At 42.4% G+C, this 72,089-nt stretch overlaps 1 protein-coding gene across 1 annotated transcript; it reads left to right on the top strand.

Annotated features, from left to right (window-relative positions):
• Positions 1 to 21,734: 21,734 nt before the first annotated feature.
• On the top strand, positions 21,735 to 25,471 carry CXCR4 (C-X-C motif chemokine receptor 4). Its single transcript, XM_072789045.1, has 2 exons — positions 21,735 to 21,911; positions 23,878 to 25,471. Exons 1-2 carry the CDS (start codon positions 21,897 to 21,899, stop codon positions 24,922 to 24,924), a joined length of 1,062 nt encoding a protein of 353 aa, XP_072645146.1. The 5' UTR covers positions 21,735 to 21,896; the 3' UTR covers positions 24,925 to 25,471.
• Positions 25,472 to 72,089: the final 46,618 nt, after the last annotated feature.

Below are 72,089 nucleotides of genomic sequence, written 5' to 3'. Positions count from 1 at the left end.
AGGCTATAATTTATCTAATTATTCTGTTTTAATTATATTATCCTGTTTTATTATTTATTTATTATTATTTTTTTTTAATTTGGGCATAGTTGACAAAAAATGTTACATTAATATCAGGTATACAACGTAGTGATGCAACAATTCTATACATTATGTTATGCTCACCAAAGTATAGGTACCATCTGTCACCATATGATACTATTACAGTATCATTGACTACATTCCCAATGCTGTACCTTTTATTTCTGTGCTTTATTCATTCCCTAACTGGAAGCCTGTAATCTCCCACTCTCGTTCAACTATTTTACCCAAACCCCCCCCTTTCCCTTCCCTCTGATAACCATCAGTTTGTTTCTTTATGGGCCTGATTATGCTTTTTGTTTGTTTGCTTATTAATTTGTTTTGTTTTTTAGATTGCACATACAAGAGAAATTGTAGAGTATTCATCTTTCTCTGTCTTATTTCACTTAGCATAATTCCCCCTAGGTCCATCCATACTGTCGCAAATTTTAGCCTGTTTTATTATCTTCATTGTCTTTATCATGTACATTTGTCTACTTGTTTGTTGCATGTCCTCCTAATTAAAACATAAGCTCGCTGAGTACAGTCTTTTCACCCCTGTATCCCCACCACCTAGGACAATGCCAGGCACAAAGCACACACTTACTAAATATTTACTGAATAACTAAATGAATGATGCTTTGACTTATCTATCCATCCATCCACCTACTTATCCATCATATACCTATGCTTCCATCATACAATAAAGCCATGCATACTAGTGAGTAAGTTTGGTTATCTACTTCAAGGACTGAATAAGTTTTATATTTATATTATGTAAAATAATATCTGGAGAAGGAGTCCTAAAATGGAAGTCCACAGACCCAACAAAGTGGTGACTGGAGGAGTCATTTTCCACCTTCATTTCCCCAGTGCTTCCAGGGGTAATGACAGGAGGGCAGCCAGCAAAAGAGAAAAAGGACCTGGAGCAGGCACAGCTGGGAACTTGTTTCATCAATTTTATTATGCTTTGTGCTGACTTCTTATTTTAATAACCTCCTCCCCAATACCTTGCTAACCCAGCCTAAATCACCCCTTTGTACAATACAGTACATATATGATGTCCAATAATATGTTCTTTGTTCTGTCTTCCCCCTACCCATATAATTCCATTTATTATCTAACCTTACTGAGGCATTTTCAGCAATCTTTTCATGTTACTCCACACACATTTTCTAAAAAACCAGCTGTGCAATTTAGACCATCCCTGGAGATTATTGACCAGGTTGGATTTGCATTTATGAGCACATAACTGAAGCTGACATGGCCTTTACCAGAATTGATAGCTCTTGGAGCAATTTGCCTTCACAGCATTTTACAAACAGCTTCATAATACGTCTAAGGGTAAGGCAGGTTTTTAATTAGTGTCACTAATAGCTAAGTATTCCGAGGTGAAATAATTAAGTGGCTGGACCAATAGGAGCAAGGATGGAAGGTGAACTTGAAGTCTGTGCAAGTTTGAAAAGGTAGAAGTTTCCACCTGTCTTTGGGGTAGTGTCGGGAAGCTGTTCTCTTTGCTGAGATGACTATTCTGTTAGCACTGATCAGGAATCACTGCTGGCAAACTTGACTTCTATATGTGCCATATTTTGAAACACCCTTCTCCCTTTAGCTTCTCCTCTTGTTTAATTGTGCTTGCGCTACTTTACAAGCAAAGCAGCTGCCTGTGTGAAGAGGTGCACCATTCAGATTCATGGTTTACAGTTTGCTAAATGTAAGCCTGCCTAATCCTTTCATATCATTGGATTACTCTCCCCAAGCAAGTTTTCCCAGCTTTCATCATGAGAATGGGCTCCCTGCCAAGAAACCACTCATCCCAGCTCAGGTCCACCTGGTCTTTCCCGGATTGTCAACTCCTCCATCTTCGGCCATTAAAAGGGCTTTCAGACCAAATATTTGCACAGCCATTTCTGAAAGCCAAACACGAAATCTTTGTTCCAAAAGAGTCACTAGTCTCTATCCAGGATTCTGATCTGAATTATTATCAGGAAAAGAGAAAGAGAGCTTTTGATCATTGGGTCAGTTTTCTTTTAATATCCTTTAATTAGATCAAAATCAATTTATTTAAAGTTTAAATAATGACCAAGTCAGATCAGACAATTTAGAGAAGACGATATACCTATTAGTACTAATGCTCTCCAGAGGTGGCTGCGTTCGGAAGGTAGGTTGAGAAAGCCATCCTAAAATTCCTAATGCCCCATAAATGCTACATCAATTAAAGTTTTAATGGGTCTTTTTTTTTTTTGAAAATTCATGGTTATTTGCTGTCTAATTTCCTCCACAGGTCCAGAGAAGGGGACCTTCTTGAATTTCAAAGGGAAAGGGTTCTTTGTGACTCTGAAACCGAACAAGGAGTTTGATTCACACACTCCTCTGTCAATCACTTCTGAAATTCTGAGCATGTGTAAACTCTCTCACAGAGCCATACCATAGCACCTTGCTATTCCGTCACTGATTTTGATACATCCTCAGCTAAACTTGAATAACTGTAAGCAAGCAATTGGCAGGGGGAGGTGTGAGGAAAGAGTCCCTTTCCAATCCAGGTACCCTGACTCAGGATTTTAGGACCTAAGGGCTGCAAACACCCAGAGATACACTTTGAACACTAAATCCATTAAACTGTTATGAAGGGACACCTGGGTGGCTCAGTGGTTGAGTGTCTGTCTTTGGCTCAGGGCGTGATCCCGGATTCCCGGGATTGAGTCACATAGGGCTCCTTACATAGAGCCTGCTTCTCCTCCCTCTGCCTGTGTCTCTCATGAATAAATAAATAAAATCTTTAAAAATAAACAAATAAACTGTCATGAAAACAAAAGGTTCTTCTGTACATTTCCCACTTTTTTTACTTCCAGGAGTCCGAATGAATTCAACATTCAAAACAGTGAATGTATACTCAATGGCAATATGCTGGGTAGGCTTCCATTATGCTGTTTTATTGATTTAGTTGAGCCCAACCAGTCAAAAGTGGCAAGACAGAAAAATGTATTTTCTGTGGCCCAAGGCCTCCCTTCCACATTCTCTGCCCCTTCTATTATTTTCCAGAGCTGCCATAGCCAAAGGAGATGGAGGGCGAGTCTGGAAGACACCACTTTCACTACTCCCTTTCCTCTAGTCTTCTAGAGGACACAGGCATCAAGGCCTTGCAAGCCCTCCCCAAGGATGGCACCTCTGGTTTAAATAAAGTGATCCATATGAGTGTGAACTTTGAGAAGACCAAGAAAATGCCTTGCTACACAGCTGATTGAAATATATCTTATTTTAAAACATAAATTCCTTGAAGACAAGAGATTATATTTTTGGCGAAGAGTAGATGGTGACATCTAACAAATGGTGATAAGAAACTAACTGGAACTCAGCTTCCATTCATAGAAGTCTGTTCGGCTTGGTATGCACTCACACTCCCAAGTTTCACTTTGCATTTCTGGGTTCATCAAACCCTCAGATTTCAATATTGAAAGTCAAAGCGAAACCCCCCGTGAAGAAAACCACACTGATTTTTACCTGCTTTAATGTCAATGTTTTGAGAAACTAGTATTAAATCAGTCCACTTCACTCCATGCACACCTTTTGGTCTATATAAAAACCTGCAGTGAATTGTCAGCAAATTTGACTTGACTCAGATGCTCACCAACGGGAGGGTTTTTAATTAAATCCAAAGCCTTCACATTGATTTTAAAATGTTTTTAAGGATTCCTGCAAGAATGTCTTGTTTCAGTCAAGTATTTAAGGGTTGAGACAGGAAAAACAAGGCACTTGTAAATTTCAACCTATTGTAGGTGCTTTGCGGAAAGCCTAAATCCCTCAGAACAAATGCCAAAAGTAACTATGCAAATTTTCCATTAATATGCATACAATACCACTGTCAAACAAAGGAAAGAAAAAGAGAAACAGCACAACCAGTGTGGGTGGAGGAGGAGGAAAGAGGAAGGATGTTGGAGGGAAAAAAGGACCAAAGATGGATTTTTTTTTCACCCATATCTGGAACAGGTAGCACTGCACCAATTGCTATAATTGGTCTGATCAGTAATGCTCATGTGATTTGAAATGCTCAAATCAGGCCTAGGATCATATTGGTCTGGGGCCATCTTCATCATACTGGACAGCATTTCTGGATACTTTTCTGTACATCCCTCTGAAAGGATACGTCAGGGGCCAGTGTGGTTCCTGTGAGGCCTCAGGGTTGCTGAGAGCCGAATTGAAGAACTAGGAAGGAAGCCAAGACCCTACTGCCGGGAATGTACAAACAGCAGAGCAGGAGTGGCCAAGTCAAGGACCTGTCACGGTCACAGAGCCAGAGCTGATCAGGTGAGAACAGGTTGGCTGGGATAAGGAAGGGAGAAGTCAGGGGCGATTCTACAAGACTATCCAATGGGAACATTTGGAGGCTTCACATGCTCTCTTTCAAAAAAGAAATGATAACCTTGGGCTTTAGTTTGTTGTCTTCACTGATAAAGTTTAAAGGTCCCATGTGGGAATTCCACGGAGGTGAAGATGAGGAGAATCAGGGCCCACTTACCCCATACTGAGTCACCCACTCAACTCTTAAGCCACCCAAACTGGGGGCGATTTCCTTACGGGCACTGGCTCCTATCTCTCTGTCCTTAGGACTTAGACCAGTGCCTGGCATTTGGTAGAAGTTCAATAAAAGTGCGCAACTGAATGACTAAGTGGACAAATGGCCAAGGATGGACACGGTTGATACTTTCAATCTGGACAATCTTGGGATGTTTTGGAGGCATTTGTTCCCAGGGTCAATTAAATATCATCAATCTCTAGGAAGCCCCATGGGGGCTACCCTCCACTCAGTTTGCCTTTTTTAGAATGAAAACAGCTGTTTGTTTTCTGGAAACACACAAGATATGGGCAGCCTGTCTTCCCGCCTTTTTGCCTGTGTAACAGTCTCTCTCTGCCTCAAAAATATAGTATGTGTATTTCCAAGCTGCAAAGAAACCGTTGAAAATTAAACCACAGAACAGCATTTTAATGAGAACATGATTACCTAACACCCCACTGTGGTTTCAGATGGCTTTGTGCCAACCTTCCAAAATGCTACCAGAAGCTCAGAGCAAAGAAAAAAAGAAGAAGAAGAAGAAGAAAGAAAGAAAGGGGGGGGGGGGGGTTAGCGATTAGCATCCCTTAGTGAAGGTAGCTTTCTTGGATGGCTTCCAGATAGATGTCTCTAGAAGGATGCAGGTTATTGGTGTCTGCAGTTCAATAAAACTTTCTTCCTGTTTTGAAAAATTTAAGAGAAAAAAGGGGGCCACCCTTGAATTGGTACACGATGTCCTCAACTAGGTGTTTTTAGCAGTGAGCTCTGCTGTGAGCGTCTGTACCCAAGCACTGTCTATCTCATCAACTTGACTTCTGCGCACCCACTTGCTATTTCTGTAGCCTAGGTTACAAGACCGCAGGTGTTGATGCTGTGGAGTGAAAGCTCCACTGGCCCCTCAGAACAAAGCCCCAGCAAGCACCATTCCTCCCTAGCTGGCAGCTTATGCTGTGCATGCCTGGCACTGGGCACAGAGAACAGGATAGAGGCGCTGGGGCTCGTGCTGGGGTCATTTCTTAGGGACATCCTTTCCTTGATCTCCAACTAGCTTAGCATGTCAGCATCTGGGGCTGCTGTTTCATTTCCACGTTGGGTTTCCTGAACCGCCTTTTGCAGTTATCTTCCTACCAGTTCAACGATAACCAGATGGCCCTGGAGGCCACAGGAGAAAGCGAATTACAGAGCTGGGAGACACTGTAGTGGAATCCCTTCATTCCACAGATGAAGAAATCAAGGACTGGAAGCAGTTTAGAGATTCACCCCAAGTCAGTGTCCTGATTTCCAGGCTGGAGGGTATTACTGCCCAGTCATACTAGTTTCTTACAGTAATATGGTAATTTATTTATTTTTTAAAGATTTTATTTATTTGAGAGAGAGAGTGGGAAGGTGGGGGGAGGAGCAGAGAGAGAGGGAGAAGCCGACTCCCCACTAAGCAGAGAGCCTAAAGCAGGGCTCAACCCCAGCACCCCAAGGTCATGACCTGAGCCATAGGCAGATGCTTAACCTACTGAGCCACCCAGGTGCCCCATAACATGGTGAGTTAAAGATTAGCTTGTACACAACCTGGTGGGCACAGAGTAGGCATAATATATGCTACTGTCCTTCTTTGCAGGGTATTTAGCACTGAGCTAAACTCTGAGAAAGATGAGTAGGACACTCTGTCCTCAAGAAGTTACTATATCTCGGGACACTTGGGTGACTCAGGTTGTGATCTCAGGGTCCTGGGATCGAGTCCTGCATCAGGCTCACCACAGGGAGTCTGCTTCTTCCTCTGCCTCTGTCTCTGTCTCCCTGTGTGTCTCTCATGAATAAATACTTTTTTAAAAAATTTACTAGGGGATCCCTGGGTGGCTCAGTGGCTTAGCACCTGCCTTCAGCCCAGGGCATGATCCTGGAGTCCTGGGATCAAATCCCTCATCAGGCTCCCAGCATGGAGCCTGCTTCTCTCTCTCCCTCTCTCTCTCTCTCTCCCCCTCTGTGTGTCTCATGAATAAATAAATAAAATCTTTTTAAAAAAGTAACTATATCTTGAAAGTAACAACACGTGCATATTCAGCATCCAAACAAGACAAACTAATGCAAATCAGGTATAAGAAGATGCTTAATAGTATGAGTACAATGAAAAATGAAATTCTCTTCCCTCTTTACTCCCTTCACCTGGTTAAGTAACTTGGTTTATCCTAGTTGTTTTTTGTTTTTTGTTTTTTTTTTTTTTTTGGTTTATCCTAGTTTTGAGCTAATCTCTTCTGGGAAGCTTCTTGGATTTAGTTCAGGCTGGACTGTAAGTGCCCGTGCACTTGTCTAGGTCCCTGTGAGCTATATAAGGACAGGTTCCTGGTCGGCCTTGTGCACTACTGTATTCCCATGTCTAATACATGGAACATAGTGGGTACAGAGTAAATGTCTGGAGAAGGAAGAAGCTGAATGTCTTTTGGGAACCCTTTAGTCAGCAAGTGGGACTAAAGATGAGCTCTAAGATCGAAAGGATTTGTATCAATGCAGAAGGTGGTCCAGAAATAGGTGGATAATACCCCATGTCCATGGAAAAATCATCACAGTCTCGGCCGGTGAAAGGTCAGTTCCTATGAATGGAACAGTCAGTCACCTTTGATGAAGAGGATCCAGAAGGTGCTATTGGGTAGACTAACAAGCCCAGACCCTGGCAGGTCACCCTTTAAAAAGATGTGTCACCCTTTAAAAAGAAGAGAATTAAAAAATCCAAGCCACCAGAAAGCTGCACACAGCAAACCACTCACTCAGTTTTAGAATCTGAGTTTTAGAAGCATTTTCCTACACTTGCAATGAAATCTTTTGGGCTTCCCTTTGGTAGCTGGGCTTTTTTCACTCCTTCTCAACTTTGAAGTTTCGACTCATCTCAATACCGGAAAAGAGGCTGAGTTTGGGAAAATGCAAAATAGTCAGCTGTGGTGAAGAAAAAAAAATGAATAGCAATCTCAATCACAGATTTCTTTGAAACACTGTGCTAAAGGGAATTCTAAAAGGACCACATACTCATTTCAGCCAGTGAGCCAGGGTGAACATTTAATGTGGTGACTCAGTGGCCAAGGAAACCACTTCTCTTTGGAGAGCTGTTGGTTCTGACTCTTCTTATCTGGATGCCTTTACCAAACAAACAAGTATCATCTTTCACTTGGGGGCACCTGGTAGGCATTTACAAAAAAGAAAGGAGTTCTGAGAAAAAGAACTATAATTATCAACAGCAGCAAGGGCTCAGTTTCTGCTATCTTAGACACAGGATTATCAAAATCAAGGAGCAAAATGACTTGTCTGAGAAGAGGTTGTAAAAGGAGGAATGAAGAGCCATAAAGAACAATAGAATTGTGGATATAAAATATGCCCCTACCCTATGTCCAAGGCAGAAGCTGTCACCTTGGGGTAAAACATAGCAAGCCATCTAATGTCAACCCACATCATTCTCACAAGACATTATCTTAGAGGAATAGCCAGGAAAATGAGAGGCTGGAAGAGAAAGGAAGCATACTCTTAGGGATGACTAGCTGCATTCAACTGTACCTAGAGCAGTCTTAGTAGAAAAGTGTGACTTATCTCTTAAGAGTCCTAGACAGGCTTATGATAGTTCTGCTACTCCCCACGGAAGTTCACATGAAGGTTATAAGTTTAGAGATTTCAATAGTCCCATGGGCCAAGATGTCATTGCACACAAGATAGCAAAGCCCCATGTAGATGGGGATATATCACATGATTGTTCTCACCATAGGAGCCATCCCTTTCTCTAGGCCCATCTGGGAGTGGACTTGAACTTCTATGTGGCATCTGAAACAACCCAAGTCCCAGTGATCTTTGGGTCTCTCCTAATGAGAAGTCCACTCCTCAGGGACCAGGAAGGCAACACAGAGGGTGGGCTGCTGCACTGGAAGCAACCCTTTGTCATACACTGTGGTAGCCATGAGAAATGGTGGCTACCATCTTCCTGCTCACCACCAACCTCTGGTGGAGCCCAATGAGGAATCTATCTACTATGCAGCACAGGAGAGAGCATGCAAGCACCTAGCTTCCCTGGTCTTCCACTCCTTCACATAAAGAATGATGTGAGCTTCTGATACCCTTGACCTCCACCTTCCCCTGAATCCTCAACACAAGCTTCTATCAGCTTCTGAAGAGTGGTATTCCCAGCATAGGACTGGCACAGAGCAAGTGTGCCATAAATGTTGATATTGATGGCTAAACTCATGGTGAGAGTAGGTACCACTTTGCATTATGTCCATTTTGATGAGGAAACTGAGACCCTAAAAACATCAAGTAACTTGCCAAAGCTCCTCAGTTAGTGAACCCAGGTTTCTTAACTCCAGAACCCAAGCTTTAAACTGATTCTGCTCCTGTGCCAAAGGTAGACTGGATACACAAAGGAACTGGGTGTGTCAGAAGGTTCTTACAGAGTACTTCTCCTCCCCTGATTTCAGAGCATCAGTCTCCTACTAATGGGCTCATACCTATTTATGTTCATCAATCTCAGTTGTGGGTTGGAGGTCACAACAGTTTGTCTCTCCTCAAGAGCTCGTCACACCCAGTGTTCCCTGGTTTCATTTGTACATTGGGGTTCCAACTGTCACCCCCCAGGCAGCACATTGGTTTCACTTCCCTGGGCCCTAATTCATTCTTCTTTCCTTTTTTTTCTTTCTTTCTTTCTTTCTTTCTTTCTTTCTTTCTTTCTTTCTTTCTTTTCTTTCTTTTCTTTTCTTTCTTTCTTTTTTTTTTTTGAAATAGGGATCTATCTACCAGGGTGGGTATGAGAAGTAAGAAAAGGGGTGTAAACATAAAGCCCACAGGGGCCTCACCATGACGCTGTTCATGCATTAGTGAGCACTTAACAAACAAAAAGCATTGTAATGTAGTATTTTTGTCCTTTCATGGTAATCCTGTGTCTCAACACTGGCCAACATCAGAATCACCTGGAGCATAAGGTCAAAGGCCCCACTTCAACCCTCCCCAATCAGAAACGCCAAGGTTGAGGTCCAGGGATCTGAATTTTGCCTTATAGTAATCTCCCTGTTGTATGGGAGCCTGGGCTGAGCTAGATGTTCACTTTTCCAGAAGGTTCCATAAGGGATTCTTGCCCTGGGTAGGAGGTAGGTTCAGAGGACCTAGAAGTGTCTTCCAAATAATAACCCTCTTACTTGGTTGGTTCTTGATTGGTAGCTTCTCCTGCAAGCTGAGTAGTAATCAGTATACAGAGAAATATTCCTTCTGTCCCATTCCATATTGGTTATCTCCCCAGCTCTTTCTCTGGTAGCCCCAATAGGGGTAGGCTCTAGTACCAGACAAAAAATAAGCTTCCTCCAGGGCTCCCTTTCTTCTGACAAACAAGAAGATCACTTTTAACAACCACAAAGTTTCATGAATCACCAGATGAAAGCTGGTTATGCTGTCAGTGTCTGTTAACAAAGAACATTATTAAACATACACACGCACACACACAGACTCAAAAATGAGCAAAACTATACATTTAAGACACTTTCAAATAAATGTGGTATTTTATTAATCACAAAGCATACACATGCATCTGAAAAGTAGTAGTGCATTATTTATTTAGTCTGAAGTAAGATTTTGGACTTGAGACTATGTGTACCCTTTAAAAAAATTTCCCTGGGGGGGGGTTCATTGCCCAAAGATTCAGAAACAGCATGTGCCACCCTGTCAGGGTCAAAGCCCAGTGGCTCATCCACCTGTACTCACTTGCTCCTGAATAGTAAGTATCACTAGAAGAATTCGATTCTGGAATAGCAATGTTTGAAATGAGCCACCAGTGAGTAGCCAAAGGGCCAGAAAGGACTCCCTGTAAGGTTCTATCTGCAAAGCCTTCCCCAGGCACCCTGGTTTGAAATGGCTCCTTCCTCTGAACTACTGCACCCAACCCTGCTGAATCTGATTCTGCCGGTCTGAGGAGGGCAGGTGCCATCAGCTTCTTGTTTTCTGTAGAATTCATTTGTGACCATAAAAGTGACGAACATCTGTATGTGAACTGTTACTACAGAGCAGATGTTGATTTGAACCTTAAGTCTCTTCAGACAGCTGCATTCTTTCCTTCTGCCTCTTCTATAGTTCTTAGCACAGTACCCACCTCAAACTGGTGTTCAATAAACCACATATCAATTTGCTTTGATGTTACATAGTGTCTTACCCCAGAAAATCAACTCCAAACCATACCTAGGCAGAAAACTCTGAAGTATAATGGAAGGATCTGGATCTTGAAATCTACCGCCCCCCCCTTTTTTTTGTGGTCTGTCAAGTTTTGCCACCTCTGATGGTTATCTTTTGAAGAGGTGCAAGTAGATGAAGTCACCCCAATGACATCAGTAACAGGATATCATTTGCCCACAGGCCAGACACAGGTATTGGTGAGAAGTCAACACCCAGAGTTTGAAAAATAAAAGTATAGCTTCAAACTTTTTCTAAACAGCAACACCTCCCCTTCCAAGTAACCTCTGTCCCTGACCTCTCTTCATCATATCCTAGCTGAAATTCCAGTCACCCTGGCCTCCTCCTTCTTCCTCAGCCCACATCAGTGAGTACCAGATGCTAGTTCCTCAAGATCTCCTCTATTTATCAGCCTCCTACCACTTTACAAGTAGCCCAGACCTTTCCAGCTCCCTACCCAAGCTATCCAAATAGGTTTGTCCACTCCCTCCATCTCTGCTTCCTTCTTCCAACCCATTCTACACTCAATTTAAGACTAGATATTCTAAAGCATAGCTCTGCTCATATTACATTCCAACTCAAAATTTTCAGGGCTTTCCTGTTACTTTACAGAATACAGTCCCGACCTATTGGCCTTGCCTATAAAACTTCTCTGCTCTAGTTTCAATGTACCTCCCTAGACAGAACTCCAACTATATTCCAATCAAACCAGCTGACCTCTGTTGCTTTTTTATTCATGCTTTCCTATTTCACTCAGAATGTCCTCCTTCTTGTCCAGTTCTCCCCATCAAAATCCTACTTAGTTCATATATATATGAACTAAGTAGGATTTATTATATATGAAATAAGTAGAAGATATATATATATATATATATATATATATATATATATATATATCTTCCTATGTGAAAGATCTCCTCCTTCCCTGCTGCACCTTGTTTCTACTCCACTTATACTGTCCACCCTGCTCTAGCTAGTATTACAGCTATCTACGTTCCTATATCATCTCCCCTGCTGTGTTTATGTGAGACTAAGGACTGTATCCCAGTGCCTGGTAGAGCTCTACACATTGCAGGCATTCAAAATAGTTAACAGAAAGAAGGAAGGGGAGGAATGGTGGGCAGGGAGAGAGGAAGGGAATGAAATGTTCTCAGAAGTAAAAGAGAAGGAGCTCAGAAGGGGCCAGGAAGAGCAGATGAGAATCCACTAAGGAAGGAAAAGGCAGGTCCAAAAAAGAAATGGAAAAAAATTAAATAAAATGTCGTGGGACAGATCCTGTAGTGGAAGAGTGTGTGTTCCAGATTTGCAGGGGAGAAGAACCAAGAACACTTGCTTGTACCCTGAGAGACTTAATACTGGCCTTGATTTGATCCCAGTGACCGATTCCATTATTTCCTTATCTCCTCACCTCTCATAGTAGGGCTAGGGTCTTCAGGTCAAAACCTGGCCCCTGTGATTTATGAATAGAAATTCGCCTTCATCTTACACTTCATCTAGGTTTATTTAAAACATCTTCTGTCTATAATAGTTAACTTTTATTTAATGTTGTTTCAGTTTACAAAGTTGGCTTATAGATTAGTTTGTATGATAGTCATATTAGAATTCCCTGAAAGGTGTCTGGCACTTTATTTTTTTTTTTTAGATTTTATTTATTTATTCATGATAGACATATATATATATATATATATATATATATATAGAGAGAGAGAGAGAGAGAGAGAGAGAGAGGCAGAGACGCAGAAAGAGGGAGAAGCAGGCTCCACGCAGGGAGCCTGACGTGGGACTCGATCCTGGGACTCCAGGATCACGCCCTGGGCCAAAGGCAGGCACTAAACTGCTGGGCCACCCAGGGATCCCCTGTCTGGCACTTTAGAGTCTACAAAGCACCTCATCTTATAGTCATCTTGTTTAGTATTCACTCATCTTTCTAGTACTCCCTTAGTGCTGAGTCACACTTAGGGAAATCCTTCTGCTATAGTTTCCAGGACCCAACAGGCTGCTTGACACTTCCACGTCTTTGCACACAGGTTCTCTGGGTAGAATTCTTTTAGCTCTTCACAATCTTCACCTCTAGCAGCCAGATCTCTGGGGGTAGAACCAGAATAGCAACGCCCAAAGGACTCTCCAGATTCCTCTGGGGGGGGGGGGGGGCGGGGAGGGGCTGTCCATCACCAAAGAGGCACACCTGGTATTCCGTGGCTGCCTCAGCTTCTATGGAAGTTCTGGAAGAGGACTCAGGACCAGGGAGATTATGGGACCCACAACACTGGCAGTGACGAATCAGACATTCATCTATACACAGCTGCTCCAAGCAACACAGGGACGGGAGAGCTGCATAGTAAAACCCACATCCCTTGCTCTCCAGAGAAAAGAGAACTGTTTACACTTAAAGTGGGACAGTGGGTGTGTGGCGGGGGAGAAACTCTGATTTTGTATTGGCTTATTTTTGCCAGGTTTCGATTCTTGTGAAGGCCTCACCGGCCTGCATCTTCAGCTCTTTCTTCTGCAGAATTTATTCAAAACAGCTCATTCTATTCACAGGGGACACAAGGCATGGGGCCAGAGACCGCAGACAACAGGTCAGAAAATCAAAGCAATTTAAGTGGTTCTGTATGCCTCAAGATGAGGGTAAAGCAAAGATTTTCAAGGGAAATAAAAGTTTGTTTTCACAATACAAAATACAGAAAATAAGTAAAGTTCAACAAAACTTTCTTGGCTGGGGAAAAATGCACAGGAGAAATACCTTCTGTATATTCATACTTTCAAGGAAGAGGCTAAAGACTTCTCATGGAACCTATATGAAATGAGGGCCAATTAAATGTTTATGTTTAGCATAAAAGGGCAGAGGAGGTCTTTGCCTATCAGGAACCAGGGAACTCTTCTCAGTTTCTAGGCCAGTCCGGTGACCTTGCACACCCAAACTTTTAAACCAAAGCCTAGATAGAAATTCATGACGATGCCAGAGTGGCCCTTCCCCTTACTAGAATCGAGGCTGGGGCACAGGGCAGACAGAGGACAGAGAAGAGGGAAAGCAGGAGCTGCTGGGACATCAAAAAATCCAGAAACACTAGAGGACTTTGGGTCTGTGAGATGGTTGATTATGAAGGTGTGTGTGCATGCATGTGTTTGTTTGTGTGTGTGTGTGTATAAAAGAGAAAGAAGTTGGGGGCGGGGTTCTGGTTGAAAGGCAGAGGGTGGTTCTTTTTTTAAGAGTGGCAAATGGCCAATTTATGACAAAAACCTAAGCACACCCCATATGGGGTGGCATGAAAGAGAGGAAAAATCCCTCTCAGAAAAATAACTGGCCGCCAGGACCCTAACCCTGAAGTGAAAATTTACTTGGCAGAGAACAAATCCTCTTCAGTCTTGAGGAGCTTAATTTGAATCAGTTTGGGGAAAAGCTTGAAGACGGAGCTGGATGTCCTCCCACTTTCATCAAAGATAAAGCTTTTAGCAATCTGGACTTGCAAATGGGGACCTGTTTGTGGAAAGGATTCATCCAAATTGCTCCAAGTTGTTCAAAGTGTTGCTGTGGAGGTCATTGTTTTCTGTCCCCAAACAAGCAATAAACTATCAGCACATGAGCCGATTTCCAAACCATAAAGGGACAACGGGGGCAGATGTGGGCTATTAGATACCTACTCCCTCTGAGGGACTGGCCCATCCAGCTCTCAAAGGCAAGCAGGGCCATGGAGGGCAGCACTCTGTGAACTGGACCTGAGTAAACAGACCCCAGAGGATGATCCCACAACTTGTTAATCACAGGAATGAAGGAATAGAAAAACAAGGAAGAAAACCTGAAACAGGCCACCTTGGTATATTTAAATGACTCTGAAAATGGTTTCATTTCCTCTGTTTGAAAAGAAACTGCTCCAACACAAAGCCATCCCCAATTTACAGACATTTCAGGAAACGTCCTATGTTTTTGGTTTGGAAACAGTTGGAGGGGCAACAAAGCAGCATCTTCTTCAGGTACGCTTCAGCACCTGATGAAAAGAATTCCATTTAGGAGTGAATCTTCAGACAATATTTTTAAGCTTTCATTTTAACCTGGTTTCCCCTAATGTAACACCAAGTAAAGATGGGGTTAATCTCTCTCTTTATTAGCCTGCTTCCGAAGCTGCGGCCTCTGCACGTTTTCTCTCCAGGCAAGTACATCTGAAAGTCTCCAGAGGCCTTAAAAAGTCTAGCACTAAATCTTTTGAGTCACTTAATCCCCCAAATCTTCCATGTTTGGGGATAATTTCCTTTATGAAAAGAAACCCTAACCTGGTCCAATTCCGCTCTCAAATTTGCTAATGGAACAAAGAGGGCTCTCATTAGACTCATCCTTGTGGCTGCAGAAATAAGTGTCTCTGGAAGGGCAGGTTTTGCTTTAGCCTGGGGATGGTTTTGGCTGCCGCTCTCTTTGGCTTCCTCTCGTGGCATCTCATCCAGCCAAGCTCTAGTCAAATTAGACCCAAAGGAAAGAAAATAGGGGAGGCAGGTGCCTGGAGAAATGAACTGTCTAGTGTTCAGGTTCACCCAAACACAGGTAAGCTCCCTTTCTGAGGAATAGGCTACCCACCCCTGGGAGTCTTTAGAGGTTGGAACATCCCATGTGGTTGCAGAAGGAGCCTCTTGGAATGGAGACCAAATGGGTTCAAAGATCCCTTCCAGCCCTGAAAGGCTTTCAAGGCACATATAAGAAACTTTATTACTTCTCTTTCCTTCCCCCACCACATATGTCTTTCTTCCGCTCCATAATTAGAAATAAGAACATTTCACACTTTATTTAAGGTTCCATTTCCCTTCACCTCACTTCTGTGGGTAATGGGGGAGAAATACATTTGCCCAGTTAATCAGAGCCCTCCACCGACAAGAAGGCATTTCAGCAGCTGAGATATGAGCCTACATTAATAACAAGCAATGCTTATTGAGCACTACAATGGGTTCCATACTGTGTTACAGACTTTACATGCATTACCATATTTAATCCACTCAACAATCCAAAAAGTGAAATGTTATTATTATCTGGCTATTACAGCTAAGGAAATATACTAGAGATGCACTTGCCCAGCTACCTATGTGATGTGTCTGAATGTGGAGCTAGAAGACACTTGTAGAGCCAACACTCAAGTACAGGTATAAGCCAGCCTCAAAGCCCCACTAAATCTACTCTATTCAGCAGGCGATCTTTCTTTCTACTGTCACTCCTCCTATTTAAAAAGAGGGAGGAATGTTCCTTTTCTTGAAAGATGTTGTCCTACAAAACTAAAAGAAATAGCTGCCCAGCGCTCATGCACTGAGGTAAGTGAGAAGGCTGAGAACCTGAGGATGGAGAAAATGTTGAGATAATATAACAGAGCCATAGTGAGGCTGAGTAAGTTGTTTTCAGGGTCCCAGATATTAATCTGAGTGCAGTTGGGAGTCGCAAAGAAGGACCAACTCAGGAAACCCTATGTGATTAATTTTAGTCTCCGAGTAATGGACAAATTATGGCACAGGGCTATCCTAAAAGAATTCTGTGGACAGCTCTGGCTATTTCCATTGCTGCCGTTTATGTGTCAATTCCATCCTTCTGGTCCCCCAAGCCTCCAGTCTTTCTTTTGATTCTTAGTATCATAACATAGGCCAATGTAAACTGGAAGATAATAGAATTTTTATTTGTTTGCTGTTTGTTTTGAATCAACATTTTAAAGTCAAGAGATTTCACACTAAAAAATCAAGACTTTCAACTTCCCTTTAACTAGTGGAAAATGTGGTCCAAATTCTCACATAGGGCAATCAAAGGCAGTGGCTACCCCCTTCAGACCCCAGTTCTCCACCATCCCCACCGCTCCCTATGGCCTCATTTATTTGCAAGATCTGCAGGGTTTCAGGGCTTGTCACTTGTGCCTTATACCTGTAAGTAGCTCCAAAGGTATAATCATGGCTCTGAATTTAGAAAATTGCTCTTGCATGAACATTGCATGGATCCCCCTACACACACACACACACACACACACACACATAACTCCTACCAAGTCATTCTGCTAATATAAAACTCTTGGTAGAATGACCCCACCAAGATCTCAAGGCCCATCTCTATGGGTGATCAGATCACTGCATTTCTGGTTCTGCCATGGGATGCATAGTTCTCTTCAGGGAGCAAACAATCCACAGGACTCTAGGCACTTCCTCTTGTTATATAGCGGCCTGAGGTCACTGCCAATAAATTACTGGTTTAAGGAAAACAATGACAAGCCTTTTCCATGGAGAACAGAGTTTGCTCACTCAATTATTTCCTAAAGTCGTGCCCTCTTTCCAGCTTGACACCATCATTTTTGAGGCAACAGCACTAAGTCTGTTGTTCTTCAGATCCACAAAGCCACACTGAACCTGCCACATGAGCGCAGCAAACTTTGAGAACAATGCCTTATTCCCTGGCAGTGGAATGATCACTGTATTGTTTATTAAGCGGTTGCTTTGTTAAAATGACTTATCAGGGTGAATCTAAGTTGTATTTGTTTACCAGTCCAGCTTTTCTCTTTATTTAGGAAATTTTGTTCACTATTCCTGATTGCTACAAAGCTTCAATGGAAAATACTAATAATCTGATTTTAGTGAAGTCAGACCTTTTAGGAATTCAAGATACAACTTAGATGAAGATAAAAATGATACCCAGAAAACCAGTAATAGTTGTCCTAAGTTTGGTTTATTTCCCAAATTCATTTTTCACTTGTAGGCCATGAGAAAGGGGAATGTGCTGGGTGCAGTGGGTGGGGGTCTGTTTCTTCCACCTAACACCAGCTTGGAAACAGTTGACATTTGATAGCATTGTCTCTGAGATTTGTAACCCTCTAGTAGAATTACATGCCCCTTGAGAAATAGCCTTCCTCTTTTTTTTTTTTTTTTTTTTTTTTATCAGTTGGGAAAACATTAACTTTGTCCCTTGGAGTATCCCCTACTGCCATCAATAAAGTTTGTCCTTTTTTTCTCTTTTAGAAGCAAAAGTGCCAATTTTCCTTTTCCTTTTTTTTCTTTAATTTCTCCCCTTCACTGGAGGAGCCAGTGAGGTGACAAGGGACTTGGTGCATTGAGAAGGCCTTTAATGCTGCTGCCTCCAACCATCCACAATCAGGAGGAGGTCTGTCCCTAAGCTTTCTGCCTGACTGGCTTTAAGCCTATTTGGGGACAGAATACAGCTTTCTGTCATACACACACAGATACACACACACGCAAACACACTCACAGACAAATCAACCAGCTGCAGGCCGAGCAACAGGAGGTGGCAAAATGTTGCCACTGTGTCCCTGGATTTGCAAGCATCCCCTCCAAAGCATGGCCAAGGCTAGTTATTCCCTGGGCTAAAGCCAGCCTGAGAACTTGGGGACCCTGCCAAAGCCTTGACAGTCCCTAAGCCTAGCTCTGTTGCCAGAGCCACACAGGAAAGTCATTAATTCATTAAATAAAGCTTCAGTAAATGACTAGAGAGCCCATTATTTGTTCATCAGTGGGCTACCTGCATAGAAGATATCTGAGCATTGACTTTAAGGAACCCAGAATATTTGAGGAAGCGGAGAAAAGACATACACTCATTTAAAAATTGAATAATGTAAAAAGAAACACCACTCAGAGCAGTGTGTACGTAGAAGCCAAATGACCTTTCAGAGGAGGGAGTTTTCAGAGGGGTGAATAGCAACCATCAGAGAAAGGAGACATTGTGGTATAATGAAGAGGGCCTGGGCTTTGGAGCCAGACAGACTGGGTGCAGATCCTCACTGTGTGATCTCCACCAAGTTCCTTGCCCTCTCTGGACGTCAGATTCCTTACTGGCGGAATAGAGGTAGCATATGCCTTGCAGAGTGATTGAAGGGATCATATGAGGTCAGCCGCACATAACAAGTACTCAACAAATGTTTGAGTTTTTTGGGGTTTTTTTTAAGATTTTATTTATTTATTCATGATAGACATGGGGGCAGCGGGGGAGAGACACAGGCAGAGGGAGAAGCAGGCTCCATGCCGGGAGCCCCACACAGGACTCAATCCCGGGACTCCAGGATCACACCCCGGCCAAGGGCAGGTGCTAAACCACTGAGCCACCCAGGGATCCCCTTGTTTTCTTTTTAAGAACATCACAGAGTAGTTGAAAAAGTAGTTTGTGTAGGTTTGGTCCAGGGGGAAATAAGGAGAGACTATTCCTTAGAGGAAAGAGGACTATAATGGAAAAAGTCATCCTGTCTAGTAAATGCTTTAGGAAGTGGAAAAGTATGAGAAGGGAGGCATTCTGTTTCCCTTTTTAACATTAACTTTTTTCTGAATATGAAAATGTTTCATGCCTATTACAGAAAATTTGGAAAGGAATAAAGTAAAACATCAAATATAATTCTGCACCCAGTGAAAACTCCTATAAACATTTTGGTGTTCCTTCTAATCTTTTTCTAGTACATATTTTCACATAACTGAGATCATACTATATACATAGTTTTGAATCCTACTTTTTTGCACCTAATGTTTCATAAGCATTTTCCCATGTCATTAAAAATTCTTCTCCACAAACATCATCGGCAATGGCCATATGGAATTTCACATATGGATACACCAAAATCTTCTCCACTCTTCCACAAATGGACATTTAGGGCTGTTCAGATAGTTCACTGTTAAAAATAATGCCTCCATGAATACCTTGTGGCAAAATTCTGTTTCCTCAGGATGGTTCTATAAAGTGGAATTACCAGTGTAAAGTTCCTACTGACCACAGACAAAGTGCTTTCCAGAAAGGATGTCCAATCCACATTCCCTGCCAGTCACAAAGGAGAGACACTTGGTCTTATCTTAATATCCAGATATTATCTTTGAAAAGAAATTTTTTTGCCTAATTTGACAGTCACTGAATAGCATTTCATTGTTCTCTTAATTACCTGCTTCGTTTTAGCAGACGTACCTAAAAGGATTTAAAGTAGTCCACAGATAAAGGAAAACCTTTCTTTTGTCTGCAATCAACAAATATTTATTGTGCAAATCATTTGACTCTGGATTTATCCTCGGTCTCCTTTTGGGGCAGGTTTGGAAGATTCACCTCTCAGGTTTCCATGATAATGAAGAGAAGAGCTTTGAGGTTCAGTGCAGAGGACATTCTGGGTGAAAACATAACGATTCTGCCACTATTGAGCTTTGTGGAAGAGCAAGTCATGGAACCTGTCTGAAATTCTGGTCCTTCAATATATTTTTTAAAGGTTTTTATTTATTTATTCATGAGAGACACAGAGAGAGAGGCAGAGACATAGGCAGAGGGAGAAGGAGGCTCCCTGCAGGGAACCTGATGTGGGACTCGATCCCGGGACCCCAGGATCACGCCCCGGGCCGAAGGCGGGCGCTACACCGCTGAGCCACCCAGGGATCCCCTGGTCCTTCGGTATTGTCTCCTATCCCAGGATGTGAAAAATGTGAGGATCCCAAGTTTTACTCAATAACATACTAAAGGTGCTTTTAAAAGTTTTCTTTTAATCCTACAAAAGTGTAATAACACGGTTAGTTTCATCCGGTCATTATTGTGTCCTAAATGAGCAGTTTCTAAGAGTCCCACCTGCTGACCCCAACATCAGCTTTCAGGAGATGAGGTCCGTCACCAACACACATTAGGGGGAGGGGAGGGGTGCCGAGGAAAGAGGAGAGCTAGGCTCAGTGGAGAACAGGTCCTCGGCCCGCAGACATCCCGGGAACTCCTCCCGCCTGAAAGGTTTCATCTTAAGGAAAGGGGGCGGTGTGTTTAGGATGCAGACTGGGCAAGCGCTCTTCCCGGGACCAGCCCGGGGTGCGCGTCGCAGCGCCCTCGCGCCCTCTCTGGCTGGCGCTCGCACCTGGAGGGAGGGAGGGAGGGAGGGAGCGGCCCCTGCAAACCCGGCCTGCCGGGGCCTCTTCAACGTCCAGCCCCACCCCCACCCCCACCCCCACCCCCACCCCACCTCGCCCGAGCCTTCCGCCTAACTTCTCATCCCCGCGGCCGCTCGTGCTCCGCGCCGAGTGCAGGAGGACGCCGGGTACGGGGCCACACGTGCGCTCCAGCCGGCTTGGGATCCCGACCCTCGCGCCTCGTGGCCGCCAGCCGGCTCCGTTTCCTCCGCGTGGGGGCCTTGTCCTCGGGTGCGGGGCTGCGCCCCCAGCGCCGCGAGCAGGGCATCGCACGCCCCGGCCCCCGGTGGGCTAAATGCTTCGCTGTTGTGCGAATGAATGAGTGATTCTGTGCAAGTCTGCCTCGTGATCTGTTACAGAAACTACTGTTCGCTGAGCCACCCTCCTAATCAGGCGCACTTACACGGACGTCTGAGGACGGCTGTCACTACCTGGTTGCCTGCAAACACGCACCTACTTCCCCGGCACGGTCTCCCTCCTTGATTACGCCAAATCATCCTACCCTCTTCTGGAAGTGTTTCCGTATTTTGCACACCTGATGCGGGCACTGTTACTGGGGATGGGCGCGTATGCTTACAGACAGTTGTGCTCCGAGGACAGAACCGTTTTGTTTTCTGAGCGGTCTGCATCCGCTGAGAGCGCGGGGAAGGGAGTCACATGCTGGACCCGCGTGGGCATTGCCGCCTACGGGCTGGGTTATGCTGCTACTTCACTACCCTTCTCCGGGCCTCAGTTTCCCCATCTGTAGCATTCCCGGGGCCGGAGTTCCATCCACGTGAGCAAGGATGGATGCACACTGGGTCGCGTAGGTGGCCCGCGCCTCTCACCTCCCTCCGGGCGCGCTCAGCGTTCCCAAGTTGGGGGACGCCTCCGGGAAGCCCTCCACGCGCAGCCCGAGACTCCCAAGGTGACCTCCAGCTCACAGCGGCGGCTCAGGGGATTCCCAGGTTTGCCCCAATTAACCTCGCCGGGGCTGCAGCCGGGCGGGACCCGCCCCTCCCTCGCGCCCTCCTCCCGCACGCCGGCCCCTCTCCCCCCACCCCGCCTCCCTCCTCCCGGCCCCACCCGCCCGCCCATCCGCGCGGCGCATGCGCCGCCCGCCGAGCGTGTTTTTATAAAAGTCCAGCTTCAGCCAGAAACTTCACAGTCTGTTGTTGGCTGCGGCAGCAGGTAGCAAAGTGACCCCGACGGCTTGGGTGCTCCGGTAGCCACGGCGGCCGGCGGGCGAGCGGTTACCATGGAAGAGCTCCATGTAAGTCCGGTTTCGACCTGATTTCCTTACACGCGCAAACACGAAAACTTAGGGCGCGACCCCCCTCGGAGCGAGCCGAGGCGAGCGGAGCGTGGGAGGGGCCGGTCCCGGGGAAGGAGCGTGGAAGGGAGTTTCCGTGCGCGTGGCGACCCCGGAGGACCCGGCAGGATTGGAATCGTTGGCTCTGTAGGGCGAGGAGGAGAGATGCGTGTGTCTCCCCCTGGAGCCTGCGGCGCGCGCTGGGCCGGCACAGCTTGCAGACCCAAGAACGTCCTGCACAGCAGCGGGCGCGCGCCGTCCCGGGACTCGGCCCGAGGATGGCGGGGGGGGCTTGGGGGGGGGATTACAGGAGCTGGAGCTAGAGGCGGAGGGCGGCGCGCGGGGCTGAGTTCCCAGGGCGAGGACCGCGCCCCTCGTTAATCTCAGGCGCAGGCTGGGGGGGGGGGGGGCGCCCCTGAGGGTGGGCGCGCGGGCCCTAAGCTCTGCACAGCCCGCGGGCTGCGTCAGGACCCCCCGCCGGCGAGCAGAGGGCGGGAGAGGCGGGCATCTGAGCCTCGGCCCCGCGGGGAGCGGCCGTGGGAAGCGCGGCGAGCGGCCCCGGGCCCCGACGGCGGAGCGGAGGTGTGCGCGGCGGGGACCCGCGGGAGGCTGCGAGGGCACCTGGGCTGCGGGTGTGCGCGGCGCACACGGGCAGGTGCAGGCGGGGAGACCGTTTGGCACTCGCCGATCCCAAATGCGCTGTTGAACCGTTGGTGGTTTCCTGGAGACTTTTGAAAACCCCTTACCAGGAAGGCTTTTCGTTTCCCCCGGCGGCGCGCGATTCAAAGGCTGTTAGGGGGAGACGCCCATTCGCTCCCCAACACCCTGTGAGCCTGCCCTTGGCGAGGTGCTGGGCGAGACCCCGGGAGCCGCGGCGCCCGCTGGTGGGCGTGGGCGCGGGGCAGGCGCGGAGGTCGGGGGTTCGCCCGCCCCCCCCCCCCCGGCCTCAGGGCGCCCTCCGCCCCGAGGCTTCCAGCTGCAGACCTCCGACCCCATTTACTGGGTCAGTGGCGGGGTGGGAAGCGGCCCGGGAGGGTGAGGAAATGAAACTCGGGGCGAGGACCATGAGTGCAGACCCCGTGACCTTCCCCTCGCAGTAAATCGCCGCGCTCCCCGACGCCGCAGACGCGCCAAGAGGTAGACGGTCGGGCGGAGAGACCCGCGCCCGGAGGAGCGCAAGCCCCAGGCGCTGTGCGCGTCCGCACCCTCCTGTGACAGCCCTGTTCACCCCACGCGCCACAGATCCTTCCTTTAAGGCTGTAGCCTCCTTCCCCACTACGTGTTGCTTGAAGTACAGATTGGTTTGTGTTTACATGGACGAGGGGAAGGCAATGTTTTGTGCCTTAGGAGAAAGTTTTGAGGACCCCCCCCCCCCATGCTCATTCTTTCCCTTTTCCCTATCCTGGGGAAACCTTCGTATAGAAAATTAATCCCAGCTCCTCGGAACTCAAGCTTCTGTTCCCACTCCTCGCCTGCCCCCCACCCCCACCCCACCTCTCCCACTCCCTAGGGCGCACAGTCTAGGAGTGGCTTCTTTGTGTTTTGTTTTGGTATTTTCCCTCCCAAGGTTTTTTTCTCCCCCCCCCCCCGTGGGTGGGGTAGAAGAGTTAGCAAAGATGTGACTTTCAAACACTCAGAATCTCAGCGCCCTTTTGTTCTAAACAAAGGACTTTGTAATTGGTTCTACTTAAGAAGGCTATAACAAGTGACTCTAGGGAAGATGAGGAGGAGGGTTGCAGGAATCTATAACAATTCTCTTGTGCCCTTCCATTCACTACTTCATCCGAAGCAGAGTGTCCCGAAGAAGCCTGGGCTGACTTGGGTTTTATAAATTACTTTTTAAAAATCGCAGAAACATTTTTTTTTTAAGTTGGAGAATGCCAGCTGAACTAGAAAATTAACATCCCTTCCCTTGCCTCTTTTGCAGATATACCCTTCAGATAACTACACAGAAGAGGACTTGGGCTCAGGCGACTATGACTCCATGAAGGAACCCTGCTTCCGGGAGGAAAATGCTCACTTCAACCGTATCTTTCTGCCCACAGTCTACTCCATCATCTTCTTGACTGGCATAGTGGGCAATGGATTGGTCATCCTGGTCATGGGTTACCAGAAGAAACTGAGAAGCATGACAGACAAGTATAGACTGCACCTGTCTGTGGCAGACCTCCTCTTTGTCCTCACACTTCCCTTCTGGGCAGTTGAGGCTGTGGCAAACTGGTACTTCGGGAATTTCCTGTGCAAGGCGGTCCATGTCATCTATACTGTCAACCTCTATAGCAGTGTCCTCATCCTGGCCTTCATCAGTCTGGACCGGTACTTGGCTATTGTCCATGCCACCAACAGTCAGAGGCCAAGGAAGCTGTTGGCGGAAAAGGTGGTCTACGTTGGCGTCTGGATACCTGCTCTCCTGTTGACTATTCCCGATTTCATCTTTGCCAATGTCAGGGAGGCAGATGACAGGTATATCTGTGACCGCTTCTATCCCAATGACTCATGGTTGGTGGTGTTCCAGTTTCAGCACATAATGGTTGGCCTTATCCTGCCGGGTATCGTCATCCTGTCCTGCTACTGCATTATCATCTCCAAGCTGTCCCACTCGAAGGGCTACCAGAAGCGCAAGGCTCTCAAGACCACAGTCATCCTCATCCTTGCTTTCTTTGCCTGCTGGCTGCCCTACTACATTGGGATCAGCATCGATTCCTTTATCCTTCTGGAAATCATCAAGCAAGGATGTGAGTTTGAGAAAACTGTGCACAAGTGGATTTCCATCACTGAGGCCCTAGCCTTTTTCCACTGTTGCCTGAACCCCATCCTCTACGCCTTCCTTGGAGCCAAATTTAAAACCTCTGCCCAGCATGCACTCACCTCTGTGAGCAGAGGGTCCAGCCTCAAGATCCTTTCCAAAGGGAAGCGGGGAGGACATTCTTCTGTTTCAACTGAGTCGGAGTCTTCAAGTTTTCACTCCAGCTAACAATGATCTCAAAGACTTGTATACATTAAAGAACTCTTTTTTTTTTGTTACACATTTTTTCAGATATAAAAGACTGACCGATACTGTACAGTTTTTATTGACTGTTGGATTTTTTCTTGTGTTACTTTAGTTTTTGTGAGGTTTAATTGACTTATTTATATAAATATTTTTTGTTGTTGTTTTTCATGTGGATGAGTGTCTGTAGGCAGGACCTATTGCCAAGTTCTTAGTTGCTGTATGTCTGGTTGTAGGACTGTAGAAAAGGGAACTGAACATTCCAGAGTGTGTAGTGAATCACTTAAGCTAGAAATGATCCTCAGCTGTTTGTACATAAATAATCTCTCCATTCCGGTGGAACATTTTCTTTTTCCTGTTCTTAAATGGTTTGGTTACACTATGTGATTTCGCTGTAGAAGGTGGCACTTACAACCAAAGCCTGAAGTAGTATAGAAATGATGGTTTTTCAGTTTTCTCAAGTGGACTGATTTCAGCACCTTCAATGTACAGTCTTGTATTAAGTTGTTAATAAAAGTTCGTGATAAACTTACTCAGTGTTATGTTCTGATTTCTGTTGACATTCCTTTGGCTAACAGAAGTCAAAAATAATAACATATTTATGGCATGTCAGGTCCTATCCTAGCTGTTTTAATATTTTACTTAACCCTTATCACAATTCTATGATAGGAACTCTGACTCAATTATTAATAACAGAACTACAGTTTGTAGAGCAGGAAACTGAGGCACAGAAAGCCCAAGTGACCAGGTTAAAGGCATGGTAAGTAGCATAGCCAGTATTCCAAACCAGGGAATCTTGTCTTCAAAATCTGAAGTCTCGGGATCCCTAGGTGGCGCAGCGGTTTGGCGCCTGCCTTTGGCCCAGGGCGTGATCCTGGAGACCCAGGATCGAATCCCACATCAGGCTCCCGGTGCGTGGAGCCTGCTTCTCCCTCTGCCTGTGTCTCTGCCTCTCTCTCTCTCTCTCTCTCTCTCTCTCTCTCTCTCTCTGTGACTATCATAAATAAATAAAAAATTTAAAAAAAAATCTGAAGTCTCAACCACTTTCAACTCCTAGACATTTAGAAACCTCCAGCCAGTTTGTATTCCTATGAAAAATAATCTTTTGAAGGAAAAATGTATGTTAAGGAGAAAAGGGATGCAATACCATGTTTTAGATTTTACTAGGACTGACCCCTTGTATGATCCAGGTCTGTGCTGTGCCAAGCACACTATGCTTTTTCTCATCTGATTCTTTCCATCTAGATTCCATCATTCCCTTTTCACAGACAAAGGAACGGAGATGCATAGACTTTCCATAACTTGCACTTTCAAGGGGACAAACCAGTTGATTCCATTCATCCTTCCAGCCTGTGCTCTTAACCATACCACTATCGTTCCCCAGAACACCTGGTCATAAACCAACTGAACTGTTATTGAAAATAAAGCCAAAAGTGAATGTTTTCTTCATAAAATTAACCATGCCAAAAATACCCTCCTTGCAATATCTTCTATGCAAATCTCAACATTTTATTGCAACACCTAGCACCTCAAGGGTTTAACCAAGCAGATGAAAGTTAAATTGGTGCTTTCAGAGTTCAGAAGAAAGGTCCACTGAACCAAGCTCCTCACTGCTCATATTTTGCACAAGATTTTGGAGTCTTACATAATAACACCCGTAGCTATTTACACTACCATTGTGCAAGCCCTAGGCTCTTGAGTAAATTTCAGCTCTGGTCTCCATTTAAAGATAATTTCTAAACTATATAGCAGCCGTACCTATCTCATTTTGGAACACAAACAGGGCACTCCAGGCATGCACTCAAAGATAATAACCAGGATATAATCAAGGCAATATTTGGTCTACTTTTCATAATTGTTTCTGGCACAGAAAATCTATTTTGGAGGAAAAATTGCAATGTATTATCTTTCTGAGGCAAATCACATTTGTTGAAGGCAAATTATAGATCCTGTGAAGGGAAATAACTTAATTACTTAAAATAGAATCCAATTTGGCTGTACATTTCTGCTGCAGTCTATGGATCTGGAATAATTCAGAGTGGTATTCCTAGTCCACTTGAGAACACAATTAGATTTTATATAGGAAATTATCTTGAGGTTTCTTGGTTTTCCCTGCGAAGCCTAATTGGATCACCCTTCATTTAAGCATAGTTTTACATGTACCCTTTGGAAGGCTTAGTCTTAAAACCGTGACCATTGTAAAAGACTTCACTTGAACTTTCTCTATAAATATTTATCCTTGAGACAATAGAAGAAATCCTTGGAAGGAATTCGTTTTCTTTCTCATCTTGGCTTGAAACCTAGTCACCCCAGATTCCTCTCCTTTACCCTGGAGTCACAACAAAAGGAACCAAGCTGAAACAAAATTCCCAGTGTCACCAGTCTTAATGGGTATTTCATTCTCCCTTGGAACAAAGGTGGGATAACTCTTTTTAAAAAAGAAAAAAAGGTTTGTCTCTCTCCTTGCCCTGAAAGCCCCACCCCCCATCATTCTCTGTCCCCACCGCACCATGTTCCAAGTGGCTCCAAAGCATTCCCTGTGTGGTGGTTTGTTGACAATGCTGGGAAACCCAGTCTGCTAGCCAGCCCTCACATGAAGTAGCTGATTGTTCCCTCTCCTCATCCCTTATGAATGGGGCCCTTGAAGGTCAGTAATGTAGATCCAGTTGTATAATGGAAGCTAAAATATTTAAATTGTATGCATGCTGCCACAAATGGCATAAATATGACATCTGAGTTATTAATAACATTAAGCCTGTGACTGGGGAGGAAAGAAGATGTTTTTATCTTGCAAAGCCTTTGTTTTCGTAAAACGCCACTTGGCAATTCACCTCCCCCTACTGGGGGCTTCTCAGTCTCCTTTTGTGGTTATGCCTATGTTAAAATAATAATTCTGAGGGACTCTTTTAATAGGATACTCTACAGGTTTTATTTTAACAATCTAACAAGCTTGATTTTCTCCAAGCTTATTGTAAGATAGTAAAGGCTCCACAAACAGAATTGAGTTGTCATTATGTCCATGTAATACTCACTGAGGAGGCGGAGGGACCACTGGAGACAAAATTCACATTACCTTAGAAAATAATCTAGGCATCCTTCAACACTTAAAAATTTGACATTGCAGCCTGGCATCGTAGGGATGTACCCAGCCCACTTTGAGGAGGTCTCCACTTGGCTGTCAATGTGGCTTAGCCAGTCAGTGCTGGAGATCCAAAAGTTAGCCAGAGGAATGACCTTTCCATGAGCACAGCCCAAGAGAAACGTTGTTGAAATGAATCCTTTCAAAGCAGCAGCTCTCAACTGGGGCAGGGTAGAACCTGCGGGAGGGGAAGGCAGGGGGAGGAGGTGGTGGCAGGGGTCACTTCCCCAAGAAATATTTGGTAAACTCTGGAAATATTTTGGGTGATTATACTGGGATGGGTGGGTGGGTGGATAGGTAAAGTGCTACTGGCATCTAGTGGGTAGGGGGCAGGGATGCTGCTAAACATTCTACAATTATCCAGCCCAAAGTGCCCAGAATACTCAAATTGAGAATGTTTTTTCAAGATGAGGGCCACAGGATGATAATAATTATGAAAATAAGGATATATCCAAACAATATAATTCCATGAAATTATCAATGGACAAAGTTCCAAGGTCTCCCTTCAGCACCTCTATTTGGTCTCACTTCAATGCATTCTCATTCCCCCTTACTCAACACACCATTCTCTTCCACCTTTACTTCATCATTTTGCTGTAATGAACATGTCTTTCTGTCTTCTTCTCTCATGCTATGCTAGGAAGGCATCCTACAAAGGGAAATAAATGGTAAAGGGTGACTGCTGCAGATTCTCTAGCTCCCACCCAATATCTGTCTCCCCAAAGACCACAATGTTTACTCAGCTAATCCTAACCATAGTCTGCGACTCAATTTGGAACACATCCCACTTTGCTCCTTTTATTTAAAAAAATAAACAAGGAATGATGAGGTACCAGGCCATTGCTCCATTGTCTACAAGTGATTTGGATTAATTTAAAGCAATCCCATTAAGTCCAACAATTAAAATCTAAAACCTTCTGAAAATCCTTCTTTCAACTGAAAATGCAAACTGTTTGCAGGCTGAGTTGAGGGATCCACAATGTTAAGAAGTCATACAAGGGGGAAGGATTTTTCAAAATCAAACAAATAGAAGTGCTCAACCAAACCATACCAGGTGCTGGATGTTTATCTGGTAGAGCCAGTCCACGATTAAATAGATTTACATATTACAGTTCAATTAACTAGAACCCAACTCATCAACACTCTTAATTAAAGGGAATTACTTCCTCATATTTGACTCTGTCAGAAGGAAGGTAATATTTATTGAGAGCTAACTGAACTCCAGGCACACTCATCCATGTGCTCCTCAGAAAAGCCCTACCAGTTAAGTATTACTCTCTCCATTTTCAGGCAAGAACACAGAGAAATTAAACTACAATAATGGGGTTATGTTCTTTCCCCTGTGCATACTATAAATGGCACTGAAGCAGAACCAAACATGTTCTGAGGCACATCCTCAAGTTCTCAATATCTTCAGTTCAAATGCCTCTATCTTTTTTAGGTTGACTTCTACGTGATATCAAAAACAGTTACCACTCACCTTGAGGGCTTCCTACATACAAGGTACTTTGATTATTTAATCTTCATGACCACCATATGTAGTAGGTATTATCATTTCACTGTTTTACAGATGGGAGAAACTGAGGCAAAATTTATTCAACATCATGTAGGTATGAGGTAAAACCCGGATTTGAACACAGGCAGGCTGACACCAGTGTGTGCCTTCTTAAGCACTACAGTAACTTCATTATCTTCTATTGTTTTAGCCAAGGTAATACCATGAGCTCAAAAAGATCCTCTGTGTTCTTCAATCCTCTTCAGGGTTCAGTAATAGATACTTGTATGATTATACTTTGTAAAGCAACAGAGCAGATACTGATTTTTTTTAAAGATTTTATTTATTTAGTTAGTTATTTGAGAGAGCGAGATCATGAGCAGGAGGAGAGAGAAGGATAGGGAGAGAGGAAGAGGAAGAGGGACAAGCAGACTCCCCACTGAGCTGGGGCCCACATGGGGCTCAATCCCAGGACCACAAAACCATGACCTGAGCCAAAGTCAGACACTTAACCAACTGAGCCACACAGGTGCCCCCAGAGACTGATATTTTAGAACGAGTTTCACTATTAGTCATTGAAATAAAATAGGGTTAAGTGCCTGGCACATAGTAGGAGCTCAATAAACATTTGTTGAATGAGTGAATGAATGAACACCCATGAATTTCTATTCCTAAGAGCACACCATACTCTAAGTATTCTGATTAATGTTGGCATGTGACTTGACCTCCTTCCTTCATTCTTTCAGGCATTCTTTAATTGAACCATTTATTGAACAGTACCCTGGGCCAAGCAGGGATGAAAGTTACTCAGTGTAGAGGAAGATATAATCCTTTGGTGTTCTAGATAAGCTGGAAAGATAGCTAAAGGACTCCCAGACTTTCCACACTGCCTTACATTTTAAGATATCAAAGTTTCTACCTGCCCACCCTATTTTCCTATTATATGATACCCCCTCACTCCCAGTCTTGCTTCCACTGATTCTCCATTTAGGGAAGAGCAGATCCCTGCCCACCTCATAAGCTGGGTTAGCAGCTCCCAATCCTGGTCTTCCTGTGTCACCAGCTAAAGGCTGGCTGGCTGTTCACGTCATGAGGATAAGAGCAGAAATTCTGTCAAACCATAGGATACAGGAAAGAGCCCTAAAGGCAGTTTCTTGGCCTTCTGTCCATAGGAGACAACTTGTTAGGCCCCTGGGATTGAGGAAGGATTCAAGACCATCACTTTGGGCCACATCCTACTTCCTCTGGCAAGCCTGCTCAGTCTCTTATCAGTCCAAAGTGAGCTTTTCCATCCCAAATTCTTAGCTCATGAAGTCTGTGTAGTGTGTAAACTAGCACAAATAAAAGGCTTTTGCAAAGATAAAAGCAGCTATTGTATGTTATTACAGTTATTCTTTTTTTCATCCTGAAAACAAACTTTGCTTCTTAACTGGTGTAATAATGTCTTAAGTGCAGAGAACTTTGCACTCTAACATAGTTAATTCATAGATTTGATTTGATGAAAAAATAATCAGATTCCATAAGGTTGTGCCAGTGTTAGCTAAAATTATATAAGGTTAGCTCAGTTGGTTAGAACTTGATGTATCTAAAGCCAGGATCAAGGGTGAGTCCCACTGGGACCATCTTTAAAGTAATGGTACACATGGATGCAAGGACAATGTCTATCTTGTTTATAGCTATATCTCCAGTCTCTAGAACAGGAGTGGAAAGCTTTTTCTGTAAAGGCCCAGACAGTAAGTATTTTAGCCCTAGAAGGCCATACCGTTTCCGTCATAATTACTCAATTCTGCCATTGCAGCAGGAAAGCATCCAGACACAATACGTAAATGAATGAGCATGGCTGTGTTCCAATAAAACTTTATTGTGGACATTGAAATTTGAATTTCATATGCCTTTTAAGTATCATAGAATATTATTCTTCCTTAAATTTTTTTCAACAATTTTATAAAAATGTAAAAACTATTCTTTGTTCTCAGACTATGAAAAACAGGTGGCGGGAATCCTTGGGTGGCTCAGCGGTTTAGCGCCTGCCTTTGGCCCAGGGCATGATCCTGGAGTCCTGGGATCGAGTCCCACATCCGGCTCCCTGCATGGAGCCTGCTTCTCCCTCTGCCTGTGTCTCTGCCTCTCTCTCTCTCTCTCTGTGTGTGTGTCTCATGAATAAATAAATAAAAAACTTAAAAAAAAAGAAAGAAAGAAAAAGAAGAAAGAAAGAAAGAAAGAAAGAAAGAAAGAAAGAAAGAAAGAAAAGAAAGAAAGAAGAAAGAAAGAAAGAAAGAAAGAAAGAAAGAAAGAAAGAAAGAAAGAAAGAAAGAAAGAAGAAGGAAGAAAGAAGAAAGAAGGAAGGAAGGAAGGAAGGAAGGAAGGAAGGAAGGAAGGAAGGAAGGAAGGAAGGAAGAAAGAAACACAGGTGGCAGGTCAAATCTGACCTGAAGACTACAGTTTGTGGACACCAGGTCTAAACAATGCTTAATATACAGTAGAGAAGTTCAATAAACATGAATGAATAAGTGAAACTCTAAATATAGGAAAGTTTACTCTTTAAGCTTAAGGAGCCAAGAAGAAACCCAGTGAACCAGGGACCTTTAACTATTTGCAAAAATATCACACTTATCACTTACAAAGCACTTTGCCATTCACAAAATGCTTCCATGGGTGGAACATGAGTCTGTATGCTGGTTTGTGCCATATTGGTTGGCAAGATCCTGCTGCCTTACTAGGTCTATTATTTAGGAAAGAAAGGTCTGGGATAACAGAGTTGCCTTTTTATCCACTTTTGTGCTGTACTGCCCTCATCTCTCAGAGTGTGGGTGAAGATGGCATCTCCTTTTATAACTCCCTGTAGCAAGAACAATGACCACTCACAGATGAACACTGAGGTGCTGACTAACCTTTCAGGGGTGGGGGGCTCGGGGTGTGAGGCGGTGAGCAGCACAAGTTTTCCTCCTTCAAAATGATAATCACAGTCACAACTTTTGGCAGCAGCTACCCAGTTAGTAAATAGGACAAAAGAAAAAGCCATAATCCAACTGCAATGAATAGTGTTTCACAGCTACAAAAGCCCAAGAAAAATCAATGGTGCAGAAAGCATTTTTGGACTTCACCCCAGCTTGGGGGGGACTGGGGATAGTTCTGCTCTTCCCTTTTAGGCTTTAGGTGCCTCATGGGAATGTCAGAATTAATCTCCAAGTGGCTGCCACTGTTATGTCTCTTACTAAAAATGTCCTCAAATGAACTTCCTCACTTTATAGAATGTTCTTTCCAAGGTGGGAAGCCCAATGGCTGTCTCAGACAAGAAGACTCCGAAAAGCTGAAGCAACTTGAAAGTACTTTCTGTTTTATTTTTATTTTATTTTTTTAAAGATTTTATTTATTTATTTGAGAGAGAGAGAGCACAAGCAGGAGGAACAACAGAGGGAGAGGGAGAAGCTCAGCAGAGCTTCTCTGCTCAGCAGAGAGCCCAACATGGGGCTGGGATCATGACCTGAGCTGAAGGCAGCTGCTTAACTGACTGAGCCACCCAGGCACCCCTAAAGCACTTTCTGTTTTAAAGAGCAGTTTCTGTTATATCTGCATGACAATATAAAAATGACTGCTCGGTCACCATGGTCCAGAATGAAGGAAGAGAAGCTATACTGGCTAAAGTGGCCTTGTAAAAAAAATCCCTGACTAAGCCAAAACCCTATCAGTATGGAGTAAAAACAAAAGAGAAAGAGAGAGAGAGATGTGGGAGAAATAATAAATAAAATGAGAAAGAACATAAAATACCAATTCATAAAAGAGGAAATAAAAGTGATAAACAAAAATATGAGGAAATGTTCAACCTCACTGGCAACCAAATAAATAAAAAGCAAAACATCAACACACTACTTCTCACTTATCAAACTAGCAAACATTTTCAAAGTAGTGATGTCCCAAGTCTAAGAGTGCAGTGACCCAGGCATCACTGAGGGCTGTGGGTCAGATGCAAATGGGCCATACCCTTCCAAAGTCACCTGCACATGCACTGGGAGCTGTGATGTTCATTCCATTTGACACAGAGAGACCATCTCTGGACATTTAATTTCAGGAAACAACCCTAAATATTAAAAATGTTTTGTGCACAAAGTTGAATTTTTCATTTAGAATTAAAAAGGCAGAAAAAAAAAGAATAAAAAAGGCAGGAAGTTGAATAAATACCTGGCATCAAAATGAGGATTAAGAAAGCTATGGTGAATCCACTCAGTGGAATATAATCTAGCTTCTTAAACGTTTACACAGGCTACTGGAAAACATTTATGATGTGTGAAATGAAAGAAGCAAGTTACAAAATTGGGCATGCTATCTGGTTATAAATGGGTTTTTTTTGTTATAAATGTTTTTTAAAGTCTATGCATATGAAAAAATAAAACTATGCAGTGGAAAAACAAAAACAAAAACAAAAAAGTCTATGCATATGAGCACTGGGTGTTATAGAAGACTGATGAATCACTGAACTCTAACCTCTGAAACTACTAAGACATTATGCATTAATTAATTGAGTTCAAATAAGTTTCTTAAAAAATGAAAAAATATGCATAATCTTTTAGAAAGTCTATGCATATGAAAAAAGATAAATTAAAATGTTATTATCAGTAGTGAAGCCATAGGCTTTTCAGCGATGTGTGAATCTTGATTTTTCTGTATTTTTAAAATTTATTATAATGAATAATGAAAAGATAATCAGCTTGTTTTAAAAGGTGTAGAGCAGGGAAGAAGGAAATGTACAAGCTCCTTCCTAGGCTATAAACACTCCAAGATAGGAACTCAGTCTTTTCTTTTTTTTTTTTCCTTTTTTTTTTTTTTATTAGTCAGGCCCACGTAGGTGCTAAATATGTAAACAAATCAAAATCTAAGCCTGTAGTAAATGCCTCAAGGTTACAAAATCAAAATGCTAAGGACAAGCAATCAAAAATAGCCAACAGGCTTTATAAGGTATAGCCAATCAAATAACTTCCTCTCTTTGTTTCTGCATCTTTTCTATAGAAGTCTTTCTCCCAGCTCCTATCAAGGAATGTTCTAAACCACTTCTGTTCATGCTACTCTATTCCAATCCATTTTTGCTCAAAGAAAATCTTACACTTTTTAATAAGCCTCTGTTTATCTTTTAACAGTTTGATATTTTTTTAAAAAATCAGACAAGTACTCTTGTCTCTCAAGGTGTTTAGAATCTAATAGTAGAATTTACTAGTAGCAAGAAATCTTAACATTATATTCCCAAAAGAGTTTTTGATATAATCCAATGGGTTTTTTTAAGATTTTTTATTTATTTATTTGAGAGAGAGAGCAAAAGAGATCACAGAGGGAGAAGGGGAAGAAGAAGCAGACTCCCCACTGAGCAGGGAGCCCAACTCAGTGCTCAATCCTAGATCATGACCTGAGATCCTGAGATCATGAACTGAGCCGTAGGCAGAGGCTTAATAGACTGAGCCACCCAGAAGCCCCTGATATAATCCAGTGCTTCTGAATTGACAGTCATGATGTCAAGAAAGAGTTCTAGAGAATTCTACAAGTAGAGGAGAATGGTTGCCACAGGCCAGACTGTGCTTATGGTGAGCAAAGTAGCTACAAATCAATACATAGTTATGGCACCATCTTTACAAGGCTGGCCTGTTAAGGCTCTCATAGAGGTGATAGGCATCTGGGGTCTCTCAAAAGACTTCTCCCAGGGAGGTCAAGTCTTTCAAAATCCACAGGAAAGTAAACATACTAGAAAACCCTAAAGGAAATCTCTAAAAGCTTTAGGCATTCATACATGACGGCAATGCCGTGGGGCCTGAAATGGGAACAATGTATAAGTGGTCAACCCTAAATACTCCATTTTTGTATTGTATTAGAAAGGAAATGTCATGTTAGGGAAGAACTTCCTTCATTCTAATAAGTCCCCAAAATATAGTGGCACACAACAATGGTGGTTTACAGCATGGAACATAATGCAAGTTTTGGAGGTGGGAAATACCAGCAGAAAAAGACCAATGTTCACTTTTGTGGAGAGCATACCACAAGTCTTTTTTATTATGTGAGATAGGTTCAGGAATCAGATAGACAGCAGGGACCAGAAAGGAAAAATTAACATTCTTCCTATGATTAAATGAAATTAATATTTCAATGAGTAATAATTTTTTATAATTTGTATTTTTCTGGGAAACAAATTGTCCTAATATGCACATAATGTATGTAAATTCTCTTCAGAGGTGCCTGGGTGGCTCAATTGGTTAAGCATCTGCCTTCAACTCAGGTCATGTTCCTAAGGGTCTTGGGATAGAGCCCCGAATGGGGGTGGGGGGGGGCGGGGAGCAAGTTCCCTGTTCAGTGGGGGAGTCTGCTTCTGCCTCTCCTTCTGCCCCTCCCCACCCTGCTTTTGCTCCCTCTCTCTCTCTCTCTCTCTCTCTCTCTCTCTCTCAAATAAACAAATAAAAGTTTTAAAAACAAAAGTTCTTTCCAAAAAAATATATTTTAATGAAAAAGATACTATCTGGTTAGATTTAGATTTTAAATTTACATGTAAAGAAATTCCCATTGATAGTTTCAGGCATATGGTCATTCATGAGTTGTAACTTTTTTTATGATGTGTGATGTACTTGGTCAAGCATTACAGGTATATCCAGGAATTACCAAAGAATTTTAGCCTAATACCTCATTGTCTGCTTTTTAGATACACTTATATAATTCTTTGGCTATAAATCAGACATTTGTCTTGTTTCATATAATTTTTATTTTTTTATTATTTTATTGTATTTTATTTCTATTTCCATTGGCATCCAAAACAAAGTAAACCTTAAACCAAAGAATTGCTTATTGGCACATTTTTACAGGTCTCTGTTATGGGCTCTAGATTGTACTCCCCAAAATTCATATGTTGAAGCCCTAACTCCCAGTACCCCAGAATGTGACTATATTTGGAGATGGGCTCTTTAAAGAGGCAACTGAGTTAAAATAAGATCTCTGGGATCCCTGGGTGGCGCAGCGGTTTGGCGCCTGCCTTTGGCCCGGGGCACGATCCTGGAGACCCGGGATCGAATCCCACGTCGGGCTCCCAGTGCATGGAGCCTACTTCTCCCTCTGCCTGTGTCTCTGCCTCTCTCTCTCTCTCTGTGACTATCATAAATAAATAAAAGTTAAAAAAAATTTTTAAAAAATAAAAAATAAAAAAAAATAAAATAAGATCTCTGTAGGCTCTCATCATAAAGACTGTGTGACAGTCTTTATGAAGAAATTAAGGCACAGACCCTCACAGAGGAAAGACCATGTGAAGATACAGAGAGAAGATGGCCATTTACAAGCTAACAAGAAAGACCTCAGAAGAAACTAATACTGCTGACACCTTGATTTCAGACTTCCAGCCACCAAAACCATAAGAAAATTGATTTCTGTTATTTAAGCCACCCAGTCTTTGGCTTTTTGTTATAGCAGCCATATCACACTAATACAGTCTATATAAAATGCTATTATGTCTTGTTCTTGTATCTTTTATTTAATATAAACAGGAAAAATGGTTCTTAAAATATATTCAATCACTTAACAAATATTCATCAAGCATCTACTGTGTGTCAAGTATTGGGATATGACAGTAACAAACAAAAATCTCAGGTTTTATGGAGCTTACAGATTAGTAAACCGTAAAAAGACAATTCTTCTGGAATTATTCTTCATTTCAGAAATAGGCCTTATACATTGAGCAACTAAAAATATTTTTTAAAGATTTTATTTATTTATTCATGAGAGACACACACACACAGAGGCAGAGACACAGGCAGAGGGAGAAGTAGGCTCCATGCAAGGAGCCTGATGTGGGACTCAATCCGGGACTCCAGGATCACGCCCTGGGCCAAAGGCAGACGCTCAACCACTGAGCCACCCAGGCGTCCCAAAAATATTTTTTTTTAAGATTTTATTTATTTATTCATGAGAGACACAGAGAGAGGGAGAGGCAGAGGCACAGGCAGAAGGAGAAGCAGGTTCTGTGCAGGGAGCCCAATGGGGAACTCGATCCCAGATCTTCAGGATCAGGCCCTGGGCCAAAGGCAGTGCTAAAGAGCAACTAAAAATCTTCAGAGAGAATGAGCTAGGAAAGGAAAATTGAAAAATCAAAATAAATAAATAAAACCCTAACATTGCATCTTATATGATTATATTACTGGAAGCCCTCTATGTTGGTTGGATGTTTTGGGAAGCAGATCCTGAGAGAGGGTTAGGAAGGCAACAGGTCTATTAGAAGGGATAGCCTATGAAAGGTCAAAGGGAAAAGAAGGGAATTGGGAAGAGAAAGCCTTCAGACTGCAATCTTAGGGAGGAAGCAGGATTGGAAAGAGAGAGCCTCAGACCACAGTGCAGACCCAACAAAGGCTTGGTCAACCCAAATGGAAGCTCCGGAGGAAAGGGCACCTAGTAGAAAAGCCCCACATTGGGCAGAATCAGCCAGGTCCTGGCATTCTGACCATGCTCTATCATTTGCTGGGAGCTGCTTGGGAAGAGCCAGCATAGTGGCCTCTGCTAGAGAGCTTGGGTGTGGCCTAAAGGCACTCATAGCTGGAAACTGTCAGCTAACTGGGCTCAAGAGTTCTTTCTTGAAGGAAGTTCTGAACAACACCTTCATGGCTACTACAGCCCTCAAAAGGTAAAGTAGTAACCTGGTTTTGTAGAGAGGCTTCTTAAAGTCAAGCAATTTCTTTACTCTTTTGTTTCTTTCAAGATTTGATTAAAATTATAGTTTTTTAACATATAGTGTAGTATTAATTTCAGGGGTAGCATTTCATGATTCATCACTTGCACATAACACCCAGTGCTCATTATAACAACTGCTCTCTTTAATGCCCATCACCCAGTTATCCTATCCCCATACCTCCTCCCCTCCAACAACCCTCAGTTTGTTCTCTATTGTTGGGAGTCTCATAATTTGCCTCTCTCTGTTTTTATCTTATTTTGTTTTTCCTTTCCTTCCCATTATGTTTATCTGTTTCTTAAATTCCATATATGAGTGAATCATATGGTATCTATCCTTCTCTGACTTTTTTACTTGGTATAATACACCCTAGTTCTATCCATGTTGTTGCAAATGGCAAGATTTAAGTCTTTTTAATGGCTGTGTAATATTCCAGTGTGTGTGTGTGTGTGTGTGTGTGACCCCACATCTTCTTTATCCATTCGTCAATGTACATTTGGGCTCTATTATTAATAATCCTGCTATAAACATTTGGATGCACATGCTCCTTTGAATTATTATGTTTGTATCCTTTGGATAAAAACCTAGTAGTGCAATTGGTGAGTCAATCAGTAGCTTTATTTTTAACTTTTTGAGGAACCGTCATACTGTTTTCTAGAGTGACTGTACCAGTTTGCATTCCCACCAGCAGTCTAAGAGGGTTCCCCTTTCTCTACATCCTTGCTAACATCTACTGTTTCTTGCTCTTAAAACATAAGAATGTCTCTCAATAAACACTTTAATAGCCCAAATCAAGGTCTTTAAGGAAATATATTTTTAATATCCAATATAAATTGCTAAATACTTATATAATGGGAAGATTTAAATTTTAAATTTCTGTTGGAGTGTGATATAACCTCTATGCACAAGCAGCAATTGTCCCCCAACCCAAAGAGCTACAGCCAGGTGCTGTGCTAGGTGCTGAGCACAGCAAGACATACATAGCCCCTGCTCCTGTGGACCTAGAATAGGTTTAACCATTAAACAAATATCCAAGGCAAAAAATGCATATTTATGAGGTGACCTTAGTGCTCTAAAAGAAACAAAAGAAGCTGACCTAAACTGACTTAGACCCAGGTCAGGGGAAAAGTCCCTAACAACCTGTTAACTGTGCTGGTATCTTAAGGATGAGTGTGTTTGGAGAGGATAAAAAGTACAGGAGATGATAGCATGAAGGATACACGCAAAGACCTTGGGATAGGAAGAAGTTAGCAAAACCATGGCTAGATCTCCAAGGCAAGGAGGAGAAGTGGTACCAGATGAGGCTAGAAGTCAAGACAGGGGTCAGACCTACCTGAATGAGCACATCTCATAAGGCACATCAGGGATCTTTAATCTTTGCTCTAAGAGCAATGAAGAGTGTTTTAAAGCAGGGATTGGTTTGTGTTTTGCATTGATAACTGGCTGCAGTGTGGAGAAAAAAGTAAAATGAGACTGATTTGGGAAGACCACTTAGCCAGAGGGTATATATGTGGTCCAGGTGAGAGATGATGGTCCCAGTCACAGATAAGTGTTTCTTTAACCTCTACAAAGTACGTTCCAAAATGCGCACTGTGGAAAGGACAGCATGGACTAGGAGACAGTACCTTGTCCATCACTGGAATGAAAAGGTCATGGGGGCTACAAAATAGACACAGAGTTACTTGCCAAAGTTTTAGTGTTCCACTGTCATTTCAAACCCAGTATGTCCAAAACAAACAAAACAAAAGGTCCTCTATAAACTAAGTCCAAGCCACCTTTCCCCATCTGCCATACCATCTTGTCTCCTCATTATTTACTTGTGAAACCTGGATATCACCTATTGTACTTCCCTCTCCTTCATCCCTGTGTCTAGTCTTTTGCTTAGTGACCAAGTCAGGACAGAATTATACTCAGATCTCCTGTCTCCTTCTACTATGTCCTGTGTCCCTGCTCCAGGGACAGGGCCACCCCTAGGTCTCTGTCCAGAAGAACTACATTTTATAGGAAGAGAGACAATTGAACTTTGTTTACTCATTGTATTTCATAAATACATTGGCCATTAGGTTTAAATGTCTTCTCTTTCATGTAGATTTCTGTACTGCTCTGGTTGGCTTCTTCCCACATTCTTAAATCCAACAGTTTACACTATGCAATTTACTTCTGCATCCACTGTCTTATTCTTTAATTGGCTGCAATTTCCTGGTAAGTGAAATGAGAGATTTAGACAAGATTTATAATAAAATCAATCTTCAAACAAAATACTGTAATTGTTCTGATTATACAAGGGGTGGTAGGCTGGAAAGCCTTCCTTATGCTCCCCCACTCTCTAACCACCCATGAGGTTTCTTATTTGAAGGATATAAGAAGCCTAACTTGAGAATCACAAGACTTGAGGCCTCTCAGGTCTCTTCCAGCCCTAAAATTCTATGATCTGTCATTTCTTAATTATGACCAATTGTCTCAATCTTATACTTTCCTCTTGATTCTCAATGCAACTCAGGTCAAGTCTTTTTTACCTCCAGCCTAGAATATCACAAATTGGTTTCCTATATCTCCAGTACACTGGTCAAATAGTGACTCCCCAAAAACTCACGTCTAACTGAAGCCTCAGAATGTGACTTTACTTGAAAACAGGGTCTTCATAGATGTCATTAGTTACAGTGAGGCCATATTGGAATAAAGTTAGCCATAAATCTAATATGATTGCTGTCCTTAAGAGAAGAGATATAAAGAAAGATACACCCTGAGAAAGTCCCATGGGGCAACAGAGGCAGGATTCAAGTGATGCGGCCACAAACCTAGGAACTCCCAAGGATTGCTGGCAATCACCAGAAGCTACAAGAGGCAAGGAAAGATCCTCCCCTAGAGACTAGGCCCTGCTGATATCTTGCTTTCAGACTTCTGCCCTCCACAAGTATGAGAGAATGAATGTCTATTGCTTTAAGGCCCTTGCAGTTATTTATTATAGTAGCTCTGGGAAACTAATACAGTCAGTCTCTCTCCAACCAAAATCCACTTTACATACTTCTCCTAGGTAAATTCTCCTTAATCTCTGCACTATCATATTTCTCTCCTACGTATTTCACTTCAGGAAGCATTTGACTTATTGAGCAACCTAGTAGGTAAAAAGCACCATGATAATGCTAGGTGTGTGGAGGTAAACAGCATCAGCATGGCCCCCACCTCCAGAGGGCTTCCGGTCTGTAGGGAAGAACAGACATCCCACAAACAGAGCCTCCATCTAATGTATAATCATAAATTATGATGTACTATAGTTGAAATGAATAAGTTGTTATGAAGTACAAGTGGAGGGCTAAGCAAGGGAGTGAAGCTGATACCTGCAGGATGAGTAGGAGCCGACCTGACAAAGAATTGAAGGAGAGACCTTCCTATACAGACAACATGTGAGCAGAGTTATGAGGTGGGGAACAGTTTAAACTGTTTGAGGAACTGAAATGGACAGAAGATCCCTTTTATTAAAAGAAGATTGGTGAGCGAGGAAAAAGTATACCAGATGAGGTTGGGGGAAAAAAGCAGAAACCTGGTCATAGAGGGTTAAGTTCAGGACTTAGGACTTTATCTTAATAAAATGAGAAGGCATCGAGAGGCTTCAAACAGGAATATGACATAATGCATTATGCTTTAAAAGCTATCTCTGATTACAGTCAAGAGAAGGGATATATGGGATCAAAAACAAAGCAAGGAGGTCCATTTGGAGGTAAGGTTGTAGCTATAAATGAATTTGGATTGTGGGTGGATTTGAGGAATATATATTTTTTAGGTACAATCAACAGGACTTAATGATAAATTGGATTTGAAGAAAATGAGGAATTAACATGTTTTTGGCTCAGGAAATCAGATGAAAGTAGATCCATTTGCTTAGATGGGGATGATTGGGTGGATTGGTTAGGGGTACAGTCTAAGCTGCTATACAAAATGGTTCCTGGGCATAGTGGCTCAAAGAATATGGAACAATTTCTCTCTCACATAATAGGCCATAGGTAGAGAGTTCATGGTTGGTTGGATAGCTTTGCCATCCTAAATGCAATGTTTCCATTTTTTTTAATTTTCATTTTTTAATGTTTCCATTTCTTGATCTAAGTTAGCTATTCTGGCTTCAGCCTTTCTAACTGCATCCCGGCCTACAAGGAAAGCACAATTTTGAAGCCACCATCTCTTAGGCAGTTTACAGTAAATGCAGATTTCTTTTTTCTTTCCTTTTTTTTTTTTTAAGATTTTACTACATCTTGTTTAAAGTCCCATGAATGTATGTGTATGTTATTAAAAAGACTTTTTCTCCGTTTGGAAAAAATAAAAAGGACTTCTGTTGGTGTCTAATTGGTGAGAGCCTAGCCACATGACCACACTTAACTGAAATGGAGTCCATGAAATATAGCCTTTGGCTGGCTAGCTATATTTAAGCTAAAATTAAAAAGTTATTTTATTAAAAGAAAAAGAGTAGAAATGATGTTGGTGTACACCAGCAGCCTCAGCCACACTGGGGAATGATCAATATATAAGTGGGAATGATGACTATGAAATGGGGGGGTTCCTATGGGGTACCTAAATGGAGATGTCAAGTATGGAGGTGGAAATACGGATCTGAGGAGCTCAAGGGGTAGGATGAGGTCAGAGATATGTATTGAGGAGTCAGCTACCTCCACACAGATGGCATTTAAAGTTATGAGGATATGTCCACAATAGCCAAACTGTGGAAGGAGCCTCGGTGTCCATCGAAAGATGAATGGATAAAGAAGATGTGGTTTACGTATACAATGGACTATTACTCAGCCATTAGAAATGGCAAATACCCACCATTTGCTTCAACGTGGATGGAACTGGAGGGTATTATGCTGAGTGAAATAAGTCAATTGGAGAAGGACAAACATTATATGTTCTCATTCATTTGGGGAATATAAATAATAGTGAAAGGGAATAGAAGGGAAGGGAGAAGAAATGGGTAGGAAATATCAGAAAGGGAGACAGAACATAAAGACTCCTAACTCTGGGAAACGAACTAGGGGTGATGGAAGGGGCGGAGGGCAGGGGGTGGGGGTGAATGGGTGACGGGCACTGAGGGGGGCACTTGACGGGATGAGCACTGGGTGTTATTCTGTATATTGGCAAATTGAACACCAATAAAAAGTAAATTTATTATTAAAAAAATAAAGTTATGAGGATAGATTAAATCAAGTACAGTAGATAGAGAAGAGGGCTAAGGACTGGACCCTGAGGGCCTCCAACACTTAGAGGTTAGGTAGAGGCGGATGAGCTTGCAAAGAAGACTGAGAAGATCAGTAAGGTAGAAGAAAGCCAAAACATACGTGGTCTATGGAAACTAAGAGAAGAGAGCACTTCCAGAAGGATGGCCCATTGTTTAACATATTAATCAGAAGCTTGGTAAGATGAGGATATGGACACTGATGATGCATCTCTATTACCTTTCCTACCTTTAACATATGTTTTTAGCCTATCTATCCAAATGTATTTCTCTCTACTTCCCTTCTAAAATCACATCTATATTCTCAGAGTCCCCAAACATGTCAACTGGTTCCCACCTTTGATCATATTCTTCCTTCAACCTGGATTGATATTTCTCCCCATTATCTAGTTACTCAAGTTGTCCTCCTTCTTCAAGACTCCTCACTCATAAAGACATCTTTAGAGCCCATAGCTGAATAGTAAACTGTTTTCTCATTACATTTTATGTGATATATTTTTTTCTCTAACTCCTAAAGATGAAGACCATAGGTCATTTATTCCATATCCCCAACAAACTAATAGGGTTAGCCAGATACCCAAGCTAATGAGTACTCAATATTTATTGACTGAGTGCAGTAATTGGGAATAAATTCTTAGTATGCTATATATGGTAGGACCTTTGATCCAAATCTTCTCCTCACACATGAAAAATCTAACATCAAAGAAACATGAAAATGTTTTCTCTATTTAAAACAGAATGCAAGTTAATATTTAATCACCATCCTCATCAATGAGCACTGAAAGACCATGCCCCACTAACTGCACTTTTCACTAACACCATCCCTTGCTTCACTTCCATTTATATAGTTCCCTATCAAGCATCTATTAAGCACCTGGTAAGTGTCAGACTCTGTGATTATGAACAAGATGAAGTCTTGCCCTTGGGGACTCTGTAGATAGAGAAGCTGGAGACTGCATCGATTTCTCCCTTCCTGATGTCCGGCTGTGTTCCAGTTTTCCAAGGAACAGTGAAGCATAGGCATAGACATAAAGCAAAGCCTCATTTTGTCTAATTCAGTTAACAAAGACAACAAGTTCACTTACATGAGCTTTTACCTACCTCACTACCATCCCTCCACTCATACGCTATAAAGTATATTGAATTTCACATGAACTATATTGAGTAAATAAATATATTTAATATTCGGAGGTATCGAATTCTTCTCTTTTCTTTTTAAAGATTTATTTATTTATTTATTTATTTATTTATTTATGAGAGGGTGGAGGGGGAGGGGCAGAGGCAGAGGGAGAGAAGCAGACCGCTGCTTAGTGCAGAGCCCAACAAGGGACAAGGGGCTCAATCCCTGTACCCTGAACCAAAATCAAGAGTTGGTTGCTTAACTATTAAGCTACTCACATGGCCTCATCAAGTTCTCTAATTCAAATAGCCCTCTATGAATTATCCATAGGGTGATTTACACAAAAATATTTGTTGTGGAACAGAGATGTTCTTAACCAGCTTTTAATCTTTCTATATTTGTTTTCAGCACTATGGAAGGGCCACTGATGGGTAGGTGCAGCTCAGAGATGAGAGAAAACTCATTAAACACTGAAAAGGTGCCAAGAAAGCATCAAGGAACCTCTCTTTCAAGAAAACATTTATGAACACTTTAAGAAGCTATAACACTGTAATGCCAGCCTATGCTGATCTGGCTGTGTAGTTCACAGAAAGTAGACAGAACACACTTTTACTCAAACCCCCAAAGGTCATGGGTAGGCAGTTCAAACTCTAAAAAAGGAGCTACATTATAAAAACTCCTCCTGCTCCATGATACATGACTCCACATGACTAAGTCTCCATGGGGTTTCTCCAGCAGGTAACAGTCACAGCAGAGAGTCTGCCAAGGAAGGGGCATCTTGAGATTCATCACTTTGCTACCTCGTAATTAGCGGGGTCCAAAAGAGATTCTCTGGCTTGGAAGAATTGGGGATGCAGGCTCCAGGTTGCACATTAGTCTTTGTATCTACTCAGCCCTGCCCAACAAACACAAACCCCCCAATGGCAAAAAAGTCTCTGAATGGGCTGGTCAAAGACTGCAAATGTGGAAAGAGCAATGCTGTACCTAGAAAGGCTACAAGCTCACTACTTCTCATCTCAACAATGCCTTTAGATTTTTGTGTAGTAGATTTTTGTTTGAATGTTTGTTTATCTGACATTTTTTTAATTCAAATTTTAGAATTTAAATTAGGTGTTCAAATCCTTAGTTTCAAAACGAATTTAAATTTTGGCCAAGCTGCTTATTCTGTTATAGTTGGGGGTAGCATGCGATCTTTTGCCCTTTTAAAGGAAGCCTTTTAATTGCTCCACCAAAATAACAGTAATAATTTTAATAATGATTATTATAACTATTATTATCTAAAAATGACCACCTATTTGTTTCTTTGTTCTTCCTCCATCCTTCTCCTTCATTTCCTTTCATCCACTGACTCCATACAAGTGGCTAGAGTGCACATGCTAATGAGTTGCTCAGACACTTAAGGATCTTAATCCCAAATCATAAAGACCCTAAGAAGGACCTCAGCTGCCATCCATAAATTTTTATTTAAAAGCAAGATAAAAGTGGAATTAATTCAGCACAGAGCCAGTGCACTGAGGGGAAAAAAATTAAGTGTCAATTCAAAATACTTATGTGTGTCCCTACCCTTTCTGAGCTCATAACTTCTGCACATGCTTAATAGGTCATGTCATAGTTAATGCATCTTCCTTCTAAGAACAGCTTCATAAACCCCCCTTAAATCCAGTTATCACAGATGATTGGGGAATCGAAACACGGAGGCAACTCCCTACTTTCTCTAATTGGAATGGCTAATTCAGCCATAACAGCACTTCCATCCAGATGCTCAGATTGGTTCAGAGTATGGAAATCTGTGGTGAGGGGATTTACTCATGATGCTGAACAAAGAAAGCCATCATTATCTGTGGTCAGGAAAAAAGTATTCTAATTAGTGTTAATATCCTCCTGCTGAGCTTCCTGTCATCCACATTTTGATCCCCATTCTTGAGCTTTTCATGATCTGATGTCCTGGCTATGTGTAAGCAAGGGTCAGGGCACTGATAGGGGAAAATGGGAAGCATAGACTGAGTATATGCTGTCCAGAGCAAAAGAATTAGCTTAAACATGCCACCTACATTGACTTTCTAGATTTAGATCTTTAGAAAAATTTGCTCAGCAAGTCTAAGTCTAGTACAATCAATTTATAAACCCATAATAACAAATAGTAATTGAATAAAAGCATGAGAAGAATTTGTGGAACATTGTCTTCAAACATTTGAATTGCCATTAAGGCTCATCTGCAATTGAATCCTAAACACTTGGATACCCATTAAAGTCTGAGATTTCTCAACAATAAATTTAGACTCCAGGGGAGATTAGGCACAAGTCAGTGCTTTAATAAATCCCTTCTGACGATGTCAATGACAAGCAGAGGTGCAGGTGGGCCTTCCTCTGGATTCCTTTCTTTTCACTCACCCCCTGAAGTCAGTGCCCTGATGGGCTGATTTGAAAGCCAAATAAATAGCCCAAGAAAAACGACTAAGGAAGAGGAAAGATGTGAAAGTCCCACATGGAAAAGAGGAGTGAAAAGAAAGATCCTGACAAAGCAAACATTTGGAACCAGAAAGAGAACCCGCACACACTGTCTGAAAAATTGAGAGATTTAACCAACCCAGTTGAATCCCTCCATAAAAATGTTTTCTGAGTGCTGGGCACTCAGCCAGGCACATATTTCGTGTCACATTTGACATGTGTGGCTCATAGTCTGAGCCAGGCTTGAAGAGAAACAATGTCGGCAGTTATCTGGGAGGGGTAATCTGAGTGGCAAAAAGAAGCTTCTCCATCTCCCTTTCCCTGCTCCCCAAGTACAAATGACTATAATCTGTGACAATACCCAAAGTGTCTGAAATGTCTAATGGTGGGGTTCAACACACAATACCCCAAAATATGATACCTTGGCATATTGAATATTTTAAGCTGCAGAGGTTTAAGGAAACAGCAGAAGTAGGAAGGTCACTCTGATCTCCACTTCCTCTTCTCCCCTCAAGCAGGTCCTAAAACCCTCACATGAGAGATGCTTTCCTTATTCCCAGGAGAAAGAGCATCCTTGTTTCCAAAGACAAAGGGACACTGAGAAGAAGCCAAGCAAGGAGGCCTTGCTAAGTTGCCCCCACTTTATTCCACTTACCTCAAAAGCTAACCTATCATGTTCTGATCACGGTTCCCCCTTTCATCAAATCTAACATAAAAATATTCAGGTTTACTTGTCTCTTTGGCTCCTCATTTTCTTAGGAAGATTCCCATGTCATGTAAAATTCATATTAAATAAATCTGTATGCTTTTCTTCTATTAATCTCTTTGTGAATATAATTTTCAGAATTAGCCAGGCCATAGGAGGATCCAGGACAACTTTTCCTCCTGACATTACACTAGAAAGTAATCCATTCCTTGACTCTTACATTTTTTTTTCAACCCTAGAGGTGGAAGACTATAGATTTAAATAGCACTACAACTTTCTGGGAGAATCAATCATCTCTTCGTTCCAAGTAATGTGGGCACCCTGACCACAAAGGCAAAAGGAAATCTACCATGTGTTTGGCCACTTTGTAATAAGACTCATACCTGAGTGCAAATCTACTCATTTATTGTGCTATACTTTTTTCAAAATGAAGCTGTATAATAAAATACTAATTACACCTTTTGTTCCTTCCCAAACTAGAGATTAGCTCACTGACAGCTGATGAGAAATAAGAAAAAGACTTCTTTTGGTGTATGTTGTATGCTAAGAATGCATTGCAATTTTATTATTGATTAACAAGTGAATAAGTGAAATTCGGATTTTAAAGTTCAGATCATGTCTGCATTTTCTTCTGTGTCATTTCTCTGTACACTTAGATCTAAGGTAGAAAACAAATATGACTAAATAAAGGAAATCTTTATTTCCTCTAGGAAGGTAAATGCCAAGAGGCCAAGATAAATATCTGAGGTAAGAGCAGGGTAAGAATGAGAAAATTTTAGAACCAAAATTTCATTGTTGCTCTGTTGTTGATAATGCTACTGATGGTGGTGGTACTTTTTAAAATAGTTTTCATTTTTTAATGGCTAAGGATGTATTTGTTAATACATGAGTGGGTTCCCACTCTCAGGCTCTGATCATAGCCAAAGAACTAATTTTAAGAATCACAAAAACTGCCACCATTCTCTTCTTTTTTTTTTTTTAATTTTTATTTATTTATTTATGATAGTCACAGAGAGAGAGAGAGAGAGAGAGAGAGAGAGAGGCAGAGACACAGGCAGAGGGAGAAGCAGGCTCCATGCACTGGGAGCCCGACGTGGGATTCGATCCCGGGTCTCCAGGATCGCGCCCTGGGCCAAAGGCAGGCGCCAAACCGCTGCACCACCCAGGGATCCCCCATTCTCTTCTTAATATCATCTTTACCTACTTCCCTCCTAGCTTCTCTGGCTGGGGCCCCTGTAAATTGGACTGACCAAAGACAGATTAACAAGAGAAAAGCAAACACATTTATTTAACTTTCATGTTATACTGGATCCTTCATAAGGAAATGAAGACCTGAAGAAACAGTTCAATATGAGTATTTTTTTATACTAGTTTTGATGGTAAGTAGAAAGTCAAGGAAAAATGTGAGAGGACAAAAGGGTATGAGGTAAGTGTGGTAAACTGGTGAAAACTTAGCAGAGCCTGTTGGTTCAGCTTGCTCCTGGTGGACCTTTGTCTTCAGAGATATGGATGCTCTGAACTCTGCCCGTCCCGATAAATTACAGTCATATTACATTCCTTTTTAAAAAAGATGTAGTAAGAACACGTAACAAGAGATCTACTCTCTTAACAAATCTTTAAGTGTACAAAACTGTATTGTTAAGGATAGGTACAATTTTGTACAATTTTGTACAGCAGATCTCTAGAACTTATTCTTCTTGCTTAACAGAAACTATAACCTGTTGAGTAGCAACTTTCCACTGGTGGTGCTTTCAGTGGAGAAAATTCAAACAAATCATCCAAACACAGATAATTAAAAATTATTAGAGAAGGGAAATCAGAACCTAAGAATTGACATAGAAGAAAAGAAATATAACAATATCTTCACAAAAGTAAAGTTCTTTACTTTTACCTGCCAGGCTTTACTACATGCTGATTTATAAAGAAAAAAAATAAGGATGGTGGGGTTCAGAACACACTACCCCAAAATATGGCATCTTGGCATACTGAATATTCTGAGCTGAAGGAGTTTGAGAAAAAAGTAGAAGGATGGTCGCTCCTCCCTCCCTCTTTGCAGAGGGAGGAATCTGAACAAACAGGCCTTTTTACCTTTCCCCAACTTTATTACATTTACTGTAATAAAGTAAATGGTTTTTGGCCCTATCATTTTTGTATGACTGTCTGCCTTTCATCAAACCTAGCACAAAAAATACTCAGGTCTAACCATTCCCCCAGATCTTCATTTCCTTATGAAGGATCCCATGCAATATAAAACTTACATTAAGGAAATTCGCTTCTCTCCTATTAATCTGTCTTTGTCAGTTTAATTTTCAGACCCAGCCAGGAACCCCAAGAGGGTCCAGGAAAATATAGAGTAAAACATACCTTGGCAATACATGTGATACTTATTTCCCAGGCTCCTTGCTCATCTAGCCTCATTATAAGTGATATTAATGAAATCCATTCACTCTTCATTCATAAATATTTATTGATAGCCCATTATGTACCCAACTCTTTCATTCAATAAATATTTAGAGAGCCCACAATGTGCTAAGAACTGCTCCAAACTATAGGAATTGAAAGATGAGTAAGATAGGCATGATAGCCTCCTATCCTCATGGAGCTTACATATTTGAAAAGGAGACAGTAAATAAATAAACAAACCAGTAAGGGAATAAGATAATTCTGCTTGTGGTATTAGAAAAAAAGGAAAATGATAATATAAAACAGTGTATCTGGGCAAGCCAAGACTGGTTGATTTTTAATCAATAATCCATTCATCTTTCAGCAAATATGCATTGGGTGGTTAATCAATTATCTTTTATAGCATAACAAACCACCCTAAACTTAGTGGCTTGAAACAACCACCATTTCCTTAGTTCATATTTCTTGCATGACCTTTTGGGTTGGGCCTAGTTGGATAATCCTTCTGGCTTCAGCTGGACACACTCTTGTATCTGTGGTCAGCTACCGATCATCAAGGTCACACTATACTTCTAGGTGTTGGCTTGCTATTACTTGGGGTGATAATAGTGAGTGGGCCTATATGTCCTTTGCTCTTCGGTAGGCCAGCCTGACCTTGTTCACACAGAGGCTCTGTAGGGCTCAAGAAGGAGAAAAGTGTGCAAGGCCTCTTAAAGCCTAGGTCCAGAACTGAGACCATGTAACTCCTGTCATATTGTACAGCCAAATCAAGTCCCAAGGCCAGGAACTATAAAGTCATATTGCAACAGGCAAGAATGGGGGTGGTGGTGGAAATTACTGGGTTTTTTACAATCCAATACAAGTGTTAGGGGTAAGCCAGGTAGCTGAGAATATAGTGGTAAACAAAACAAGACTGATCCCTGTCTTCTTGGAGCTTACAGTCTATTTATCTATGATCTGTGCTACTGGGGGAAATGCCTGCCTACAGCTCCAAGAGAATGGATATAGAATGGTTGCACCTGTGGGACTTGAATCTTGATTTCATTAATTGGCGCTTGGCACCTGAGGCAGGGGATTCTACTGCTCAACATGGGACCTATTAACATGCCTTATTGTGAATAGAACTAATTACTAAAATTGGATTCTAACCAAGCCCCCCTCAGTTGTTTCTCTACAGAGTGCCAATCCTATTGAGCAAAGGACACTCACAGCTCTGTTGAAATCTTATTTTCTTTTAAGACAAAGTCGTTTGCTCATTTGTTCATTGCCTCAGACTCCCTATTGCATCTGGTGCCCCTGGACCTGAATTATTTGTCCAGAAGGTGACCTTCACTGCCATAGTGCTCCCCTGAAAAATGGCTTCCAACAAACATGCGGCAAGCTGAAGGGCCAGGAGGCCCAGCCAAGGCCTGTTGGTCGTCCACCTTCCAGATGTCAAAGCCCAGAGACAGAAGGTGATTGTCTCCAAATGGCCTCATCCTTTGGCACTGCAGGGGAGCAACCATGTGGTAGACATGACAGGCCCCACTCTGCCAAGGCCATGCAGAGCTCGCCACAGGGCCACAATTCAGAGGAGAAACTCGTCAAATTCTGGCAGAAAGACTAAGCACAGCTCTTCATGTACTTTGTCTCAATTTGTCTTCCTGGAAAATGGGGCTGCTACCTTTTTATTCTTATTTCCAGATTTTTCAGAATACCTGCCCTATGTGTCTGTTCATTTAGTACTGTTGGTCTACGAACTTTTACAAAGCACTGTGTTAGGGTTATAAGAATAAACAGGACACAGTGCCTGTCTTCAAGTCACTTGTTGACCTATAGAAGTGTACAGTGAAATCCTTAAGGTCTGGGCTGGAATTGTAAAATTGTTTTTTTTTTTTTTAGTGTCATACAGAAAGAGCAGGCTGGTAAAAAACAAAACAAAACATAGATGTTGCTAATTATGATGTTAATGCTTTCTGTACCTTAAAAGGAAAGACCCTCTTTGAACTGTTGGTATTAATGTTTCCATTTTCATCTTTTTATGCCAAAATTATTCAGCAAGTGGGTTAAAGTTTCAGAAGAGCCCAACCATACAGAATTATTCCTATAGAACCAGAAGAGGAAGTGAAGGTTTTATGCTAAGAAATGGAATTCTCACAGCTGAGTGAGATTTTATCTATCCCCTGTGAGACACAGGAGAGACAGGTGATTGTCTCCAAGGTGGGCTGGGTTCTGTCCACTCTGGTGCCTTACCCTCCACTGCACTTGGTCCCCACTTCTAGGCCCCTAGAAGTTTGGGCCATTCCTTCCACTTTCTCCCTGCATATCTAGACTCTAGCTCTACTACAAAACTCAGGAGTAAAAAAAAAAAGTTCACATGGAGCCTTGCCAAGAGAGCCCCATGAACTTAGACCTGATCATCTTGCCTCGTAGTGACAACTCTCTGAAAGTTCCAGAGTATTCACTTAAAATTTGGGGCAGCACTTTCCATTTGTTTTCCCCGCAATGCCAGAAGCACAATAGATTCTCAATAAATATTTGTTGAGAATGAAAAGGAGGGGAGAGGAAGGAGGAAATAAAAAGGAGAAGAATCAGAGGGAAAGAGAGAAACTGAGAGAGAATGAACCTACTACTCTATGCAAGGATCCCTAGGGAAGAACCAGCACCACCCCTACAGAAGAGCAGAAGAAGCAGCCTCCCTGACAATTTTAGGGAACTACCAAATCACATCTCTGGTAGCTCTGCCTTCCTGAGTATGCAGATTTGAAATATGGCTGTGCAAAGAGGAGCTTCACCCTTTCCCTTTTATTCTGAAATGTGTGGTGACTCAGGGACTGGGGCCAATGGGAGATGCCACTGACATAAAAGAATCCAGCTTCAACAGCTGCAAACTAAACATCAATGCTACCAGCCCCAAAACCCCCCAGTCTAAGTCCAGACAGTACCCAGGCTTGTGAATTTCAAAATAATAGGGACTGGGCTCCTCAACTGCAATACAATTTCCTCTCGGTCATAAAATATGGTGACTTCAGAAGGTCACCCCCAGAGCTAAAGCCAGGCAAGGAAAGGAGGGCAGATTATAATGTGGAAGCTAAGAATCTCCCACACAGACCCATTTTATCCCCATATCAGCCTTTTTGTACTTTTTTTTTTTAGTGATATACACCACAAAATAGCTGCTAGGCTCAGCGGAAGGGAGAAGTAGCAACCTCACCCAAGACACAAGAGAATTGTCATCCAATTGGCCTCAGGCCTTGCTAAGCTATTAATCATTAAATCAAGGCTTCTACTTCCCGCTGGTTTTACTAGGTTAAGTCCATAAGCCCCTGATAGCTCTTCCCAGGTGCCAAAAGCATTTCTATACTCTGTCTCAATATGATCTGCGAAAATCACAACCTGCTTTAGTAGAAAGGGTTGGTAGTGTTATTTCCATTTTATAGATGGGGAACTGAGAGGCTGAGCTAGTGAATGACTGGCTCAAGGTTATGAGCAAGTAAGTAGGACCAGAATGAGGACCCAGAACCTTCAGGACACGGTTTCTAAAGTTCTGTGTCCCCTTCATAGCTCTCTCCCAAACACCCTCTCCTGCTTCCTCACATTCCCACAGCACCCTGTGATAACCTCCCTGGTAGTTTTCAGTCTGTCTCTTAGGCCAATGAAACAGCAACTGACTTATAAAAGGCATTCAATAAATATATATTTTAAGATTTTATTTATTTATTCATGAGAGACACACAGAGAGAGGCAGAGACACAGGCAGAGGGAGAAGCAGGCTCCCGGCAAGGAGCCCGATGTGGGACTCGATCTTGGACCCCGGAATCACACCCTGGGCCAAAGGCAGACTCTCAACCTTTGAGCCACCCAGGCATCCCTCAATAAATATTTATTGAACAAAACTATACTAAACCTGAGACTTCCAACTCCAAATTCCTAACACTGAAATCCATTCCTGGCTAAACATGTAATTCACTGGCTGCAAGAACTACATACTCATTGCCCAGGAAAATGGTAACAAATATTAAAAGAAGACTAATTGTATACCCTAGAGATAGTTGCAAGTTACATTTTGATTTTCCCAACTTTTCTTCTTATGAATATATGTATTTTGTAGGTTGAAATTATAAACAATTTAACACAAATTATAAAATTTTTTCCTTATTATCATATTTGGGGGGAAATCTCTTGCAATTTTTATTCCAATATTCCAACATTCTAATATTTTAATATTCAAGCATACAAGTGTCTGAATTTATTTAGGCATTCTTACTGTTGATTATTTAAATTGTTTCTGACTTTTTAATTATTATTAATAAATCTAAGATGACTAAAATTGTGAATAAATCTCTTCAAATTTATGACTATTTAAGATACATTTTAGAAGTGAAAGTATTTTTAAAGTCTTTTATAAATTATTGTTAAATTACTTTTCAGAAAAAATATAACCTAAGGGGACAGCTGGGTGGCTCAGTGGTTGAGCATCTGCCTTTGGCTCAGGGCATGATCCCAGGATCTGGGATCAAGTCCCTCACTGGGCTACCTGCAAGGAGCCTGCTTCTTCCTCTGCCTATGTCTCTGCCTCTCTCTCTCTCTCTCTGTGTGTCTCTCATGAATAAATAAATAAATCTTTAAAAAAAAATAAAAGAGTATAACCTAAGGTTCTTTGAAGTGACATCAGGCAATTAGAAATATAATGCTGAGAGAAAGAAAGTACAAATTCTCTACCAAAACTCAAATTGCTTTATGGATAGGGAAAGCAAGGCCCATCAATGGTTTGTCCAAAGTCATACTGATGTAGGGTTAACATCTTTGAGAGGAAATTAGCAAAACGGTTAAGAGAAACTGACATTCTTAAGGTATAGTTAGAGCCACAAAATATGAAGGAAATTGGTTTAAAATATGGGCCATGCCTAGTTGTCCAGAGGCAAAAAACCCATTCAACAAAGATGTCCACTCCTACCTGTCCATCCCACTAATGGCAATTGGTTTTTCCTCTGCCTCTGACTGACTCTTTAGGGAGTCTGTTTTGGTCCTAATATCCTCATTCTGACTCGTGGCCATTTGTTAGTCAAGAAACATTTTAGGTCAAGAAGCCTTAATTAAGCACTTACTACATGCCAAACTTTGTAGTAAGTACTGAGTGGTGAGTAAGAGAAACAGAACTACCTCCAAGGAGCCTATATGCCAATGTCAGAAAACAGACCATAAAAAGTAAATAAATAAAAAAAATTCAATTACTAATAAATGTCATGAATAAAATAAAATAAATAGGGCAAGATACATTATTAGTGTGTGAAGAGGAGGGCTGCTGAATCATGGTCAAGGCATGGTCAAGGATGACTTTCCTGAGGTGATAACTTGAGTTAAGACCCAAATGATGACAGGTATCAGCCATTGAAAAAATCTGAAAGAGAGCAGTTTAATCCAAACGTCCCAAGCCAGGAGTAAACAACCTGGACAAAGGACAGAGAGAAAACCAGCACAGATAAAACAGAGGGAAAGGAAGGCAGAGGCCTGGAAGGCCACAGTAGGGACCCTGAATTTTATTATGGTTGCAGTGGAAAGCCATTGCAGGGCTTCAGCCCAGGAACTGAGTGCTTGCTTTCTGATCTCTCGCTATTGAGATCACCCATGGAGAGTATGTCAGTATCTAAAACAGATGATCTGAGGAGTGAGCTCCTGGGACCCCATAATAAGAGGTCTTGTTGTGGGAGGACAGGGTGTAAAGAAGACTGCCACATGTCCCATTTAGGTAGGAGGGGAACCAAGATGGTGTGGTCTTCCAGAAGTTCAGAGAAGGAAATCTATGAAGAGGAAGGTTGTGACCCACAGCATCCCACACAGCTGAGAGGATGGACCAGATGAGGACACTGACCACAGGCTTGGGTAAATATGGATTATTAATGACTCTGGAAAGAGAGTTTTTGGTGAAGTGGCTGATATGAAAGGTCTGAATGGAGTGAACTGAGGAGGGAAAGGGAGGTGGGGAAGCAGAGATAACAAGTAGAGCCCACACTTTCAAGAGGGTCACAGTGAAGAGCAGCAAGAAATGAGGTGGTAACTGGCATGCAGCATGGATCAAGGGAGGTTTTGTAGCAGTGCTGTTCAACAGAACTTTCTGCAATGATGGAAATGTTCTGTATCAGTTACTGGTCACTTGAAAAGTGTCTGAGAGAACTGAAATACTGAATTTTACATTTTATTTAAATGTGAAATTTAAATGTAAACGGCTACATCTTACAATGGCTACTGTTTCGGGGGCAACACAGTTTGTGGTTGTTCCTTTAAGGAGTGATATGCTAAAGAGGAATCGTTACAAATATTAATTTAAACGGGTATCTGAGTAACTGTGCATTTTAGGTACCCTTTCTGCCACCACTACCCCTTAAATCTATTGGTGTTGGACACATGGCTTGTCTTTCATAATAATAAAAAAAAATTCTATCCCTTATGGTCAATTCTATGAACCATATCGGTTCCAGCTGACTTACTTTTATTTCTATGTACCTCTGCCTCTCCATCTACAACTGAAGTTTCAAATGAAAAACTCAGTTCCCATTGTCTAAGGAAAAGGGAGATAATGTTCTTGGTGGGTCTAGTTAAAATGGCAGTGTGATAAGTAATTAAGAGCACAGGATTTGGATAGAGCGAGCCAGAGAGGTTTATCTCCCAGCTCTACTGTGTATTAGCTGTGTAACATTAAATAGACTACATGAACCTCTCAGGGTCACAGCTCCTACATCTGTAAAATGGGGATGATCAGAGTCTGGGGTGTGGTGAGGATCAACTGAGATCATTTGGCACAACGTCTACCTGGCACATGGGAGGCATTCAATAAATGTTACCTATTGCCATTAAAGACAGACATTATAGAAGCCAGCCCCAAGTACCATCATGCCCCAGTCTAGTGCTAGTTTGAGGAAGTCAATGCCTCTCTGCATTTGTTTATCATCTTAAAAGTGGATACAAAGCTTATGTGACACCAGGATTGCTCAATTTCCTAAATCACAGATCCAGGATTAGGAAAGTTTGTAGCTTGTGGCTCCTTCCTGGATGTAGGTGCAAGGACAAAGGGTTTGGAGGACTTCCCCAATAAACATTACCTACTACATGATTTGTTATTTTTTCCCAGACACTTATCTACCAGTGCTGCCCACTTAACCCAAGAGACTTACTGATAATTCCTAGCCCAGCTGCCAGGCCAGCGGTCATCTGTTTAGAACTTCAAATGAATGCCCCGAGACCCGCCTACTTTCTCCACATAATGCTGCAAGATAAGTCTCCCCTGGCTCCTGATATATGCTTTGAAGAACATCTTGCCTGTTAACAAACAGCTTTTGATTGTGCCTGGGTTTGATCTTTATTTTGTCCTTATTCATCAGACCCCTTTAAATGGGTTCTTTCACACTCCTCAGATTAGCCTAAAGGAAACCCCATGAAACAATGAGTCCAATTCTCCCTGGGTGCAAGGAGTGGGCTGTCAAAAGACCACATACAGCTTCCTGTAGGGCTGTGAGCAAAAAGAGCGGTGGTGATGTTGCCAGCACCAGTGAAAAGTGAATTAGGTTAGCTTCAAAAGCAGGGAGATAGGGTGGAAAGCAGAAACACAGCACATAGCTGTCTGGCCCAGACAGACAATCTCCACTCATTTCCAGAGAAAGCTTATTTCCTTCAGACACAGGTAGCTTCTTCCTGGAAATGCCCAGGGTCATCACTAGTGTCCAGAACACCAGAGCTGACCTCCCATTGGCAGAACTAGAAACCAGCCAGTGTGATTTGGAGGGCTGGAGAATACACTGCCCACAAAAATCTGGTGTGTTTCTGTACTTACTCTGTTCAGAGTTTTTCCTTTGGGGAAAGTGGCATTCCCTAACCTAGAGGGCCTGAACTGTGGCCACTTCTCCCACCTTAGCAGCCAGGGCACCGCCCAGTCTGGCCCACTGGAATCCTACCTATCCTTCTGATCCTATCCACTGGACACTGATTGGCCCAGTGAAAAACACATGACTCGTTCAGAGTCATTCAATTTTGTTGAGAGAGAGAAAGAGACAGATACAGAGATAGAGAATGTCTATCTCTTTTTCTTCCAAAGTTCAAGTAGCTAGGATCTATCTTTGGTGACACATGGAGGGAATTGGGAATGAAGAGACACAACCCTAAAAACATAATTTGAGCCTATGAATGCTGCTATGCCTGAATGCCTAAAGTTTTATCTATCCTTTTGGACTTGATAGCTATGTCAGGCAATAAGTGATAACTTTTTTGCCTATGTTAATTTGAATTACTATTCTTACACTTGCAGCTGAGAGGACAAAATGCTAACATAGTAACATTCAAATCTCCCTAAGAATTTGTAGAGAGAGACAGACATAATGAAATCAGTGTTTTAGGAATATTTATTTGACAATGATTCTTAGGATAGAGTATAGGCACCAGGTTGGGAGCCTGTTACCATAACCTAGGCATCAGGATTTTTTATTTCAAGCAGTAGAAGTCAATTCTCAGTGACCAGGTAGAAAGGGAGTTTATGCAAGATAGGGGAGACTCAGGCCCTACAATTTGGCTCAGCCATTCTAATATGTAGATGATCTCTTGACTTCTGCCACTATTTCTGCACACTATCTTTTCCTCACTAGTCTCTGAGTCAAAGGCTGGTCCCAGTATGACTCATTGGTGGACTCCTAGGGACTGAACTATATTCTACCCCCAAATTCATATGTTGAAGTCTAACCCCAGTATGACTATATCTGGAGATAGGACTTTTAACGAGGTAATTGAGGTTAAATGAGGTCAAAAAGGTGGGGCCCTAACCCAGTATGACTGGTGTCCTCATAAGAAGAGAGAAAAATCAAGGTTGCATGTATATAAGAAAAGACATGTGAGAACACAGTGAGAAAGCAGCCATCTGTAAACCAAGGAGAAAAGTCTTTAGGAGAAACCAAACCTGTTAATACCTTGACTGTGAACTTCCAGCCTCCAGAACTGTGAGAAAATAAATTTCTGTTGGTTAAGACCTCCAGTTTATGGTATCTAGTTATGACAGCCCTAGCAAATGAATTCATGTGCTTTTCCCTTGATGCAAGGGAGCCTGGGAAGTGGCAGATAGCAAGTAGCACTAAAGATGAACTCAAGAGACCTCACAGATGAAGATGAAAGAGGATTTGGTGACTAATGTAAGAAGTGAGGATGAATGCAGCAAGTGAGTCAGAGGCCTCTCAGATTTAGAACTTGGTGGGTAGAAAAATGATAGTGACCTAGTAGAGATAGAGAAGTTATACAAAGAATTACCTCCAGACAAAGTTCAACTCCACGTGTTTTGAAAATTTAGAGGTATCCAAGTGGAAACTGGAAGAGGGTGTGGGAGGCAGGAAACACAACTTTACTCTAGTGTGTGGAGGTAGAAGCTGAGGCTGTTAGAGGAGATCTACAGGCTTCAGAAAAACTCTAACTGAGAGGGAGGGGAAATATCAGCTAGGCCAGTTAGGATGGTCTCAGTTATGCTCCAGTAACAAACAACCCTAAAATCTTACAGGCAAGTAAGATTTATTTCTTGCCTTAATTCATGTCCACTGAGTTAGCTGGTGGCTTCACTTACCATAATCCCTCAGGGACCCAGGCTGACAGAGGCTCCATCTGGACATGTGCTTCAACATTACTAACCATGTCAGGGAGAGGTGAGTGTGGCAAATCAGGCACAGATTTTTAAAAATTATTTATTTGAGAGATAGTACAAGCAGGGGGAGGAGGAGAGGAAGAAGGAGAAGCAGACTCCCTGCCAAGCGGGTTCCCAGGACCCCATGATCATGACCTGAACTGAAGGCAGACACCTAACCAACTGAGCCACCCAGGCACTCCCAGGCACAGATTCTTAAAGCTTCTGCATGGAAGTCACTTCAACCGCAAGGAGATTGAGAAAGTATAATCTAATCATGTACCCAAAAGGAATAGAAATGAAAATATTTGGTGAACAACATTGATGACAACCACAGGAGATTAGAGGAAGAACAGGAATCAGTAGAAGAAACAGGGATAGATAAAATTTTAGAGATCAATCTTGAAAGAGGGTAATGTAGGATCCAAAAGGCTAATACAAAATGTAAGTGGAACTACTCACTGCTTTGCTCGCTAGAAAAGTGGTCACGGACGTGTGTCTGTGTCTGTGTGTGTGTGTGTGTGTGTGTCTTATATGATTTTGTTTTTCTTTGGTTTTTACTGTACAGCATCTGGCTTCCCTTCCTGTTTAGGGGAAATTTCTCTTTTGCAAATAATCTTAGGAAAAGGGAGAGACTGAGGCCAGATCTTCCTTCTTGCCACCCTCAGGAATCATTTTTCAGGCAAGCAGCTTGGGCAAATTCATGACCATTAAATCTTGAGTAAGAAGATGTGACTAGAATCTCCAATGGTAATGTACTTCCACACCAAAATCCAGCAGAGCCTGCCCATTCCTGCTGAAACATCAGCTTCTCAGCCCTCAGGGCTGCTTTCTTTGCTGCCCACTCCCAAATCCACACTTCTGGCCTCTTTTTCGTTCTATAAATTCTGATATACTCCCAATAAACTGGTTAAGATAGCTAGAATTAGTTTCAGATTCTTAGATCTGGGAGCATCCTCATTTGAGTCCATCCCATAGTGAGGCATACACATGAGGTTGGAATTTAGGCAGCTTTTCTCACAGCCACAGCCCTGACGATGGTTTCATTGCCACTAGCACATAAGAAAATAGAATATAATGATTGTCAAAATCATGGTTTCCAAAACAGCAAGATATGCAATGATAGAAGTAGAGGTGGAGGGAAAGTGACTTAGAATCACCTGGGAAAGATTTTTGCCTCTCTATTCTTACACTGGATCAGATTGATGATGGAAACATACATAGTGGACTTCTATCATTTGTTCAATGTCTGAGTCCCCTTCCTCTGCTGGGGAAATTCCCCATTGTGTGTCTTGGTAGCAAGGAGGGCCTGCCTCCTACCACAAAGCTGAAAATGTCATGTGCTCACTATCTTGACTCTATTAGCCATTGCACATGAACTCAGCTCGGTTCACTGGATGCTCCTACCCAGGGCCATAGATCCAAGACAAGTGACAGAGAACAGATTTAGAATTCAGCAGCATCAAGCCTAGAGGCAGTACAGCTTTATTCCACTTGGTTCATCCAAATGATAATACGTGACAAGATTTCCTTCCTTTTAGAGGCTGAATAATATTCTGAAAAGTGTTCTGTCCACATTTTGTTTATCCATTCATCTGTCAACGGACATTTGGATTACTTCCATCTCTTGGTTATTGTAAATAATGCTGCTACGAACATGGGTGTGCAAATATCTCAAAACTTTGCTTTCAATTTGTTTGCATAAGTACCCAGAAGTGGGATTGCTCATTCATATAGCAGTTCTATGCTTAATTTTTTGAGAAAACTCCATCCTTCTTCCATATTGGTCATATCATTTCATTTTTAAAAATTGTTTTTGGTCATATCATTTTATATATTATACTTGAAACTCTTCAAAGTAGTTTTATATTTATAGGTTTGTCCTTACAACCCTATATGAAATAGGTAGAATGTGGATTATTATCCTCATCTCTTAGATGGAAAACATTTCCTTTTAATGACAGCTGCTACTGATGAGCATGTATTATGCAAATAAATGGGATGGAGTGGGGGGAAAAATGTAGAACGACTGTTGGAGATAACACTTTCTCTCTGTGACTCTGCCTTGCTCAGACATATGTCTATTCATTTTTCACCTAAATGAGGTTGAAATAAACCTAATGGTTTTCAATGAGGACATTTGGAAATGTGATGCCAAAAAAAGATTTTCCGTTTGGTTGTCACAATGGCCGCCGCCTCCCCCTTGCCATTCCTTGGCATTTAGTGAGCAGGGCTGGGGACACTAAAAGTTTTGCAGCATGGGACAGTCTCACATAAAGAAAAATGGTCCATTCCAAAATTCCAGTTGCACCTACTTTGAGAAACACAAGTTTAGGACAAGATCAGTGGTGATGTCAAGGGGGAGGTTTAAGGGCGTTAGCTTCAAAAGTTTTCCAAGGGGGTGCCTGGGTGGCTCAGTCAGTTAAGCATCTGCCTTCAGCTCAGGTCATGATCTCAGGGTCCTAGGATCGATTCCTACCTTGGACTCCCTGCTCACCTGGGAGCCTGCTTCTCCATCTGCCTGCTACTCACCCTGCTTGTGCTCTCTCTCTCTCTCTCTGTCAAATAAATAAATAAAATCTTTAAAAAAAAAAAAGTTCTCTAAGCCACTACAAATATTTCTAAGTGACAGTGGTGTGCTTACTACATAAACACAGCTTTAAGCCAAGTCCCCTAATCACCCCTATTCTAACCAATCTCTACCTCTAAGCCCTGCTATAAAGAAATTGTAAAGATTCCACTGAGCATGCTCAGAACTCAATAGCCAGAATTTCTGGAATGCCATTTTGACTACCAAGTTTGTGATTTTAGCCTAAAAATCAGTAAAAATTAGATTTTTAAAGAGCAGTTAAACACAAGAACCACTTAATTTAAATCTGTTTGCTGTTCGAACAGAAACAGAAGATTCCCAGTTTCAAGTATTCTCTTAGACTAGAGGGACCTCATCTCCTGCTAGGCTTCTCCTTGGCAAGGTACTTTTACAAAGAAAAGACCAATTCCCTAAAGATGTGTGTTTTACAAATAACAATAATTTTGAAGCGATAATAGAGCCCTTTCCTGAAATGTTTGCTCCTGAGCCTGGAGCTGGTATTTGCCCATACCTCCTTCCTCCAATGCTCATTCTGTATGCACCAAAAGTGACTGTGTATTGTGCCTCTAACCTGAATATTGATGGCTTTTGGCCTCCTGGAGCCTCTAATCTTGAACAGATCTAACTCAAAGGAAGAAAGAAAAAAAAGAGGAGCAAGGTGCTTTCATGCTCATTAGCATTTCCAATTTCCTCTTTCACCCTCCTCATCTTCCTGCAAATCTGGCACAATGAACTAATTCTTTGTGGTTGATCATGGCCTATAGATAACAGGCCGTACTTTCTTGTTTTCATATTCCTTTGTCTGTCACACAAAGCAATCTAAAATGCTGCCTACAAGGAAAGTGGGCATAAATCTTCAAAACTTAAATATCCATGGGAGGGGGGAGTGTTTGTCAAGTTACTTTTTCCTCCTTTTCAAAAAGGAGGGAAAATCTGACTACTTCAGCCTTACCCTTTCAGAATGCAGTCAGAAAAAAATGTGAGTCATTTGGAAATGAGCACTCAGCCCGCTCCTATCGTTCTGGAAGCTACAAACATTTTCATTGCACGTACACGGATGATCAATTTCTAAGCACATCTTTGTTTTTCCTAAATAGCCGCATTATTTGTCTGATGTTGAAAATGGCATCTGTACTGTATGTAATTTCCATACTGACTTGGCACCATCAACTGCCTTTGATGACACTCAGGACTATTTCTTTTTTGTCTCCTCCTTCCCTCCAGCTGCAAGACCCAGATGTCAGGTTCAGGAATGCATTTTCTCTGGCAGAGATAGCTGCCTTCTCTCGGCAGTCCCTAAGTTGGTGACTATTGTGGAACTGCCAGCAAAATAGCACAAGATCACACTAAAGACAGGATTCAGATGTTTTTGTGAAAAAGGAAAACAGAGTCCGAAACCAGGAGGAAAAACACATTTCTTATGCCTCTAATTATAAGCCAGGCAAGTGGCAGGCCGTGCCTGAGCAAATTGCAGTTCTCTCCATTTATCTGCGGCTCATCCATTTTCCCCTCTTGACAGTTTTTTATCTCCCTGGTCGGCATCTGAAATCAGCAGCTGGGTGCGATGAAGGGTTTGCCTAAGTTAATCAAACCTGGGGTAGTGACAGGGTCAGGCCCTATGTAAAATATGTGAATAAGAAAAGGGAAAAACAGAAAGGAAGGAAGGAAAGAAGGAAGGGAGGGTAGAAGGCAGACAAACTAACAGAATTGGTAAGGTGAAGTAAGGACAGAGGACAGAGGACCACCCAGAACTATCGGGCCCAGGAAGGCAATTTGTAACAGCATTCATGTCACCTGGGTATTGGGACGCCACACTTCACTTTCTTTTTTTAAGCAACCTTTGTAAATATGAATGGAGATCAAGCTACAACCTGCCCTCTATTATCCCATTCTGGCTTACACTGAGTCTAGCTTCAAAGACATCTTGAATGAGACAGAAACTCAAAGAACCATAGCCCAGAGCACCACATACCAGGGGGGCTGCGTTAGACCAGGAGGTAGAGACTCTTAAGCCATAAGGGAGCCTTGTGGTGTCTAATTATTTTTTGCCTTTCTGAGCAGCTGTTCTGAGCTGAGCAGTTGTGTGCAGGGCAGAGTTTGGAAGCTTCCCACGGTCAAGTCAGTCTACTGAGTGCCCACCAGCTGCCCCTTGCTCGCTGCGTTGGACACTCCCAACAGTTCAAAGCAGTCTGCTGAAACTTTGTCAGTGAGAGTCTGTCTCCCAGGCCCAAATTCAAGTTGTCCAGCACTTTTAGAAGTATAAAACATCGTTGCTTCTTAATGAGATTTGGCTTCCAGAATTCACCCATCCACAGTTGGCACCATGCTCTGCCCGGCTCTGCCATTTCACTGCATGGCCCATGTAGACCTGGGTTACATCTTTGTTTAAGGAAGGTCCGCTCAACTGCATGCTGATTCTTCTGCTTCCCTCCACAGGCTAGTTCCCTAGACTGTGCTAGCTCTAGGAGCTCAAAGCAATCCAAGTGCAGTGCCTTTCTTTATCCTCCATCCCTGAATCTGGAGAATTCAGTGCTTGAGAATGTTAACCAACTGGCATAAACCATCCCTGCAAATTCCCCTGGAAGCACACACCCAGCCACAGCTTCTCTGCCCACCTCACCCTCACTGATTCAATACTAGGGTTATTTCAATTCAAATGGACCCAAAGAGAAAGCCAGTTGTAAGGATTTTGAAGGTTGGTCATACACTCTGGAGCACATCTATAACTCTGCAGAGAAAAGCAAATATGGTGAACTTGTTGAAAGAAGGTACATTCAGGGGGATCCCTTGGTGGCTCAGTGGTTTAGTGTCTGCCTTTGGCCCAGGGTATGATCCTGGAGACCCCGGATCGAGTCCCATGTCGGGCTCCCTGCATGGAGCCTGCTTCTCCCTCTGCCTGTGTCTTTGCCTCTCTCTCTCTCTCTGTCTCAAATAAATAAATAAATAAATAAATAAATAAATAAATAAAAGTAGGTACATTCATATCACAGAGAATAAGTGCATATATTCTACAGTAAAGTCTTTTTAAAATATCACAAATTTTAAAAAGATTTCCTTTATTCATTTGAGAGAGGGGAGAGAGAGAAAGCATGAGTGGGGACAGGGGAAGGAAAGATAGGTGGAAAGGGAGAAGCAGACTCCCCATTGAGCAGGGAGCCTGACGGAGAGAGGGTGGGAGGTGGCTAAAAAATCACAAATTTTGAGAATGACTGGATTTTTAAGGAAATTTTCAGAGAATGTAGGACTTCACCCAAATTTGTGTTAATACTGTCCGTCTGCATCATTGCTCTCAGATCAGATGAAACACCACTGTCAAGGCCACACAAGGGCATGATGACAATATTCTTTCCAACCAGTGTGCTTCTCTAACCTCCTCATTGCCTGTCTCCTCTGGCCTTCAGCTACACTTCCCCTGCTCAGGGCTTCAGCCAGACTTCCCTCTGTCTGATTACTGACTTCTGCTGAGTTCATTTGAGAGACCTTGAGCACTTCTCTCTGCTCTGTGAGCACAAGCTTTTCAGTAACTCAGAGGCTTCATTTGTCTCCCCAACAAGTGAAATGCACTTCAGTCTTATATCACAGCTTCTCAGGTGAATTGTATCTCATACCCCTGGGAGTCCACATACTCCAGACTTTTCCAAGCTGATTCTTTTTATTCACATGCTATCTCCCAGTATGGCCTGTCTCATCTCCACTGTACATTTTGACACAATCTTTTGCTTCCACACTGGTATGGAAGAGAGGCTGAAGACTCTTACAGAGCATTGCCTCTTGCTCTGTTGTACACTTCTTGGCTGGTTTCAGTGTAACACAGCTGGTGCCCGAGCTGTACCTGGCATCTGTGCAACAGGCAGCCTAGAGGTCTCAGATGGGGCTGTCCTGCTTCTCAGCACGTACATCAGTGCTGACTGGTGATTGAGTCTCCCTGCCTTAGGATGTCTGCTTGATGGTACTTGAGGGATTTCTTTCACTTATGATTTAAGAAGGAAGAAAATGAATGAGATGAGAAGGAAGAAGATGAATGACCTCTGTATTATAGGTTGTTGAACAACCTCTGGTCCTGGATAACATTTTTATGTACATGTAATGAATTAGAGAAAATTCCATTTATAGTCCTCTTGTTGGAAAGACTATGTGAGGACTTGAAAGAAGCATTTTATTTGCTGCTTTGAACTGGGAGTCAGAACCATAAGGAGCCTTCTCTAGGGGCAATAGATATTGCCTAAACTGTCCTCCAAAGAGGGCTTTTGCTTTGTAGACTGAACAGGTATACAAACTGGGGATTGAACTGAGCTGTCAGATGGAAAAGGTAGAGGAGAAGGAGAAGGAAAAAGGAATTTGAGCAAACAAACTTGTCTGGTGACCATATTTGCAGTCATTTGCTGTATAGTGGGCAATAGAAATTACTTCTGTTTTCTCTATGAAATCTTTTTTAAAAATCTATAAACTAAAAATCTATAGACTCTAAAAATCACAAAACATGAATATGATTAGATTTTTTTGGTATGGAAATGGTAAAGATACCAGGTCTGCCAACAAAGGCTACAGTGCCAAGCCCAGGTAGATGAGGGCAACCCTGTATGCCCCAAGCATGGGTATGCCACGAAAGGGATCCAGTTTATCTGCTTCTTGCTTTTTACACTAATCTTCCTGATGACTACAACAGGACTCTCAGGGTCTCTGTGTTTTTTTCTTTTTGTGATTATAATGCAAGAACTTTCTCATTTTGCCAGCAAATTTTCTTTGCTATTGCTGCTGTTGCTGCTGCAGCTGGCAGCTTCTTAGAGTCAGCACATTTGTGTGTCCTACAGAATCCCCAAGTCGGCTCTGTTTGGGGTGCCTACTCTGGGCTGTTGTGTCCAGTTTTGACCATTTGCCCCTGCAGAGCGCTGTCAGATTTCCTGATTCTCCAAGTAATTTCCCACCCTCAGACATGGTCACAGGGTTCTGACCTCACAGATCACACCTTGCTGCCCACCTCACTACCTGCCACATGCTATCCATTCATTTACTTTAAAAATGTTTATGGAGCATCTTCTTTGTGCCTAGCACTGTTTTAGTTCCTACTTCTACAGGGATAACAGTCTAATGAAAGAAAACACCATCAACAAATAGATAGTATGTGCTAGACAGTCTCTCTTTGCTACTCTAGGTCTACTCTTTGCTTGTTTTCCACCTTGCACCAAGAAGTTGATCTGTATCTATTGCATCACTTAGGCTTCCTTGACCTCTAGCTTCTGGTTGAGTTTAGCCAATGAGGGCTACCAGCAAGAGATGAGAGGTCAAAACAAGAAGAAAAGGTGTTTATTCTCCTGGCCCTCCATCTACCAGGTGGCCACTTGTTTCTCTACCGAAGGCCACTTCTGATGGAAGTCTGCTCCACCAGGGCTACAGCTCTCTCTGGGTTCCAGTATTGGTTTCCTTCCTTTGTCCTTTTAGGGAAACACTAAATGCTTAACCTTCCTTGGTTGGTTCTCTTAACCCTGCCCACATCCTTGAAAACAGTTCTTTCATTAAATTACCCCAATGAACATGTCATCTGTTTCCGACCAGGATGATGTTCCATACAAATGTCAAATGGTAAGCATTTTATATATATAAAGAAGGGTAAGGGATAGAGGGTAAGAGGGAACAAGTGGAAGAGGGCTAATTAGTATAGTGTGGATGGAAGTCAGGGAGATCATGCCTGAAAAGATGATGTTTGAGCAGACACAAAAGAAGTAGGGAATAAGGTGTATGGATGTCAGGGGAAGAGCACTTCTGGCAGAGGGAACAGCAAATTCAAAGGCCTAAGGAAGAGTCTTCTTAGAGAGTTTAAAGAGCTACAACAGGTCCAGGGCACCTGGAGTGCAGTGAGGATGAAGGCAAGGATAGCAAATGAGATTGGAAAGGCAGCAATGGGACAAATTAGTTAGGGCATTTGTTATGGACTGAGTGTTTGCATTCCCCCAAAATTTATATGTTGAAATCCTAACCCTCAATGTGTTGGTATTGGGAAGTGGGGCTTTTAGTAGGTGATCAGGTGATGAGGGGAAGCACTCATGATAGGGATTAGTGCTCTTATAAAAGAGGTCCCCAAAACTCCTTCATCCTTTCTATCACATGAGAAGCCAGCAGTTTATAATGTAGGAGTGGGCCCTCACCAGAACCTGACTGTGCTGGCATTCTGATCTTGGACTTCCAGTCTCCAGAATGGTGAGAAATAAATTACTGTTGTTTGCAAGTCACCTAGTCTATGGTACTTTCTTATAGCTGCCCAAATGGACCAAGACAGCCTTGTAGACCATGATAAGGACTTTAGAATTTATTCTGAAAGAAATGGGACTCCACTGAAGAGTTTGAGCAGAAAAATAACATGATCTGACTTTAGTTTTAAACGGATCACTATAATTACTATGTAGAGAATACATTACAGAGGAGTAAAAGTGAAAGCAGGGAAAATCATTAGTGGGCAATTCTAATTGTGTAGGCAAGAAATGATAGCAGCTTTGACTAAAATATAAAGGCAGTCAGATGTCAGAAGTTTGGTTTTGGAAATGTTGATTTGAGATGCTTATTCTATATCCAAATGTAGATGACATATAGGTAACAGATTTTCAGCTCTGGAGCCTGGAGGAAAGGTCAGGACCAGAGTTATATGTTAAGGAATGATCAATCTATATGTGGTATGTGTGTATGTATGTATTTTTAAAGATTTTATTTATTCTTTTGAGAGAGAGAGAGAGGGAGAGATAGCGAGAGAGAGAGAGCACAAGCAGGAGAGGGAGAAGCAGGTTCCCCACTGAGCAGGGAGCCCAATGCAGGGCTCAATCCCAGGGCTTTGGGATCATGACCTGAGCTGAAGCTCAGATGCTTAACTGACTGAGCCACTCAGGTACCCCAATATGTGGTATTTAAAGTCATGGACCTGGGTGACTCATGTTGTGAGGGAATGTTGGTACAGATGAAGAGGTCCATCAATTAGAGTTCAGTGGATCCATCAAAAGCAACTGAATGAAGTGGGGGGGGCGGAATTCAGAGAGTGACCTCACTGACCAAGTGAAGAAAGTTTGTCCAAAAAAGAGAGAGTAATCAACTGTGTTAACAGCAGATAGGGCTGAGAATTGATCACTGGATTTAGTAATGTAGCACTCATTGGTGACCTTGAAGGGAGATGTTTTGATAGGCAGTGTAGATGAAACCTGGCTTACATGGATCCATGAGAGGGAGTAGGAGGAAAGCAAAAGGAGTTGACATGAAATACAATTCTTTTGAATATTTTGCTATAATAAGAAGCATAAAACTGAGGAGGGGACATGGGGTCAAGGAAGACTTTGTTTTATTTTGATTTGTAAGCTCACAGGAATGATACAGTAGAGAGGAAAAAAAAATAATGTAGGAAAGAGAAAGAGGCCAATTATGCAGTCAAGAGGGGGTGGCCTTAAATAGGAGCATAGTCAGTTTATTCTGGGTTATGAGAGGGAAGACAAGAAAGATGGAGACAGAAACAAATGAGTAGTTATCTTGGAGGAAGCTTGTGGAAATTCTCTTCTGAATGTTTCTCTTTTCTCGGTAAGAAATAAAAAGCAGTCATCATCTGAGAATAAGGAAGGGGGAGGAGGTGTTGATGGTTTAGGAGAGAGAAGGCGTAAGACAGACATCTAAGAGAACAAAGAGGGTGCCAACCAGAAATGGATCAGTGCCGAGCACTAAGTGTCCCCTTGAGGTTTGTGGTCACACTGACCAGTGAACTTTGACCACACACCCTTCTGGTATGACCAATCCTCATATAAGGCTCTCTGTCCTATCTGCAGTATTGTCTGACCCTTGGGAAGCAACCATCCCTCTGCTCTCATCTCATGGCATATTGAGAGGCCATTTTCCTAGCATCATGGCCTTAGAAAGGATGGCTTTCTGGCAGGGTGCCACTGAGAAGACTGTCACCCTAAAGAGAACTGTTGTTTAGAGTCTTCTGTATTCTTCCTTTTTCTCTCACTCAAACTGTCTTATCTGAAAGACAGGGATTAATGCCCTACCTCTGATTTTACTCCCTCAGGCACTATGCTTGGTGCTTCAGGAATACAAAGACTAGTAGGGATCCTGCCTACACTCAATGAATATATAATCTGTTTAGGAAGCACAGATTTGTACACCAGCCTCTATAGCTACACATACAATAGCTGTATCACTTGACTGAGAGCACTTCCACAGCTAAAGCTGCAGACAACTAGTAGGGGTACATGACTCAGATCACTAGAGGGGATCAGAAATTCAAGAGATCAGGAAGGGCTGGCTATCAGGGGAAGCATCTACTGGAGCAATAGGACTTAAGCACAGTCATTAGGCATGCAGATCATTTTGCGAGGTTTCCAGTGTGTGCACTGGAATACGTTAATGAGCTCAATTTCTCCCAGCACTGAAGCTCTACTCTAAGCCTTTGAACTGACACACCCTGTCAAAATATGTCGAAATTGGGTATCCTAGGTCCAGACCTCACATGGAGAATCTGAAGGGAAGAAAGTGAGAAGTACTCACATGGTTGCCACCACCTCGCTCCTTTCCAGGCAGCTGGGTGTACGAGCTTTGCCCATACTTCTCAGCTCATTTCCTTCTCAAGATGTTTTTAACTTCCATGTTTTTGTTTTTTTTTTAACCAGAACTTATCCATATTTGGGGATGCAGGGACATCAATAAAGATAATATAGTCCCACCCTCCCTTTGGCCCAGGGCGCGATCCTGGAGACCCGGGATCGAGTCCCATGTCGGGCTCCTGGTGCATGGAGGCTGCTTCTCCCTCTGCCTATGTCTCTGCCTCTCTCTCTCTCTCTCTCTCTCTCACTGTGTGCCTATCATAAATAAATAAAATAAAATAATTAAAAAAAATATTGTCCCACCCTCTCTGGATGGCCTCCTTCCAATTCCTGGGAGTCTGGGATGTACACATCTCTATTCAGGATGGCAACATTTGGGGCAGGAATTAGCTCATTTGGCTTATTTAAACTAATAAGTTGGAAACGTGCTGTTTCTCTCATAGCCATCGTGTAGCTGAGTGACAGATTGATGCCTTTGCCTAATGTAGAGGCTCCAGGGGAAACACCATGTATTCTTGCTGAACTCTGATGGAAAGACAAGTGTCACAAACCATTTAAATTTGAGACTGTACCTGTCACATCACCTTTCCATTGCTTCAAAGTGATAAGAAATTCACCTAACATCTGTATTTCAAAGATCCTAAACAAGGCTAGTTCATTTTGTAACCTTAAAAAGATCATAGAAACTGCATTATAGCAAGCAATAAAAATACTGGTACAGAGTGCCCTGAGGTGAGCATTAGAGATTAGTGAGAGTAACTTTAGGCCTATCACAGGGAATAAAATGAGTAGCTAAGATAAGTGCTTAACATTGATATAGTTGAACTTAAAGGGCCACTGTAGGAATACTTAAAATTGGCAACCTCAAAGACAAAGAACAACAGAAAAGACAAAAATAAATTGAAACAAATCTAGACTATAGAAGGACTTATTTCCTGACTAATGTCAAAAGTCGATTGTCCTCTACGACAAGTGGACAAATAACACCGCCTTTCACCAACACCACCCTTTCTAATTGGTGTTCTCAGGCTGACATCTATTAATGACTATAGCTGGTTACAAATTTTTAGTAAAGAACCAGCAAGAATTTTGCTCTGGCAACCCAGGGAGAGACTTTTTCACTAGGCAAGGTTATGTCAGAATGGGAGAA

Source organism: Canis lupus, chromosome 20 (genome assembly GCF_048164855.1).
Source record: "Canis lupus baileyi chromosome 20, mCanLup2.hap1, whole genome shotgun sequence".
Taxonomy (NCBI): domain Eukaryota; kingdom Metazoa; phylum Chordata; class Mammalia; order Carnivora; family Canidae; genus Canis; species Canis lupus.
The sequence above is the reverse complement of the archived record's forward strand: the minus strand, read 5'-3'. Positions and strand labels throughout refer to the sequence as shown.